The 66,851-nt window shown below is 36.5% G+C and overlaps 6 protein-coding genes and 1 pseudogene across 6 annotated transcripts; 5 read left to right on the top strand and 2 right to left on the bottom strand.

Moving 5' to 3' along the window:
- Positions 1 to 6,487: 6,487 nt before the first annotated feature.
- On the top strand, positions 6,488 to 20,292 carry LOC137723187 (probable LRR receptor-like serine/threonine-protein kinase At3g47570). The gene is made up of 3 exons (XM_068462358.1): positions 6,488 to 6,755; positions 16,628 to 19,350; positions 19,561 to 20,292. Exons 2-3 carry the CDS (start codon positions 16,632 to 16,634, stop codon positions 19,971 to 19,973), a joined length of 3,132 nt encoding a protein of 1,043 aa, XP_068318459.1. The 5' UTR covers positions 6,488 to 6,755; positions 16,628 to 16,631; the 3' UTR covers positions 19,974 to 20,292.
- Positions 20,293 to 23,837: 3,545 nt separating this feature from the next.
- LOC137722448 (PHD finger-like domain-containing protein 5A) lies at positions 23,838 to 25,738 on the top strand. The gene is made up of 2 exons (XM_068461453.1): positions 23,838 to 23,971; positions 25,079 to 25,738. Exon 2 carries the CDS (start codon positions 25,083 to 25,085, stop codon positions 25,413 to 25,415), a length of 333 nt encoding a protein of 110 aa, XP_068317554.1. The 5' UTR covers positions 23,838 to 23,971; positions 25,079 to 25,082; the 3' UTR covers positions 25,416 to 25,738.
- Positions 25,739 to 29,049: 3,311 nt separating this feature from the next.
- LOC137722084 (protein ZW2-like) lies at positions 29,050 to 29,805 on the top strand. Its single transcript, XM_068461069.1, has one exon. It carries the CDS (start codon positions 29,050 to 29,052, stop codon positions 29,803 to 29,805), a length of 756 nt encoding a protein of 251 aa, XP_068317170.1.
- A 571-nt stretch (positions 29,806 to 30,376) lies between these two features.
- LOC137722553 (acyl-coenzyme A oxidase 4, peroxisomal-like) lies at positions 30,377 to 35,432 on the bottom strand. Its single transcript, XM_068461583.1, has 13 exons — positions 35,243 to 35,432; positions 34,738 to 34,842; positions 34,298 to 34,404; positions 34,110 to 34,187; positions 33,889 to 34,012; positions 33,689 to 33,762; positions 33,546 to 33,605; positions 32,410 to 32,519; positions 32,013 to 32,172; positions 31,473 to 31,549; positions 31,168 to 31,339; positions 30,986 to 31,078; positions 30,377 to 30,813 (listed from the first exon to the last, which is right to left on the bottom strand). The coding sequence occupies exons 1-13, from the start codon at positions 35,262 to 35,264 to the stop codon at positions 30,682 to 30,684; spliced, it is 1,314 nt and encodes a 437-aa protein (XP_068317684.1). The 5' UTR covers positions 35,265 to 35,432; the 3' UTR covers positions 30,377 to 30,681.
- Positions 35,433 to 37,584: 2,152 nt separating this feature from the next.
- LOC137722628 (uncharacterized) lies at positions 37,585 to 46,300 on the top strand. The gene is made up of 24 exons (XM_068461675.1): positions 37,585 to 37,812; positions 38,123 to 38,253; positions 38,552 to 38,636; positions 38,894 to 38,947; positions 39,366 to 39,457; positions 39,560 to 39,663; positions 40,193 to 40,268; positions 40,939 to 41,398; positions 41,719 to 42,039; positions 42,211 to 42,417; positions 42,500 to 42,598; positions 42,679 to 42,751; positions 42,924 to 43,051; positions 43,180 to 43,474; positions 43,573 to 43,814; positions 43,892 to 44,016; positions 44,212 to 44,326; positions 44,427 to 44,482; positions 44,593 to 44,686; positions 44,767 to 44,953; positions 45,036 to 45,110; positions 45,200 to 45,303; positions 45,391 to 45,453; positions 45,857 to 46,300. The coding sequence occupies exons 1-24, from the start codon at positions 37,768 to 37,770 to the stop codon at positions 45,962 to 45,964; spliced, it is 3,339 nt and encodes a 1,112-aa protein (XP_068317776.1). The 5' UTR covers positions 37,585 to 37,767; the 3' UTR covers positions 45,965 to 46,300.
- A 103-nt stretch (positions 46,301 to 46,403) lies between these two features.
- On the bottom strand, positions 46,404 to 47,392 carry LOC137722083 (selT-like protein; annotated as a pseudogene).
- A 3,954-nt stretch (positions 47,393 to 51,346) lies between these two features.
- Positions 51,347 to 54,290, top strand: LOC137722372 (omega-3 fatty acid desaturase, chloroplastic-like). Its single transcript, XM_068461357.1, has 8 exons — positions 51,347 to 52,383; positions 52,571 to 52,660; positions 52,774 to 52,840; positions 52,944 to 53,036; positions 53,130 to 53,315; positions 53,399 to 53,479; positions 53,633 to 53,770; positions 53,888 to 54,290. Exons 1-8 carry the CDS (start codon positions 51,863 to 51,865, stop codon positions 54,071 to 54,073), a joined length of 1,362 nt encoding a protein of 453 aa, XP_068317458.1. The 5' UTR covers positions 51,347 to 51,862; the 3' UTR covers positions 54,074 to 54,290.
- Positions 54,291 to 66,851: the final 12,561 nt, after the last annotated feature.

Below are 66,851 nucleotides of genomic sequence, written 5' to 3'. Positions count from 1 at the left end.
TGGGAATCCTTGAACATATATTGGAAAGTGAATGAAAGTGTACTTTCCTATTCCATAAGAACATGAAACTTAATCAGAAAATAGGCATGTAAACCACACCCTATATTTATAAATAGGGTGCGGCAAGGCTAGGTAAAACCACTGGAAAGCCAAAAACAGCCGCTGGCAAGGGAGAGAAAAGCTAGAAACAGCTGCTGGCAAGTGAGAAAAGCTAGAAACAGCCGATGAACACACAAGTATAAATATAGGCCTTAATATTGATCTCAACAAAACCACCTTTAATTCCTTGGCAACGTACTTTGCATTTCAATTGCCTCTGTGCGTTTGTTTGTCGTTCAGTAGTGTACATTTTAGCTGATTTTAGTCATCAAGATGGATTTAACCTCAGTGAAGCTGATCAAAACCAAAAGCAAAGAAAAATCGGAAGAAGCAACTTCAACAACACCCACAGATAAGGAGGCTAGATTAATGCGACCAGAGAATGTTCGATGCCCGCCAGCCCCAAAAAAGTCCCGACCAGAGAATGTTCTGACTATGGTTTCTTCCACTTCGCTATGTTTTTCCACTTTACCACTGCCGCAAGTGTTGCATAACAAACCACACTTAACCGAGACAAAACATGAACATGAATTCATAATTAATAATAAGTGACTAATTTTAGGCTAGTAAAAAAATATGCCACTAGTAGACTACTAAAAAGGTACATTAGACTCACTAACGTAGAGTTTAACTAATTACAAGCTTTGAGAATTAATTTGATATAGTCAATCATATCCATTAAAAAAAAAGGGTTGAAATGTCCGAAATAACCTTAAAATGTCCAAAATAATCTTGAAGGGGATCGACTGGGAACGTAATACAACAAATTGCTTAAAATTTTAGTTCATATAACGAATTAAAAAAGATGTATAAGTTTTTATCACATTTGAAAAAAGAAGGCCTTATTTATTTGAGATACTTTACATAGTTACATTTCAGATATCGCCAGTGTTTCTCTTTGGCAGCAACAACCTTATCCCTCTTATTTTCAAATTCAACAATTTAGTGGGCTGCGAATGTGACCCGTCGTCATGCTTTCTTCGACAATGTACAGGGAAGACTTCCAGTCAACAAGTCAATTCATAAACCAATCTCATAATTCCAGTGTTAACTTATCTCAAATGCCACGAGTTTAATGGACGGTTAGTGGGTTTTAACTCTCTGCCATTTTTCTACATATTACATGCATATTTATTTCTGATCGTATAATGTAAGACGAACGCATATGATTTGATGATCACCAAAATCCTCTCAAAGGATCCGAAGAAAATCTTGATTCTACATGTTGTTAGTTTGGTGTCTAGAATTTATTGAATTATATACTTATTATAAAATTTAAGGTACATTGAAAAGAAATGTTTTATACTTTATAAGGACAAGAAGCAGTGTTGGAGAAAAAGTGGGTGCAGCTGGTGTATTTGTACCAAACAAGGTCATTTTTATCTCCATTAATTATCACTCTAGATCCAATAAGCTGTGGATGATGTTGGCCTGACTCTTTCATTTTTTTTTTCTTAATAATATAAGACAAGCGATAAAGGAAAATATGTTTGCCACTTAATTATACTGTTTAGTGATATTTCTTTTATGAGAGGTCTTAATTTCGAATATCAAGGGTGACAAGTTTGCAACAAATTATTCTCCCCTCCTTAGTATGTAAATATATTGTTGTATAATTTTTTTTTCCCAGAGAAACGATAGTTTTAGTAGGTTAAATTGTTCGATATTAGAGGGAGAGAAGATCAAATCCGCATCAATGTGTATAAGTATTATTACTTTCTGCCAGTGAAATTAAGAGAAAATGTAAGTGCATTTGACCCCAACAATGACATTTTTCTCTCCACTAATTGCCATTGATTACCCCTCTTTCTTTTTCTTACTCTCCTTACTCTGCCCTCACATTTAAACCCCATCTCTCTCTCTCTCTCTCTCTCTCTCTGTGTGTACGTAAGGACTAGAAACAGTAGCGGAGGAAAAGTGAGAGCAGTTGGTGCATTAGTATCAAACAATGTCATTTTCATCTTCACCAATTATCACTCTAGATCCCATATATTGTGGACACATGTTGGTCTAACTCGTCCATTATTCCGTAAGTATAACTATAAGACACGGCGGTAAAAGGAAAAGTTGTTTGTTACTTAGTAATATTGTTTAGTGATATTTTTTTTTTACAAGAAGTCTTCGGTTCAAATTTTAGGAGTGACGAGTTCGAAAACAATTTATTCGCTCCCCTTTAGTGTGTAAATATATTGTTGGAAAAAAAAATCGGTGGAGATTAAACCCATACTATGATAGACATTATTTTTTTTTCTGCCACTAAAATTAAGAGAAATGTGAGTGCATTTGACCCCAACAATGACATTTTTCACTCCACTAATTCAGAGAAAATGTGATTACCACTCTCGTTGCTTCCTCTCCTTACTCTGCCCTCTTATTTAAACCCCATCTCCTTCTCTCTGCGTATTCTTTTGCTTTCCCTTTCCAGTTGATAGTTCACAGTCCACACACAGGTCCATTTCTAGCTTTAGCCTTCAAAGCCTTTTCTTCTCCTTCAAAATTTCTCAATCTTTTCTTCAGCGGCCAAAGGTTACGAAAACAAAAAGGTAACTACTGCTTGTTTTGTTTGTTTGATGTTTTTGTTTTGCATGTATGATGAAAAATTTAACAAAAACCAAATTATATTTAATGACAAATTTGAAGTAGATTCAAATTTTACATGAGCATAAGATCCATTTTGTTATACAACAATATTTTATTTTACACAATAAGGTAAGGTACACATCCATAAACATTATATAGCTTAAATACTAAAGTATAATCCCTTATTCATTTTACTTGTGCATTATCTCTGTTGTTTTTCTTTTGGTGTTTCACAATTTTTCATAACTGTTTATAATAAACTCAATATATCTATGTAGTAGACTGATAATCATCGTTCCAAAAGTCATTAAGTATAGAACTTTTCTTGACCTAATTTAACTAAAAGCCAAAAAAACATTAGTAAGGAATTCAATAATTACAAGGCGAGAAGGGTTTAGAGCTGAACAAACTTAGCAAAATGTTGGTGAGAAACCCTTCTAAGCCTTAATTGGCCCTGCCCCTGACTCCACACGTATATGATAGTCAGAAAATTAACCAAGATGCTAGCTTTGTGCGAAACCCAGAGACAAAATCTACAAAATAGAGGAAAAGATGACTTACACTTGCCCTTTGTTTGTCATCATTTTCTCATCCAAACAAATGTACTCTTCCAAATGTATCACTGATTCAAATAATTTTGTGTAGAAATCATCTTTAAATGAATAGTAAAAGACTAAACGGTTCCGATTATAAAATTCACTATGAAAATAAATTATTTGCTTGGGGAATGAACACATCCTGAGGGGAAATCAAGCATTATCCTAGATGTGTATAAAAATGGTGGAGATATTTAAGGTCTCAGGTCCTCATTACTGTGGGTAATTCCCATACGTAGGTTCCGAAAATAACATTGTGCATTCTCTCTTATATCTTGGATTGGAGTCATTATATACGCGTGATCAACAAAGTCCCAAGATTAAACTCTTTTAAATTTTACTTAAAACTGTATTTATTTCTGCTTGCTAAATGTAGCCACTAAATTATTAATAGCATGTTTACTTCCTTAATGAGTTGGAGTTTGTTTTGGAATTTTTTTTTCATTCTTGATTGCTCTACATTTGTTAACACATTCAAAATTTAAAATATGTGGGTCTTGCGTTGCAATCCGTAATTCATTATGTACCTAAAAAATCGAAAATCAAATTGATTAGGAGAAGGAGGAGATCCCGATCTCATAACTGACTTCATACATTCCAGTGAGGAGTGATGACACAAAATTTCTTGATGGATGGTGTTATCAACACATCCATTTTTACTTCTTAGTTTTCAATTATCGGATCAAAGGAATTGAAGAAAATCAATGAAGAAAACTAACAAGAGTTTGTGAGAGGTAAAAATAAGTGTATGAATATCACTACCCTTTCTTGATAAGTAGGGCAAAAACTTTAAAGTCAACACGTCCACTAATCAACCCAAAAAAAACTCTCACAATTCCAATTTCCACAATGTGACAGTTAGTCTCTCCTTACTCTGACCTCACATTTGCACCTGGTCTATCACTCTCTCTCTGTGCGTGTTTTCTTTGCTTTCCCTTTCCAATTAATAGTCCACGGTCCACGCACACCCTCCATTTGCAAAACTGTTTAATATTCACACATCTATCTTTACTTCTTAATTTTCGAGCGTTGGAATCAAATGATTGAAGAAGATCAACGGAAAAAACTGAAAGTGTGTGAAAGGTAAAAGAGAGTATATGAATATCACTACCCTTTCTCGATAAGTAGGGCAAAAACTTTAAGATCAACACGTCAACCAGCCAACCTACAAAGAAATCTCACAATTCCAATTTCCAAAATGTGACAGTTACTCTCTCCTTCCTCTGACCTCTCATTTGCACCCTATCTATCACTCTCTCTCTCTCTCTCTCTCTCTCTCTCTCTCTGCGTATTTTCTTTGCTTTCCCTTTCCAATTAATACTCCACGGTCCACACACACCCTCCATATGCAAATTGTTTAATATCCACATATCTATTTTTACTTCTTAATTTTTGACCGTTGTCATATCAAATAAATTGAAGAAAATCAATTAAAAAAACTAACAAAAATGTGTAAGAGGTAAAAAGAACTGTATGAATCACTAGCCCTTCTCGATAAGTAAGGCAAAAACTTTAAAGTCAAACACGTCAACCAGCCAACCCAAAACAATTTCCACAATGTGACAGTCACTCTCTCCTTACTCTGACCTCTCATTTGCACCCGTTCTATCCTCTCTCTCTCTCTCTCTCTCTCTCTCTCTCTGCTTTCCCTTTCCAATTAATAGTCCACAGTCCACACACACCCTCCATTTCTAGCTTTCACTGATTATGTTTCCTTGTCTAGTGAGAAATCAATTCTCAATACAATCTTAATCTAACAAGGACCGGCATTCCTCTTTTGATAAGATTTTTCTACATCAATTGAATTCTGTAAAGCCGGCCTTAATCTCTTCAATATCTTACTCACAGTCTGACAACAGTAACTGGGAAGGAGAAGTCACGAATCAAAATAATTCTAATATTCGTTCATGTGATAGAAATTTCGTATAGTTTATCATATACGAACTTTACCGGCTATATTATATATATTAACCAAGAAGGAAAGGTGAAATTAGCGTAGCATTTAATTGTTAATTCTATTCGCTATTCATGAAGACATGAATTCTTTTTTAGTGCATTTTTGCTCACCACCTTCCAGTGGTGGTAATGTACATCACCTTATTTTTCACCATTACTATCTGACTTTTAAGCCTTGTGGCTTTCTCCACAAGTTTGATTGCAATGATTTTTAAGCCTTGTGACTTTTAAGCCTTGGGATTTTTAAACCTTGTTACTTTTAAGCCTTTTGACTTTTAAGCCTTGTAGTTTTGCAAAATTGTTTGTATGGAACCACAAATATCTGCATTTCAAGTTACCATAGTACTAAGTCACGCCTTTATACATTTATTTTCTTTTAATTTACGCAATCAATATGTTAAGGTAAATAAATAAACGTAAAAAGAGAAAATGAGAGGTTTTTTTTTTCTTTTTCTTTTTTTTTCGATGGAGAATGCACATATTACCCAATTTGCTTATAACATATATTTACTGTATAAATTTCTTAATTAAAACCATTCAATTTCTTAATCTTTGTTTCAAGATCATTTATCTATAAAGCAATCTCAAAATTCCAAAGTGTTGAATAATCTCAAATGCGACCCGTTTTCCACTTGCCCCTCCCTAAACCTCAAGTACTCCAAAGTGTTTAAAGGACTAGAAACGGTAGCGGAGAAAAGTGAGTGCATTTGGTGTATTTAGTACCAATCAATGTCATTTTCGTCTCCACCATTTATCACTCTGCACCCCATATGTTGTGGATGGTCTGACTCTTCTATTATTCCTTAAGTATAAGACACGCCCGGTAAAGGAAAAGATGTTTGTCGCTTAGTAATATTGTTCACTGATATTTTTTTCCAAGAGGGCTTGAGTTCGAATTTTAGAAGTGACGAGTTTGCAACCATTTACTTGCTCCCCTTTAGTGTGTAAATATACTGTATAAATTTTTTATTTTTTTTTTTAGATAAACGATAGCATTAGCGGATTAAATATTAAATATTAGAAGGAGAAGGGGATTGGTGGAGATCAAATCCGTATCATGATGCATAGACATTATTGTTTTCCACCACTGAAATTAAAAGAAAATGTGAGTGCATTTGACCACAACAGTGACACTTTTCATTCCACTAATTACTATTGATTACCACTCTTGCTTTTGCTTCCTCTCCTTACTCTGCCCTTATATTTCAACCTTATCTCTCTCTCTCTCTCTCTCTCTCTCTCTCGGTCTCCGCGTATTCTTTTGCTTTCCCTTTCCAGTTGATAGTTCACAGTCCACACCTCCATTTCTAGCTTTTGCCTTCGCAGCCTTCTCTTCTTCAAAACTTCTCAATCTTTTTTTTTTCTGTATGTAACGAACTGCAATTAATCGTGACAAGGAGGCAAAATTTATATCACCAACCCCTTATTCAAAACTGCCTGGTGACTAAAGCGATTAGTGATGGAGTAGGCACCCGCAAACGTCACTGACTCAGTGTAGCGGCCAAATTTTACAAAAACAAAAAGGTAATTACTGCTTGTTTTGTTTGTTTGATATTTTTGTTTTGTATGTATCATTTGGAAGAACTTCTGAACATAGGTTGATTGATTGCCCTTTCATGATATTGTTTGAACGATTTTCATGATGTCATTCAGCACGTAATCTGCCTCTCTTTTTCAAACATCAAGTTTCAACTTTATATGAATTTTTTTTTGTAAGTAATTAAATAAAATAGGCTAAATTGTAGCAATTTCCTGAATTATACTACGAGTTTAATTTTCGTCCTTGAATTCTACTAATAATTTCTTATGTCCTCAAATTGTGTCATTTGTTGCACTAGTAGTTTTTTTTTGTTAACTCTATAAGCTTTTTTGTTAAGTTGAGAGATAAAACAAGACTTTCATCCAAAAAAAAAAAAAAAATTATTTTTTTAAAAAAGAAAGACTTGACTCCTGAAGGATTGAGGAAGAATTGCTCCTTAAATATCTCGTGACCTATTTATAGAACTCCGTGGTCATAATCAGAACGCCTTAAGGATTGTCTAAACAATATTAGTTTTAATTGATTCTTTACAGAGATGATATTTACATAGTGATTTATAATATGAATAGTTCTGACAATAAGCATGAAATTCTGTGATAGGCCACAAGGACCACAAATTTTTTTGAGAAGAGACTCCTCCTTAACATTAAGGACATTAAGGAGCCAAGCTCCTTTTTTTTTTTTTTTTTTAGTAAATAGGATTATTTTTTTGTATGAAAATACCACATACCATTACATTTGACGAAAAAGAAGACAAATTTGACAGAATGACCACTCATGCAACGCAGAGTTACATTGGAGGTCAGGAAAAACTAATATGAGATTTTAGGGACGAAAACTAAATATGGAATAAAGTTTAGGGATCTTTGCTACCACGCACACAATAAAATACAATTTTTTCTAGGAAAATGAAGTCCCCAAATCAAATGGATATTACTAAATAGGGAATTCTTGATATAAATCTAATTTTTTAAGCTAATATTAGGAATAGTTCAATTTATTAAAATAAATCTAATCCTTGAGTTTAGGATTATTTTATTAATAAAATTAAATTTCTTTTTAATTATCTGTTTAATTATTTCTTCATATTTCTTTTTCTTTTTGTTATGTCTTGTTCTTCTTCCTGTTCTAAACCCCATTTATATATTTTATTTTTAATTTTCATAGTCAATCTATATTACAGGCTAATTGTATTTATCTACATGAGATAGATTCTTTTTTGTAATCAACCTCTATCACAGATTCATATGTCTTACTTGTAGGTTATTATGTTTTTGTACATTTTAGTTAGGTTTCACATCTCGCTTATAGGTATAATATACATTAATGTATTTGTTACTTGAGTTAGGGTCATATGTTAGTATATTAATTTTCTTGTTCAAAGAAATTAAGTAGATTTGTTGGAATTAGAAGATGCATGATTTTAATTTATCTCTAATATTTAAAAAAAATGTAAAATGAGTACAAAACATACTAAAAAACTACTAAGTTCAGATAAAGCAAAAAATTTCTCCAAAACCCAGAAAGTTAAAGGCAAAAATCTACAAAATGATGAAAAATTTACTAAAACCCAATTATATTTAATGACAAATTTGAAGTAGATCCAAATTTTACATGAGTATAAGATCCATTTTGTTATAAAACGATATTTTATTTTACACAATGAAGTGAGGTTCACATCCATAAATGTTATATAGCTTAAATACTAATATATAACCCCTGATTCATTTTAATTGTGCAGTGTCTCTATTGTTTTTCTTTTTGATGTTTCACTATTTTACATAACTGTTTATAATAAATTCAATATATCTATATAGCAGACTGATAATTATCATTCCAAAAGTTAGCAAGTACAGAACTTTTCCTGACCTAATTTAACTAAAAGTCAAAACAACATTAATAAGGAATTCAACAAGGGAATTAACTTGGCTGCTGAAAATTCAGCAGCCAAGTCTTGTTCTTTAATAAGTACCAGGGGAGAGGGGTTTAGAGCTGAACAAAAAGAGGAACTATAATCATGTAATTGGCTCCACCCCTAACTCCATACATAAAACGAGAGAGCTCAGTGCTCTCAAAAGTCTCAGTCATTCCTCTCTCTCTAAAGAGCGCTTCAGAAGAAACCCTAAACTTCATCATTATTCCTGCCGCCAACCTCTAGCTTCTACTTGTGGTCAGTGGCAGCCAACTTTTCAAACTTGTTTTCCTCCTCCTCCTTCTCTCTACCCTTCTTTTCCTTCCCAACACCTGCGATGGCCCCCTTTCCCCGTCTGGAATTTGGGGATCTACACACCTTCTCCGGAAGGAGTGGATGGAGCACGATCTCTGGGCCTTTTGTCTATCCCCGCACCTGCGGTGGCCCCGTTTCCCGTCAAGGAACAGTGAAGCAACCCACCATCTACGGGTGGTGTGGATGGAGTACTATCATCGGGTTGTTTGCCCATGTATCATGGTAATCTGATTTGGAGCCCTTGGGCTATGATTTGGGGCCCTGCGCTCAAGATCCTCCAAAACTTCGAATCAAATTCCAAATTTGGTGGATCTCACCTCAATACTTGCTTGCTGCTTCTTTTGTGCTTTTCTCCGATCAAAGAAAACTATATGTTGTCACCCTTACAAAGGTCCGATATCTCTTCAGAATGGTGTTTACACCACTTGACCTTTTTTGTTACTGCTTGGTTCTGGGCATTTAGTTGCCCATTGTGTGCTTGGTATCGGTTGAGGAATAGAAATGTGGCGATCGGTATTGGTTTGGTTTCATTGGATCTACAGATTTAGCACTTTTTCCTAGGCATTGTTACTATGATGGGTTCGAGCTGTGCTTTATGCGGTGGTTTTTCTTGGTTGTTTTGTCCGTTGGCCGTCTTCACCGATTCGGCCGTGTACGCGGCTGGTGAAGCTATGTTTAGGGTTATTAGGTTTTCTTGTGTGGTGACTTTTGGGCCTCTACAATTGCACCTTAACTTTTGAACTCCTATGTAATTTTTATTTTAGGTATAGATAGAAACCTTTACTCATGCATTGTGTGGACTGATCCTTTTTTGGGACTGTTTTTATTTCTCGTTTTCACCTGTGGAGTCCTTGTAATTTTCCTTCACTTTGTTATAAAAATTCCTTTCGACCAAAAAAAAAAAAAAAAAAACTCCATACATATATGATAATGATATTTAAGGAAAGTCTTTTCTGACATAGAAAATGAGGAGACATGAAATATCATTCCAATATTACTTTACCAACATAAACATGCATTACACTATAATCCCTTAATATACTTATATACATTATATTATTTATATTATAATACAGTATGAGCACAAGAAACCATAGTCAGAAAATTAACGAACATAAACATGCATTCCAACATACTTATATACATTATGTTATTTAGGGTAAAGTACAAAAAAAACTACCTCAACTATTGGTGTCACGACACTTTCATACTTTATCTTTTAAAATTGACAATGTCATACCTCATCTTTAGAATTTGTGTAAATGTTATACCTTCCGTTAGGTTGACCATTTATTTCTCAGTTAAATGCTGACGTGACTTGATCCGGGACCCATTTTTCATTAAAAAATAATAAAATATTATTAAAAAAAATCATTTAATATTATTTAAATATTAAAATAATAAAAAAAAGTACATAAAAATCATAAAAAAACCTCTCCCTTCGTCCATCCTCTATTAAGCAATTAAAATGCATGAAATAAACATGTTGGAATAATGGTAGGCTAGTCAATTTTCTTGTTCAAAGTTAGGCAAGTTAGGTTAGTCAAGCAAGATAGGTAAGTTAGGCAAAATTAGGCTTATGTTCTTTTTCTTCCCTATATATATGTTTCATCTTGTAATTGTTTCATTAAGAAAATATACAAAACCATCTTCAACACTTCTCTCTCATAGCTTAAACCCTAGAACCCACGAAACCCTAGCAGGTTCATATTTTATCATGGTATCAGAGCACCGTTTCTGGTGACTCTGAATACCCCACTTATCTTCAACGCTTCCGCACCACAACCAACAACATCGTCATCATGAGTGATTCAGGAACCAACACAAAACCATTAGAGATGGCTACTGATCTCTCGAACCCGTTTTTATTACACCCCTCTGATCAACCTGGGAACATCTTGGTCTCCAAAACCCTTCAAGGAGACAACTACAACACATGGAGCCGTGCTATGCGCATCAGTCTAAGTGCTAAGAACAAGCTAGGTTTGGTCGATGGAACCATTGACCCACCTACTGAAACAGATAAACAATTTGCATTGTGGCAACGATGCAATGACATGGTTCTCGCATGGATCCTGAATTCTGTACATGAAGACATTGCAAGCAGCGTTTCCTACTACACTTCAGCAGCAGATGTGTGGGCTGACTTGCGTGATCGTTTCTCTCAAGGGAACGATTCACGTGTTTACCAAATTAAGAGAGAAATTGTTGAGCACAGACAGGAGCAACAATCGATCTCAGTCTACTACACCAAACTAAAGGCATTGTGGGATGAATTGACGTCCTACCATGAGCCCTCAACATGCACTTGTGGGGGTTTGAAGAAGATCAATGAACGTGATGAAAAGGAAAGAGTGATGCAGTTTCTCATGGGATTAAACGAGTCCTATGCCGCAGTACGTGGGCAAATCTTGTTGATGCAGCCACTTCCCGACACTCGGAAGGCATACTCTCTTGTTTTACAACAAGAGAAACAAGTGGAGGTATCTCTCACTCGTCATAACAACAGTTTGCATGCGATGCATTTGACAAGCCATAGGGAATCTGATGCACAACGAGGTAACTCCTCTATTAAATGCTCATATTGTGATAAAAAATATCATACCGTAGATCGGTGTTTCTATCTCAATGGCTTTCCACCGGGGCACAAATACCATGGCAAAAAGATGATTCCTCCTAACAAGAAGAAACCTGCGGCTAATCAAATAAAGACTGGCAGTCAAGTCGCCACAGTCACGGATAAGCACCATCATAAAACCAACGGTGACAGCCCCAAGTTCACTCTTGAAGAGTACAACCAAATCATGGCCATGCTCAAGAAAAACAACTTGGATGGTAATCCTCACCATTTTGCAAACGCCACAGGTACTCTTACACCTCTGTCTAAAATGTCAGGAGCCTTACCACAGAAAAACCTATATTGGATCATTGATAGTGGGGCAACGGATCATATATCTCCTTCACCTCACTTGCTTCACAAGAAATCTATGTGTGATTATGTACAAATGCCGAATGGGGGAAAAGCCATTATAGAATCTGTTGGTTCCGTCCAAGCAACTCCTCTTCTTAAACTTGATGATGTGTTACATGTTCCAAATTTTCAAGTTTATTTGTTATCCGTTAGCAAACTCACTGAGTCTCTACAATGCATAGTGATTTTCTTTCCTACCTTTTGTGTGATACAGGACATGGCTACGAGGAGGACGATTGGCCTGGGCAAGCGATATAATGGGCTCTATTACTTGTCAACACAAAATCCTCATTTAGCTCACAATGTCAACCGTCATTCAAACCTTTGGCACCGACGGTTAGGACATCCCTCCACCGGTCCCTTACAACTTTTGACCAAGCAAGTTCCAACTATTATGTTTGATTCTAGCCATTTGTGTGACATTTGTCCCCTTGCTAAACAAACTCGTTTGTCTTTTCCGTCAAGCTTTATTTCATCTCAAGCACCTTTTGATTTAATACATTGTGATATTTGGGGACCTCATCGAGTCAATTCTCATTCGGGGGCTAGATATTTTTTGACTATTGTTGATGATTATTCATGATTTACTTGGATCCATCTTATGCGTTTAAAATCTGAAACACAAGGGTTGTTACGTTCTTTTATTGCTTGGGTTCAAACACAATTCAATCGCATGATCAAGACAATTAGGGCAGATAATGGGGCTGAATTCATTTCTTTACGTTCTTTTTTTTTATAGCAAGGGTATTGTGTTTCACACTTCTTGTCCTTCTACTCCCCAACAAAATGGGGTCGTTGAAAGAAAACATCGCCATCTTTTAAATGTTGGGCGAGCACTTCGTTTTCAAGCCAATTTACCTTTAATTTTTTGGGGGGAAAGTGTTCAAACGGCATGTTATTTAATCAATCGCTTACCAACACCACTCCTCCATCACAAAACCCCATTTGAGCTTTTACATTGTACACCTCCAGATTTTCATCACTTGCGTGTGTTTGGTTGCTTATGCTATGCCACAAATCTCACTCCCACACACAAGTTTGATCAACGTGCTCGGAAATGCATATTTGTTGGATATCCTCTTGGTCAAAAGGGGTACCGTGTTTATGATCTCACTACCCACAAATTCTCCACCTCCCGTGATGTGATCTTTCATGAGGACACCTTTCCCTTTCCTTCCCAACCCCCAGATCACCAACCTGACAGTGTTGTTCTCCCCCTTCCCCTTGATACTACCATCGCCTCACCTGCCCCTACCACCACTACCATCCCCCTTCCATCCCACGACACACCACACGACCTACCGCACGACCCACCACAAGTCACACCCCCTATCCATGCCACCAACCCTTCCTCGGACCCTCTCATCACCGAGCCTGCTCCCTCCCCTCTTCCCCTTGTCATTCGCCACTCCAACCGTCCTCCAAAACCCTCCGTACGACTTCAGGGCTATCATTTATATCATGTACACTCTCTTGCTCCCAGTGCCACCTCCTCTTCCATGTCAGGTACACGTTACCCTTTATCTCACTATGTTTCTTATGCTCATCTTTCTTCTTCACACCGTTCTTTTGCTTGTGCTATTTCCAACATTGTTGAACCCACTACCTTTGAGCAAGCTAATAGTGATCCTGCATGGCAAGCCGCCATGCAAGCTGAACTCCTAGCCTTGGAACAAAATCAGACTTGGACTCTCACTCGTCTCCCTCCCGGGCATCGAGCTATTGGTTGCAAATGGGTTTACAAGGTCAAGTATCATTCAGATGGGTCTGTCGAGCGTTATAAAGCTCGCCTTGTTGCCAAGGGTTTTACACAACGTGAAGGTATCGATTACAAAGAGACTTTCGCCCCAGTTGCCAAACTTATTACCGTCCGATGTCTTTTGGCCGTAGCTTCTGTTCGTCATTGGTCTCTCCACCAAATGGATGTTCAAAATGCCTTCCTCCATGGAGATCTTGAGGAAGAAGTCTATATGCAACTGCCTCCTGGTCTTCGTCGTCAGGGGGAGCACAATGTATGCCGACTCAACAAGTCACTTTATGGGCTTAAACAAGCCTCTCGAAGCTGGTTTCACAAATTTTCCACTGCTATACACCAAGCTGGGTATCAACAATCCAAGGCCAATTATTCCTTGTTCACCAAGGTACGTGATCACTCATTCACAGCTATACTAATCTACGTCGATGACATGATCATCACAGGCAATGATGAAGAGGCCATTCGTGATCTCAAACAGTTTCTTCACACTCAGTTTCGAATCAAGGATCTGGGACCATTAAAATACTTTCTCGGCGTAGAGGTGGCTAGGTCTTCTCAAGGTATTTCTATCTCACAACGGAAATACACGCTTGACATTCTTGATGAAGCCAGCTTACTAGGTGCCAAACCTGCAAAATTTCCCATGGAAGAAAATTTGAAGTTATCTCCAACGGAAGGGCAAGTTCTTCATGATGCCTCGAAGTATAGGAGACTTGTTGGTAAACTTATTTACCTTACTATCACTAGACCGAAAATTTCATATGCAGTTCATGTACTCAGCCAATACATGCAACAACCAAGAAAACCACATTTAGATGCAGTCCATCGTCTCTTGCGATACTTGAAAGGGGCACCTGGACAAGGACTTCTATTTCCTTCAAAGGGGGACCTAATCTTGGCTGGATATTGTGATGCCGATTGGGCTCGATGTTCAATTACAAGGAGATCTGTCACGGGTTATTGCATATTCCTTGGAGGAGCATTGGTATCTTGGAAGACTAAGAAACAAACCACCGTTTCTCGATCTTCAGTAGAAGCAGAGTATCGTGCCATGGCCTTTGCGACGTGTGAGCTTACATGGATGAAATACTTGTTGGCTGACTTACGAGTTGATCATCATGTGCCAGCAAAACTGCATTGTGACAATCAAGCGGCTCTTCATATAGCAGCCAATCCCGTGTTCCACGAGCGTACCAAACACATAGAAATCGATTGCCATGTTGTTCGTGAACGTATTCAATCAGGGGTTATCACGACAGCCTACGTTCGTACTGGAGCACAGTTGGCTGATATATTTACCAAGCCGCTTGGACAAGGGATGTTTCACTCATTACTTGGCAAGATGGGTGTGATTGACATTCACATTCCACCTTGAGGGGGAGTATTAAGCAATTAAAATGCATGAAATAAACATGTTGGAATAATGGTAGGCTAGTCAATTTTCTTGTTCAAAGTTAGGCAAGTTAGGTTAGTCAAGCAAGATAGGTAAGTTAGGCAAAATTAGGCTTATGTTCTTTTTCTTCCCTATATATATGTTTCATCTTGTAATTGTTTCATTAAGCGAATATACAAAACCATCTTCAACACTTCTCTCTCATAGCTTAAACCCTAGAACCCACGAAACCCTAGCAGGTTCATATTTTATCATCCTCCTCTCTCTCTTCCCCATCTTCCTGCAACCCAGAAAGAAAAAGAAGGAGAAAGAAGAAGAAGAAGATAAAAAAAAAATAAAAAAATAAAAAAATAAAAAAATAAAATAAAAAAACCCAAACCAAACCCAGTTCGTCCCCCCCCTCCCCCCCCCCCATCACAAACCCAACCCCCTGCAACCTAGAAAGAAGGAGGAAGAAGAAGAAAAAAAAAAAAAAAAAACAAACCCCAACCCAACTGAAGGAGGAAGAAGAAGAAGAAGAAGAAGGAAAAAAAAAAAAAAAATGGGAAACCCAGTTCGTCCCCTCCCTCCCCACCACCCAACATGCAGAAGAAGAAGAAGAAGAAGAAGAAGAAGAGGGAAGAGAGAAGAAAAAAAAAAAAACCTCAGTTCGTTCGTCCCCCCTCCCCCCGCACCCACCCTCTTCCGTCCACACCCATTCCCCCCCTCCCATTTTCTCCACGCCCAAGTTCTCAACCTTCGGAATCGGCCCGGCGAAGGTTTCCCGATTCCACCTCAACGGGATCTGAGTTTTTTTTTTTTTTTTTTTTGGGGTTGTTGGTAGTGGTGTGAGGTTGGGTGCAAAAGGTGGTGCGAAGGTGGGGAGGTTGGGTGCAGATAGTGGGTGTGGGGAGATGAGCGGGTGGGGAGCGGGGAGAAGAGTGAGAAGGGAGAACGAAGAAACAGAAAATATAAAATAAATACAGTACATTTATGATGGGTATAACTATATCAGGACATAATAGGAATTAGAGCAAAACTGGGAGGGTAATATCAGTAGAAAACTGGGAGGGTAATTTCAAAGTATTTCAGCTTTAGTATATATTAAATTGCCCTTTCAAGATTTTCTCTTTTTTTTTCTTTTACCGAGCACTACAAATTAAGCAGCAGTCCATGATTTGGGCAAAAGTAGAAACCAATGGAAGTGAGACTTCAACTGTCAAAAGATATTCTTTATGAACTTTTCTTTCTAAATATTACTTGTGAGCGATCGCATCGATCAGACTCTTGTGTGGCCAAAAGATTAATGCTGAATTGACAAGGTTCCCCTCCCATTTGAAAAATCTCCTCCATTCCTTGTAAGATGTACGGCATGACGGAGCTCTATTATTTTTTGTCGTTACAGTTGCCATCTCATTTTTGGTAAAAATATTGAATCAAGTTTTTCTTCTATGTGGTCGCATTTCTTCTCCTTTATGCATTTGTGCAAATTCAATTTCGTTAATTAACCTGTTTTTCTCTCTGTCTTAGAACGATGATGGAGCATTCACGTACCAACCGTAAGCTGGTTTTGTTCAAATTCCTGCATGGGTTCATTCTTTTATGCATGAGCACACGCCTCGAATCTACAGCACTTCGCAGCCTTACTCTGCTTGGAAATGAATCTGATCGCTTGGCTCTTCTAGACTTGAAGAAAAGAATAACAGTTGATCCTTTCAATGTCACGAGCTCGTGGAATCATTCCATTCATTTCTGCAATTGGGTTGGAGTTTCATGCCACCGTTCCACCAAAAGAGTCTTGATGTTGAACCTGAAATCAAAAAAGTTGGTAGGCTCCATTTCACCTTCGGTTGGAAATCTTACTTATCTTACCGGAATCAATTTGGGAGACAACAAGTTTCATGGGGAAATTCCTCCAGAAATGGGTCGTCTACAAAGCCTACAATATCTCAACCTCTCTCATAATTCCTTTGGTGGGAAAATTCCAACTAATTTGTCGCAATGCATACAACTACAATTGCTTAATCTACAAGGCAATCGGATGATGGGGTCCATTCCAAACCAACTCAGTTCATTGTTGAATTTGAAATATCTACGGCTTGATGGCAACAATCTCACTGGAACTATCCCACCTTGGATAGGAAACTTTTCTTTGTTGAGTAGTCTAATACTTGGCAAGAACAATTTTCAAGGAAGCATACCCAATGAGCTTGGGCATATAACAGGCTTGGAGGAGTTCGTAGTGCAGATGAATGATCTATCTGGTATGATCCCATCCCCAATCTATAATATTTCTTCCATATCCACTTTTAGTGTTGCTGTCAACCAGTTGCATGGAGAGCTACCACCAAATCTCGGCACTATGCTTCCTAATCTCGTACAACTTTACTGTGATGTGAACAAATTCACAGGAAATATTCCTACATCATTGTCAAATGCTTCAAGACTTCAGATGCTTGAACTTTCTCAAAATGGCTTCTCTGGGACAGTCCCTGGTGAGAGTCTAGGAAACTTGCGTAGCTTAGTTTGGCTAAACATTTATGGCAATCAGTTAGGAAATAGAAAAGTTGGTGACTTGAATTTTCTTAGTTTCTTGGCTAATTGCACTAGTTTGGAGCATTTGAGTCTTTTGTATAATAATTTTGGAGGAGAAATTCCGGGATTCATAGCCAACCTTTCGACCCAACTTACTGTTCTTAGTCTGGGGGAAAATTTTATACATGGAAACCTTCCTAAGGGAACTGGAAACCTTATAAACCTGACTGCTTTAGTATTAGAATATAACCATTTGAGTGGCAGTGTCCCGCATGAAATTGGGAAACTAGAGAAGTTAAAGGAATTGTATTTGGATGGTAACCAATTTTCTGGGTCAATCCCGTCATCTTTTGGGAACATGACTTCATTGTTATACTTATACATGGACTCAAACAAGTTTGAGGGCAGTATACCTCCAAGTCTTGGAAACTGCCGATACCTATTAGATCTTAACCTTTCCAGTAACAACCTTACGGGCACCATACCTAAAATGCTTATGGAGCTTTCAACCCTTTCAAGTTCTCTAGACCTGTCTGACAATTATTTGACTGGTCCGATGCCCTTTGAGGTGGGTGATTTAGTGCATCTCACAGAGCTAAATTTATTAAGAAACAATTTATTAGGTGAAATCCCGAGCACCCTCGGAAGTTGTACTAGTTTGGAGCGCTTGTGTTTGCAAGGTAATAAGTTTGAAGGAACAATTCCTCAATCTCTTGAGAATTTGAAAGGCTTGGAAAAACTTGATATTTCAAGCAACAACTTGTCTGGGCCAATTCCTAAATTCATAGGCAGACTTGGTGCTCTCAAGTATCTCAATCTTTCGTATAATGATTTTGAGGGCGAGCTGCCTAAAGATGGTATTTTTGCAAATGCTAGTGGTGTTTCTGTTCTTGGAAATCATAGGCTTTGTGGTGGCATCCCACAATTACATCTACCTTCATGCCCCCCAAAAAAACACCATTCATCTCGTGGACTACATTCCCCAAAAGTAGTCATCCCCATAGCATGTGTACTTGGAATCATAATTACTCTATCATGCTTTTGTGGTGCTTGTTCAATGCTGAAAAGGTCAAAAGATAGACTTGCAACTTCATGTTCTTATAAGGATTGGAAATCAGGTGTCTCCTACTCACAACTCGTTGAATCAACTAACGGGTTTTCTGCAGATAATCTTATTGGTTTGGGAAGTTTTGGTTCTGTTTATAAAGGGGTAATTCCTAGTGATGGAACAATAGTTGCTGTTAAGGTACTAAACCTTCAACAACAAGGAGCTTCCAAGAGTTTCATAGATGAATGCAAAGCTTTAAGGAGTATAAGGCACCGTAATCTTCTCAAGATCATAACTGCATGCTCGAGCATTGATAACCAGGGCAAGGACTTCAAAAGTCTAGTTTTCGAGTTCATGGAAAATGGAAGTCTAGACTCAATGTTGTATCCAAGATATGAGGAGGAATCTCCAAGTAAAAGAATGAGTTTTATGCAAAGATTGAACATCGCCATTGATGTTGCTTATGCGTTAGATTATCTTCACCACCATTGTGAAACGGCCATTGTTCATTGTGATCTAAAGCCGAGCAACGTACTTCTTAATGAAGATATGGTAGCCCATGTTGGGGATTTTGGTTTGGCAAGGTTCCTCTTCGAAACATCAAATGATCCCTCCTTTAGTCAAACAATGTCATCTCAGCTAAAGGGTTCTATAGGTTACATTCCTCCGGGTATGAGTTTCTATCATTCTAACTTCCTTTTTATGTTCTCAGTAAATTATTACCAAAAAAAAAAAAAAAAAAAACAACTAATTAATCTCTATTTATGAAAAATACATTACTGCCTCTTTTTTTGTTGGAAAATAAGTAACATATAAATATAAAGAATATATTGTTCTAATGGTCAATTGCATATGACATATTGTATGTATGTCCTGGCAGAGTACGGCACAGGAGGCCAAGTTTCCATACTTGGAGATGTTTATAGCTATGGAATACTATTGCTGGAAATGTTCACAGGAAAAAGACCTACCAGTGACATGTTTAAAGGCGGTCTAAGCATTTACCAATTTGTAGCCATGGCTTTGCCTGACCATGTCATGGACATTGTTGACCATTCAATTATCCTTGACCTCGAAACAGATGGTGATGTCAACAATGACATAGTGCGAGAACGAACTCCATCCAGACGTAACAATGGTGGCCCGATGAAAGCAAAGAAATTAAAGGAATGCTTGGTTTCAGTGATGCAGATAGGACTTTCTTGCTGTGCAATGTCACCAAGGGAGCGGATGCTGATGGACGCGGTTGTCAGAAAAATGAGTGCAATCAGAGACTCGTACCTCAAGGTTTAAGAAGACTTGAGAACGACAAAGCATGCTGCTCAAAGGAGAAAGGACATGATCACTCATCAATAATGTTTTCCTCTCTCTACTCACCAAAATTTTCTTTCTAGTTTTACTTTCTTTCTGTTGCTATCGCTTGGAATTTTGTCTCGTTGATGTTTGTGGTGTGTTTTACTTATATGACTTGAAGCTTTCGAATTTTAATTTGTGTGGTGCTTTATAGAATTTTAATGATTAGTGGTTTTGGGGGATCAATTTTTTTTTATGATATTTGTTGAATGGCAAACTCCGCAAAATGTAGTCATAAACTGCTATCATATTTGATAGAATTTGCAAACGGTGTTAGGAGTGTGAAAGAGAAGGTGGATAGTAACAACGCTGCTAGTTACATTTTTCTTTAATCTTGGTATTTGTTGTTATCGGAGCTCTAAAAATGTTATTTTCCCATATTCATAAGTGAAAACATAAAATAATTAACAAAAAAAAAAAAAAAAAAAAAAAAAAGTGAAAACATAAAACAAATTTTCACTTGTAAAAGAGAGAAGCAAGAAGTTGCGTGATGGTGAGAGCTTAACATTAAGTTCTTTCTCTCACTCATCTTCCTCTCTTATCTCGTCTGATCCTCTCTTCTTTCTCTTTCCTTGAAAAATCTCTTACTTTTTTTCCTTCTCTCCTCTTTCTCCCTCTCCTGCGACCCCTTTTTTTTAGATCTCTTTGTTTAGTTTAAGTCGTAAGATTTTAAATTTTTAAATTGCAAACCAATTAAGTTTTTGATTCTTAAAGAAAATTGTTTTCAAGAAATGTTCTTAAGAAATGTTTTGAGGAATGATAAAAATTGCAAACCAACTAATTAATCCTATTTATGAAAAATATGCGACTGCCTCTGTTTCCTTGGAAAATAAGTTACATAAAAATCTGAACAAGATACTGTTCTAATGGTCAACTACATACAACATCTTATTGTATGTATGTCCTGCTAGAGTACGGCACGGGAGGCCAAGTTTCCATACCTGGAGATGTTTAAAGCGATTCGATATTGTTGCTGGAAATGTTCACAGGAAAAAAAACCTACTAATGACACGTTCAATGGTGGCGTTAGCATTTACCAATTCGTAGCGATGGCTTTGCCTGACCATGTCATGGACGTTGTTGACCCTTCAATTGTCCTCGACCTCGAAGCAGATGGTGATGTCAACGATGACATAATGCGAGAATAAACTCCATCCAGACGTAACAATCGTGATCCGGTGAAAGCAAAGAAATTAAAGGAATGTTTGGTTTCAGTGATACAGATATGACTCTCTTGCGGTGCAATGTCACCAGGGGAGCAGATGCTGATGGAAGTGGTTGTTAGAAAAATAAGCGCAATCAGAAACTCATACCTCAAAGTTTAAAAAGACTTGAGAAGGACAAAGCATGCTTCTCAAAGGAGAAAGGACATGATCACTCATCAATAATATTTTCCATTCTGTACACACCAAGGTTTTCTTTCTGTTTTTGCTTTCTTTTTCCTGCTATTGCTTTGAATTTTGTCTCATTGATGTTTGTGGTTTGTTAATTATACGACTTGAAGCTTTCGAATTCTTTATTTATGTGGTGCATTTAGAAGTTTAATTATTGGTGGGTTTTGTTGGACAAAAAAAAATTGTGTTCGTTGTTGAATGGTTTACTCTGCAAAAGTAGTCACAAACCGCTAGCAGCTTTGATAGAATTTGCAAATGGTGAGATAGGAGTGTGAGAGAAGGTGGATGAGTAACAACATTGCTAGTTACATTTTTCTTTAATCTCAATATTTGTTGTTATCGGTGCTCTAAAAAGTTATTTTGCACTATTCATAAATGGAAACATAAAACAGATTTTCACTTGAAAATGTGCGGATGAAATTTTTGAAGTATCAATACCTTATTGTAGACGAGAGAAGCTGAAACTTGAGTGATGGTGAGAGCTTAACATTAATGTTTAGTGCGAGGGGTCTGGAGTGAAAGGGACTTATAGCTCCAAAGGAGCATTTTTTTCTGTTGTAGTTGAAGTCCTAGGAGCGATTTCCCACTCTATAAAATCACTTGTATAAAATAAAACATTAAATTTAGGGTTTAGGGAATACGAAAATTGCTAAAATTTCGTATAATATGTTTTATTAGTAAAGAACGGAATGAATTTTTTTAAGTGCTGTTAACAACTCTCAAAATATATAGCATTGTTACTTAACTTCATAATTAGTAAATTTGTGTATAATTTACGTATTATACACTACATACATAATTTTTTCAAATTCATTTTATGTATCCATATTAATGATTAGTTAGATCGTACTTTTTTTTTTTTTTTTTAACTCCAACGTATGATACATGGCACGTGCGTATGTACTTTCATGTTTAAAACACGTTATTTTCACATATTTTTCAATAATGCATATAAAATTCACACATTCGACCTGTTTGTGAACATATTATTGAATAAATAAATATTAAAATCTAAAAAATAATGACGGAATTTTGCAAGTTATTATTTTAACAAAGTTATACAGTTCCGTGCTTTCACATAATATACCAGTTCCTTATTTTACAAACTATGTTTAACTTTTGGGCTTTTTTTTCTATTTTTCGTTTCCGCTTTCATTTTAGTTTTTGAGTCTACCAAAACGTGCTAATTTACCCTCGTAAAAAGATCATCGCCTGATTCTTTTTTTTAGGGATTCTAGGAATTTCGTAATCGTAATCATTTACGTACATCGTGCGGTAATAAATTATTTTAAAATTTAAAATTTAAAATTAAATATAAATAGTACCTAACGAAAAATGACTGCACGATACAATGAACGATCACGATCGCGAGATCCCTAGGATCTCCAGAAAAAGGATCTGGCGAGAATCCTTTTCCTTACCCTCCCACCCTAAAAATCAAAATTTAGAAAATTAAGGTAAAAGGCCTCACAAACTTATTTCTATCCAAATAAATATGAGAGTCTTAACGAAACACTCATAATACTGTTCTCTTTTAATTTTAAGAACATTTTTACTCTAAAAAGTCACTCCTAGTGCTATTCATTTACAACACCTGTTTGTCATTTTGATTAAAACTCAAAGTTTTCAAGTCATTTTCATTAGTTTTCTTAAATATTTAATGAACTTTTTTTAATCATAAGGACAATTGCTAAATTTATGAAGAAATAATTGCCGATACACCAAACTTTAACTTAGTTAAGATACTGCTACTGCATCCAAACTTAAACTCATTTACGGTACTATCACCATTGCTCTCTTGTTTTTGTTCTTATTATTTTGACTTTTTAATCAAAATGGTTCCTGAGATTTGCATAACTTCTTACTTTTTACTTTGATCACTGAGATTGTCCATAATCAGTCATTTTGGTTATTTCGTGAAAAAATTCCATTAAATAAGAATAAAATGACCAAAATACCTTTAATTTTTGTTAAATCGTTTTGGCCTATTGTTTATAAAATTGAGGATATATTTGTCATTTTAATCCTTATTTAACATAATTTTGCACGGAATACCAAATGATTGATAGTGGAGAATCTCAGGAACCACTTCTATTGATTCCAAAACTCAATGACCAGAGTAATGTGTTATGCAAATTTCAATGAAAATTTTGATTAAAAAGCCTATTATTTATAGTAGTTCATTAAGTGTTTCAAATTATATAAAGCCATTTTTATAAAAGAAAAGTTATAAACATAAACTCTTTTTAATTTCCACACACTATGTTAAATCTTATCCGTTATTTTCGTTTGACTTATTAATATAACTGTACAAAATTAAAAGAGCTGTGTGAAAATCATTTACTCAATTAATAAATAAATAAATAAATCGAAATTGTTGTACGCATTTTTAACTGAAATTTAAAAGGAAAAAGAAAACAAAACATTAGCCCCATTCGATTCTCTCTCAGTAAGCCGAGTCCTACTTCCCCAATCGCGCCAATCCCCCATTTGTGCTCTCATCTCTTATACAGTCTTCATCCGAGTCCTCTCCAGCTATCTTCGGTAAGCATTGGTCCTTTAGCTATTCGTTCTTCCTCTCTAGCTTTCGCGTATGTAGAAACTGCTGCTTAATTTTGAATTTTGTTCCATCTGAAATTCAAATTTCTAGCCGAATGCGCATTCGATTACCTGTTTTAGGGTTCCTTTTCTGTTCAATTCATTAATCGTTTCATCTATTTACACAGCCTTTTTAAATTCCACGATTTGGTTTCTGTGATGGGAATTAGGCAATATCGCAAGCGCCCAGAAGTTGAAAGAGTAATTAGAAATAAAAAAAAGGAAAAAAAAATGGGATTTTTGTGGGGTTTTTATTTTTGTACTTATGGGGCAATGAACTGCTTTTCATTGAAGATGAAATTGCACATTTTCTTGAATTTACATTCTTTGTTAGTTCATACTCTGATGAATTGGTATAACAAAAGTAAACCACTTTTATTGTTTTTGTGCATAGTTGTAAAAGGGTTTGCAAATATTCGTAGCTGATCGATTTAGCATAACTTTCATGGTTTGTGAATATAAGCACCCTGCAATTTGGCATGAAATTGTTGAAATTATGCAGATTTGCAAATTGGGTTAATCTTAAATTTTTGAATTTGTAGTAGCATTATCGGTTTGGCTTAATCGTAAATTTTTGAATTTGTTGTAGCGTTATCAGTTGATGTAGGAGCATCTAAGGCGCTCTCGAAAGCTAATTGAGTCTGCTAGTCAGATAGCTGGCTAGGGTTCTAGTTAATTTGGGAGTTTTTTATGTTTTGTGTAGTCTTTATTTATAGGATTAGGATTTATTAATTAGTCGGAATAGGATTAATTTGGTAGTTCCTAGTAGAATAAGGATTTCTTATAAACAAGGATTAGGAATTCTAGGCTGCTGTCCTGTAGTATAAATAGGCTATGAATGTATTCAGTTTTATCAATATAATTTCAGAAATCAGAGCTTCCTCTTGTGTTTCTTGCTATAGGACTCAATTATCTTCATTCCAAGTTTCCAACTTTAATTATATTGCTCTTTAATCTCTTTTTTGTGTTGTTTAATGTTTGGATACCGTTTCTACTGCTATTTGGCCTTATTCTATCTGTTGGACAGCAGCTTACTTTACCTGGTTGTTGCAGGAACATGGCGAAGCATCATCCTGACCTGATTATGTGCCGGAAGCAACCTGGAATAGCTATTGGAAGGTTGTGTGAGAAGTGTGACGGTAAGTGTGTAATTTGTGACTCTTACGTGCGTCCTTGCACGCTTGTTCGGGTTTGCGATGAGTGCAATTATGGATCTTTCCAGGGAAGGTGTGTTATCTGTGGAGGGGTTGGAATTTCTGATGCTTATTACTGCAAAGAGTGTACTCAGCAGGAGAAAGATAGAGATGGCTGTCCGAAAATTGTGAATCTGGGAAGTGCCAAAACAGATCTGTTCTATGAACGGAAGAAGTATGGTTTCAAGAAAAGATGATCTTTAGCAGGTCAAGTTTCGTTTAGCTTCCGGAAATCATTTTGTTGTGTTCATCATTGAGGCTTAGACTATATTACAATCAGGTGTTTTTCTTCGGAAGCTTGCTTATTCCTGCTCGTATGTTTGACTGTTGTATTTTCTCGTTCGATATATTTCCAACCTACTCTCATTCTCTGGCTAGTCTAGTGAAGTAATTTATGACTTAAGTAATTCTCCGTCGTAATCGTTGTAGTTAATCTGTGGCATCCATCTATGGATGTTTGAACTCCTCAGTGTACTTGGAGCTTTGTTAATCCAATTTTAAATATGCGATTTTATGTTCATTATCTCAACTTGGCATTTACTTTTTATCTTCTGCTGGAGTTGCGAAGGGATTCTGCTAAAGATTGCTTGTTGGTTAATGGTCTTTCAAAATCCTTCAAAATCTCAATTGAATTCATTTCGCTTAGTGATTTTGGCCAGATAGCGTGTCTTGTCCGACCTTTTGCTCCAGAATTCGATCACCTTCCCGTAGATTAGGGTAGTCAAAAGAAAAAACACCTGTATACAATGCGATTTGAAACTTATGCCCTACAGATCTACACCTTTGGTTGATGATCCAACCATACAGATTTTGATAACAACCATTCAGATTTCGATCAAGCTCTATAAGGTTATTGAAAAACCATATATTTCAATATGTAAGTATACGTATATTAGTCCATGGTAAAATACAAATCATTCTGACATGTACGACAAATTGAAGCACTCGTAAATTTACGAACGAGGATAAATAATTAAGAAATAGTTGTATTGTCGGTCGTTACATCAAACCTTATTGGGTTTCCCGCTTCATGTACCAAAAAAAAAAAAAATAGAGAGACCTGTTGAGGTGATAAGAACAAACACAGAGCCTCTCTGGATCTGTGCAACCAGAACTCAGGGATTAATGGATTCGGACCATTGAAATTTGATCTAATGGTTACAAATAAAGGGTTCTTCTAAAAGTTATAATAATTATAGCCGTTTAATCAAATTTCAATGACTCAGATCCATTCCTAAACTCCGGTTGCACAGATCCGAAGAGGATCTGTGTTCGATAAGAACAACCAAATTTTATCTCCCATGCCACGTAGCAGTCCCCAGTACAATCATTGGCTGGTCAAAATTGCCAATTGGCAACACCAGCATCTCTTATAAGATCATCACTTCGAGCAACTGGAACACGTCATGAACCAATTTGAACAAAAATATCTATACAGCAGCAGCCTGTTGCTGAATATATCTCATGGCAACCAATTTCTGTCATCAGTAAAAGTCATTGAAAATTTGTCTCCTACCCTTCAACTTCACTGCAATCTTCAATCACTTAGTAGTATTGCTCTTTGAGCGTGTTTGTTTGCCCTCCTTAGCCCTCATTGGATTGGACTAGACTAACATCTAGTCTAATTCTGTGTTTGTTAGTTTCAGGGATTAGCATTAGTGGGACTAGGAGGGACTCGCGTTCACTAAAGCCTCAAGACCCTCCAAACACAGCCGGACTGCTAAGACCAGCTTCGTTCGCTCCTCTAATCCTCTGCGAGCTTCGTCGATCTCGCCCTTTCTGCTTTCAGATCCATGGATCTCGTCCTTCGCACATCAACAGCAACAGCAACAGCGGTCTCGCACTGCAAATGCAAGACGGCGATCTCGCACTGCAAAATCAGGACGGCGGTCTCAACCACACGCTCCGACTGTAGACCAAACATCTCAACCTTTCGAAGAATTTACAAACATGAAAAAATGAAAAGAGAAATTGACGAAGCAAATCAAATCAAGGGCAGATATAGGCTTTCCTAAAGCTCATATATGTTGAAAATGGAGATAAAATGCTACTAAAGCAAATGATTGAATAAAAGAAACATCTCAACATTTCAACAGCAACGATTGAAGGAACAAAGCCAGGCAGTAATAACTTGATCAGATGGAGAAATAATCCATCAGCTTGTTTCTAGGGAATGTGAAATTTTGCAGAAATTTTTTTGCAAAAAATAGTTTTGAAGGATCTAAAATACAGAAAAAAGATGGAGAAACGAAGAGAATATGACGGGGCCAAAGAGGGAGAAATGCAGAGAAGTTTCTGGGGAGAGGGAGCGTTCTTAAGAAAATGAAAAATGTTGCATAATAATAAAATATTAATTAGTATGCATTAAAATATTAATAGATATGTATTAAATAATGTAATATTAAAGTTTGTTATTATTTTGATTTTTAGTTTGACATTACGTCAAATGCTTCACTAAATTAGTTCAGTTTAGTCTAGTCTAAGCCAGTCTAGTTTAGTCTAGTCTAAGCCAGTTCAGCTTAGTTCTTGAAGCTAGTCCAGTTTAAGACAGTCCGGTGCAACAAACACACTCTTTATGTGTAAGTAAGATCTTTTAAGTTTGACTTACATGAATGGCAATAATGTATTAAATTTGCATTGAGTTTAATACCTAGTCAGTGACTAACACATTGTATGGCCTAACTCAGCCTCCCTCTCCTCATAGTATATTACCTCTCCCGCTTAAATGTAGAACTTTGTTGTATAAAAAAGGCTTTCATGCAACAGAAATGCTACCTCAAATTAATTATGTATTGCCACTCAAAGAGATAAGACACATAACCAAACCGACCTTCACTCTATCTTGTACATAGCCATTTCTCCAACTTGCATACGTCCTCCCCCCCGCCCCCCACCAAACCGCCACCCGCCAACAACCTCCGATGCGTCTTGAGTTTAAAACTCTATTTACTCATTATTATAATAATTTCAAATTTGTTCGTCTCATTTAATCATTTAAATAAAAAAAAACTCTCCCTTTTAATCAATGCAAAACACTGCCTATTGAGAAAGACACCCTCCCCAGACGGTAACCCTCCCCACTCCCCAAACCCGAAACGATGACTTGGCATCACACAATCCCTCCACTTTGCCGCCTCGAGACGTGTTGGCCCGTCATCCGGGCAGCCCCAAAATCCCTCGTTAAGCTAACACAAAACCCCCTTCCCTTTCTTGTCAAATCGAAATCCCGCTCTGACAAAAACAATTGTGAAAAAAATACACACCCCAAAAAGAATCACAAATTAAAAAACCCTTCTTGTGAGTGAATCTTTCTCCTTTCTTCCTTCCACTCCACCACTTTAAACACCTTCATACTCCTCTGGCTTCACTACACGACGGAACCCACCGAGACCTTTCAGTTATACATCATCCCCCTCCCCTCTCTCTCTCTCTTTCATCAGTCGGTGTCTTTTTAATGACAGCAGTTGGTGGAGCCACCGTTTAACTATTATCCCACTATTTCACCTCTCTCTCTCTCTATCTCTCTCTCTCTCTCTCTGTGTCTCTATATATATATATATATATATATAATGGCATCCACCTGCACACGCGTCTCCGTCTGACCATTACCTCCTCTGTTTTCTCCTCTCCTCTTTCTCTCCCTAAAGAAACAAAATGTATGAACCTTGCTCTCGAAGTATCCCCACCCATTAGCATTACTTGCCCACAAAGCGAAATCAAAATACCAAAAGAACCCACCTTTCAAATCCAATCTCCTATTTAATCACGCCCATCTCTCTGTACTTCGTCCCCTTTGAAATCCCAGAAATCTTCTCTGTTTTTGTTTTGGTTATGTCAACCGGTTCTCACAGCGGCAATACATCGAACACATTCGTGGCATTCTTCGAGGGCTGGCTGGTCCGGCAAGAACACTTCCTCGACGAGCTCCTATCGACCCAACAGACAATCGACGAGGCCCGAGATGAAGACCTTCGAGATTTGATATCCCGGGTTCTCCTCCATTACCAGCAGTACTACGACGAGAAATCGCGACTTGCCCATCGGGATGTTTTCGTGGTTTTCTCCCCGAAGTGGTTTAGTTCCTACGAAAGGACCCTCCTTTGGATCGCCGGGTACAAACCGGGTCTCGTATTCCGGATAGTGACGGAGTCGGTGCCCGATTTGAGCGACCGGCAGCGGGTCAATATAGCCCGGCTGAGGGAGGAGACCCGGGTCGAGGAGCGCGTGCTTAACGACAAGCTTGCCAAGATTCACGAGAGCGTGGCGGCGCCGCCGTTCGTCGACGTGCTGCGGCGGTACGGGAGGGCCAGGGACGGGGGGATCGTGGAGGACATCGCGGTGATCGAATCGCTGAAGCCGGCATTGGAGTCCGTGCTGGTGAATGCCAACTTGCTGAGGACGACGATGGTGACGAAGCTGGTGGAGATACTTAGCTCGAGGCAGGCGGTGAGGTTTTTGACGGCGGTGGCGCAGTTTCAGTTGAAGATTAGGAGTTTGGGGTTGGAGAGGGACGCCGAGAAGCGGAGGGAATTGAGCGGAAGGAGCGGCGGCGGTGGGAGTCCAATTGGTAGTACTAGTAGGTGGTAGAATTTTCGAGAATTTTGTGGTTTATCTTGGTAAAGGAAAATTAATAAAAAAATTTGAAAATTTTAAGTTTTTAGACAAAATAAAAAGGAAAGTGAATAGTATTAGGATTGATTTTTTAGTATAAAAATATGTGATTTTTCGTTAAAGTAAATAATACCGAAAACTTTTTGTTAAAGTTTTCTATTGTTAATTATGAGTTTTTATTTTTGACGAAAATGTATGGTAGGTTAGGCTAATAATTTTGATTATGGTATGCTAATTTTGAGATGTATATTATCTTATATTTAATAAGAAAAACTAATGAAAAAGATTTTAAAACTTTGAGTTTTAACGAAAATGATAAAAAAATGTTGTAAACGAATAGTACTAGGATTCATTTTTTAGAGTAAAAATATGATATTTCGTTAAAGTAAACAGTACTGAAGGTTTTTACGTTAAAGTTCCCTATTGATTATGATTGTATTCTGCAATGGAGCTTGGATGATGCATATTTTTTTAAGATAACGTGCTCAATACAGACGCATTGGCAGCTTCTGTTGACCCAACCACCAAGTTTAGCAATCTCTGGTCATAAGTTTCAAAAAGTTCATTTCTTTTCGTCACTCCAGTTATGCCGCCGGCGCCTGCACAGGTATGGCGCTTTTCTGGCGAATAACTCAGTTTACTACTCACTGAAAAGTCGAATGCGGCGATCTGCTGAGATCGTTTATTTGTCTTTCAGAACTATGACGATACAATGTTCAAAAACCAGAATTTATAAGGCGTCCTTAATTTTGGTTGTCAATGGATAAGTTTACTTCATCCCATTTGACATCAGACAACCTTGTTAACGAAACAAACTTGCGGAGGGAGTTGAGATTCGGATAAGTTACACTGCTACAGGCGGCTCCGTTGGCTTGAAGCAGGTGGCTTGAAGCTGGCAATGCCAGTGACTTCCCTGCCGGTGACCAAGGAGTTGATGTCATACGTGCCTTCGAATGTGTAGATGGGTTCCAGATCACCGAAAGCCTGCAAGGTGACCCCAAAATGAAAAGGGCTCAAAAGGTGAAACTAAAAGGTGGACGTATATAACAAACGCCCGTGTCAAGTCCTAGCTTGAAAATTCATCTAATAAAAAACGTTCCAATCCTTCTATAGATTCTAAAAAGAAAAATTTTAAATCCACAAATAAGCAAATTACCTTTGCAACAAGAAAATCAGATAAGATTCCGTTGCCACCTAGCAATTCCCTTCCCAGAGCAACCGTTTCCCTTGCTCTCAGAGTGATCCATGCCTGAAAATTGCACACATTTATTATTCTGAATATTTTGAATGGATAAGCAATAGGATAACCAAATGCATCAGGACGTCATTTTTTCTTACCTTCCCCATGCTAGCATGACCTGGAGTCATTTTACCTGCCTCATACAGCTTGCAGAGGCGCCAACCTATAAGAACCATAGCTTGAACATTACCAAGCATACGAACAAGTTTCTCTTGGTTGATTTGGAAAGCTGCAAGGGGGGCTCCAAATTGTTTCCTCTCCTTCAGATACCTTCCAATTCCTTATAATTCAGACTCGGTACCAAGGAAACTTGAAAATACACTGAATTGAAGATGTGAGAGAGAGAGAGAGAGAGAGAGAGAGAGAGAGAGAGAGAGAGAGGCGCTTAGGAACTTTTTAATACCTGTGACACATATCATAGACTCCCATAGATAAACCAATAGGTTGCCAGGCGACCATGACACGCGAAACAGCAAGAACCTGTTTTAAGTAGTTTAAATCAACATCAAATCAATAAATACTCACAAAGGCAGCATTATACGTGTCATTCTAATGTGTGAGAAATGAGAGACCATAACAATGTAAACTATTTGAAAATTCCTTAACAAATGAATCAATTGATTCACATCTGCTTTATGTTAGGGCAACAGAACGAAAAAATTTGCTCTATGCTACATAGAAAGAAGATTCAGAGTTATAACTTTGGTATAATATCATCGCAGTATCAAGCCTTATCTCTCAAAAGGTGAAGAAAGAGCTAAGCAAGAACAAAGATGAATCTCTAGTCAAGCTTGAACATGATCTCAAAATCACAGTACAGAAAGTAATACCTCTCATGTCTTGTTTATTAAACATATGGTCGAATAAGAAGTAGAATTTATGCCTAAATTACTCTAAAGAGAGAAGATTAAACAAATTCCACCAACACGGCTTTGCAGCTTACCTTGCTAGTATCCTGAAAAGAATTAACACCAGGCAGCCTTTCCTCATCAGGAACAAATACTTTATTTAAGAGAATATCTCCATTTTGGACAATGCGTAGACCAATTTTATTTTCTATTTTTGTAGCTGCCAGTCCAGGGGCATTCTTCTTTATTATAAATCTGAAATAGAAGGAGAAAAAAGGCATTCAACATGAGAGTGCTGCTACAGAAAACCATCATGCCAACTTTTGGATTACTCTAGAGCATCTAAACACCAACGTGATGTGAATATAAGGGGAAAGATAATCAGAAAGAAATATTCATAGAATTTTGCATAACTTTGAAGCTAAAGAAATATTCATAAAATTTTGCATAAGTTACATACTAAGAGGGTTCGCATGTTTCTGTTTTACATACCCATTAATCTGATTTGTTGTTGTATTCCTAGCAAAAATAACCAAGACATCAGCAAATGTACTGTTTCCTATCCATCGCTTTTGGCCCTCAAGTATCCAACCTCCTTCCACCTGATGATCCCAACAGCACAAAGAATACGTTATATAGCATGAGATCACAGCCATGACAAATACCATTTAACAGTTTGGCCGGTCCAGAGATTTTTGAAGCCCGGGATGACGCCAAAAAATGTGCCCTCACTTCATATTAAAAATTATTTGTTTTTACACATAAAGACATTGATAAATTATAATTAGAAAAGCACTTCAAACTCAGTAATTTAGAAACATGGAAAAACTAATGTATTTTGTATCGAGAGAAGGAAACCAAAAAACTTCAGGCTTACAAGTCGATAGATTATGAGTTTTGTCTTCCATCTGAACTTTTAAAATGTTTTTGTATAAATCGTGAGGTGTTTTTTCTTATTGACTAACCTCGTCAATATAAGACTAAAAAAATAATGATATTTTCGAATTTTTAATGATATGTATAAGTAATGAATGGGCACTAAATTAAACCTTTTGATGACACGTCATATGATTTGCAAATTTGGTCTAAAAATTTAGTCTACGCATTACCCTTTGTTAAAGATTAGACTTGAATTGGAACAAATGTTTAAAAATAGCAACCCACATAGTTACTGGCTAGTAATTAAAAATAAATTAACAACCAAACAAAAATTCGTAAAAATTGAAAAAAATGAACATGCACATAGCATTTCAAACTTAGGACCTCTCGTTAATTTTAAATACAAAAACCATTACTTCTAGTTAAACTTCTAATCATTTAGCCAAATTTTATAAATGTATACTATTATGAAAAGAAATTTGTAAAAATTGAAATTTAAATAAGCACACATGGTGTTTTGAACCCAAGACCTCCTCATTAATTTCAAACAACAAAATCACTGGTTCTAGTTAAATTTCTTTGTCATTAAACCAAATTTTATAAATTTATACTTTTATGAAAACGTATATAAATATGCCACACTAATAATTTTGGTGCCCCTAATTTTTTTGGGCCCCGGACAGTCACCCTGCCCACACTAGGCCAATAACAGAAATAAAGAAGCAAATGGGAAGGTTGAAATCCTTGACCTTTGTTGCTGTCGTTCTCAAGGCACTCGCATCACTTCCGTAGTCAGGTTCGGTCAAACCCTTTAACATGCAGATGAACAGATTTCAGTATCTTGACATTAGCAATAAAGATATCAGACACATATCATAAAAAAGCAGCTTACCCAGCAGGCTACAGTCTTAAATTCAGCCAAAGAAGGTAGATATTTCTGCTTTTGAGCTTCCGAACCACATAATGCTATTCTTGACAGTCCAGAAAAGTTACACTAGTTGTGAGTCTTAACTTGTCAACAGCATCATTTTTCAGTGAAGGTTTGGTTATTTAAAATCAAAATGTCAAAAGTAAAATTATCCAAATTCTAACCAATAGTAAGCATTGCTAGTGAGGAATGAACCAAGACGAAAGTAGAACAGCTTGCATCAACTCTAGCAAGTTCAGCTGTAGCAAAAGCACTTGCCGTAATAGAAAGACCAGGACACCCATAACCCTGATAGCAAGAAGGCCAAAAGCGAGTTTACCAACCCATCCACCAAATTTTCGAACGCAAGATTTAAAAATAACGTATTAATATATGTATTAAGCACCTTGATTGTGCCACCAGCAATGCGCAATGCAGCAAGCTTTGGAATAATTTGAAATGGAAACTGTGCCTTCTCCCAGTACTGAAAAAACGAATTCGCATATCAATCTCATTGTTTATAGTTAGATCATTACATACTTACTGTTTTAGCATTAATATGAAATGCACAAATGGATAGAGCAAGAGGGATACCTCTGCCATAATTGGAGCGACGTCTTTCTCCATACACTTTCTTACTCTCAATCTCATAGCCTGCTCCTCAGGAGTCAATAGATCATCAAACCGGTAATAATCCGAGGCTGTGAATTTTTAAGGCCAAGAGATAAGAATATGGAAGTTAATAACTAAAGCTACCTAGTTCACTTCAAATTACAAATCCAACTCACAATCAACTAAAGCGGTGCACGAGAAATGTACAAAATATTCACAAATAAACAAAGTAAAAACCAACTAAAATGCAAAAAATAAGACATGATGAATACACAAATCCGAACAATTCCATCAAATCAATAGTCTGGATTCACATAACACGCGGAAATCCTAAACTGTTTTACAAAAGAGAACTTCTCCATACACACATATACGAGTTTATGTATACTATATGTATATATAAGGATGGTTAACGTTCTTACCGCAGGGAGGAAAGGTGGATGCCGGCGTTGCTTGTGGAAAAGCAAGTGAGACATCCAATGCAGGGGAATTGAAGTAATTCGTCCTTTCATTCTTCTTAACATCATCTGCAGAAATCAGCAAAGCAATAGCGACGGTCAAACCGAATCGAAAATTCGAAATCACAGCCACATGGTCAGCTTATAACAATTGCAGAATAAACCAAATCAACACCAGAAGCTTCAAGTTCAATCCAATAACTCACAATTTGTAGGGTCTCCTAATGCTTAAATCAAAAATTAACCCAGAAAATAAAAAATCGAAATTTCGGAATAATTTCCATCAAAGTTGTGATCTTTAACACTTCTAGGAGACCCCATATGATTGTAATTTGTAAATACAGAATTGTTTAATCCATCATTTCTGATCGTTAAAAATCCATAAAAATAAAAATAAAAAAGAAATCTAACTAAAAGCCAACAAAAATTAATCAAATAGCTGGAAATACGATTGTGCTGAATATTTTACCTTGATTCGGAGGAACTGTCATGGCGGCTAGGAGGAAAATTGGGAGCTCGGAGCTCGAACCGTTCGCGTTCGGGGCAAATTTCTTTTCCTTTTTCCGTTGGAAGAGGAGGGAAATATTTAGGATAGTGATTAAGTTGGAGAGACAAAACGTAGGGATATTTGCGGATCAGCGATGAGGGAGACGACTTGGCACGCAACTCCATTTTTTTTTTTATATTTTATACTATAAGTGGACAAAATAACCTATCAGCTGCTTAGATTTTTTTATATTTTATACTATAAGTGGACAGCTGGTGTTTGGGGTCAAATCAGGTGATTGATGGGAAACTGGGAAATATAGCCATTTTAGAGATCACCTGTTGAAATATAACCTACATTTTTCATTTTTTATAAAACTAACCAAAATTGAAGTTAAAAAGACTTATTGCCCTTAGTTTAAAACCTTCCCCTGCTCCCACACCAGTCCCCCAAGCAGCAAGGAAACCAACTTTCTTCCCAGGAGAAGCGTTACGCCGTACTCTTGTAGCCGGTCCAATATGCGATGATTAGCCCCTCCGCGAGGATGCTCGACTGGGTTCATAGCGACACCACGAATAAGTTTTCAGAACATTTTTGTTGGTTTTGACTATTTCTTCATCTAGTATTGCAGTCACTGCTTGGCGTGATCACTTGGTTCAATTACATTTGGGTAACGAGAAGTTTGGTGGTGGTGTTTCAATGGAGATGAGGGGTCTAGAGACAGCATAGGAGTGTTAAGAGAAGGTTAAGGGTAATTAAGTCTTTTTAATTCTAATTTTGGTTAGTTTCATAAAATGAGAAAATGTAGGTTTTATTTCAACCAATGATTTCAAAAATGGCTATATTTCCAAATATCCTGTGATTGATTTGGTTCGGTTTGATTTGATTTTGTATATAAATTGTACTCTGATGAAATACATGACGAGTTATGTTGTGTAGAAACGGGCATAATCATGTTGGATTGGTAGATGTGCTTCTTATATGCAATTGAGTTTTGTAAACATGGCCATAGCCACTTCGAATCCGATAGATTTGCTCTTCATGTGCAATCGAGTGCTTCCTTGCAAATCAAATTAATGTAAAATTCAAAAAAAAAAAAAAAAAGACCATATGAAAAGAAGAAAAAAAAAGGTTTTATTATTATTTTATAATAGGGTATTGCTATCTTGTGTAAAATAAATTGAAGAAGATTAATGACAAAAAGTTATATAAGGTAAAAATAGGACAAGGATTGTATGCCCTCCCACTTCCAGTGCCTTTTCGTACATTTCTGTTTTGTGTGGTCACGGTTAAGTCATGTCAACATTTTATATTATTTTTTTATAAATATAATAAGACAAAAATGAATAGTAATATAAAATGTTGATGTGTCTCGAAAGTGGGGGGACAGACAATCTTTATCAGTAAAAATAAGTGTGTAAATAACACTTTTCCTTTTTTTTTTTTTTTTTTTTTTTTTTCGCTGCAAAAAAACACTTTTCTTATAATATTGATAATGTTTTCCTTTGCTTTCCTTCACGTGACGTCTGCTTTCATCTACTCCATTGGCAAATGGCACTGTGTCAACCAAAGGATGCAAAAAGAAGTCAGCTAACATGCCCAAACCACCGGCAGACAACGGTTTTACCACAATGGTAAAAAATAATAATATTTATACTCTGTTACTTTAGTGTAGGTTTAATCACCATTAATCTCCCTCTCCCAACATTTCATAATTGATTTTTTAGTCAAAATGATTTATGAGATTTGTATAACATATAACTTTGATTCATGAGATTTAAAATCAATAGAAGTGGTCTTTGAGATTGTCCATCATCCATTATTTTAGTCTTTCCGTTAAAAAACTCCGTTAAGTTGAGGGTATAACACAGGACTTTGGTCCTTGAGATTTGCATAACACATAATTTTGATCGAGATTTGTATAACACATAACTTTGGTCTCTGAGATTGTCCATCATCTATCATTTTGGTCATTTCATTAAAAAACTCTGGACCCCTTAGCAAAGTTTTTTAATGGAACGACCAAAATAAAGGATGGTGGATAATTTTAGATACCACTTCTATTGATTTTAAATCTCATGGATCAAAGTTATGTGCTATAAAAATATCAGAAATCATTTTAACTAAAAAAAACCCTTAATAATTTAACCGACTAATATTACTGTTTGACAAACAACATACGCAAACGACTGCGTTTTGTCAGTTTCCAACGGAGGGATTGCCGATTGCGTACCAAATCTAAACTAGTCCGACCGCCTACGATCCAAGCCCCGTAAACTTTATCTTTTTTTTTTTTTGGTTCTTTTAATGTTTAATTTCTGACATTGACTGATTCGAAAAACTTACGGCTCAAAAGACTAGGAACGCCATTGGTATGATCACTGAAACAAATCCAGAAAGTCTCCTCCGATAGTCAGTCGAATCAAGCAGCCGACGAAAACTTCCAACTCTCTAACTTCAAAAATTCTCAGAAGCTCAAATCTTTCAGCTGCAAATTCGGATTCGCGATGCTCGCCAAGCGGCTTTTGCAGAAATCCATAAACGATTCTCAGGTACTCGTATTCCCAAGCAATCGATCGCCGCCACTGTTTGCTTGTAATTTTCGTTTCGTTTTTACTTACAAAATTACTTTCCTTTTTGTTGGGTTGGATTAAATTTAGATGCTTTAGCTTGTTAGTATCGTGGGAAATTGGAAATTGCATTCATGGCTTATTTTTCATAATTTTGTGATTCATTTCTGTATATTTTTTGCTGAAATGCCAGGATTAATTTAATTTTAGATACCTTTAAGTATCGGCGTTTGGATTGATACTTGCCATTTTTTAAATTTGGAATTTGTGTTGGGGAAATTGTTGGTTTCAGCATAATTTGCCACACGGGGGTTTGACGGCGGAAGACTTGGACCTGCGAGTTGCAGTTCACTATGGCATCCCATCCACGGCGTCCATTCTTGCTTTCGACCCGATTCAGCGCCTTTTGGCCATTGGAACATTGTGAGTTAAAATGCACCTACTTTCTTATTTAGTATTTGCTGTTTTCGGTGTGGGAATTGATAGAATGCCAGCCAATCTACTTAGCATGGTGCTCGGTCACGTGATTAGTAAGATAGATTGGTACTAAGCATTGAGGTTCCACATTTATCGGAATCGCTATTCATTTCTATGAGGCGGTGATACCAAAATTTTTGAAAGAATATTGGCACTACTGCCAGACATCTATCATGACATATGAGATTGCCGCTCCACACAAGTTATATGACAATTTCACTTTGTTGTTTTGTTTTTTGGGTAGGGATGGGAGGATTAAAGTAATCGGTGATGATGGTATTGAAGGACTTTTTATATCCCCGAAGCAACTGCCTTACAAATACATTGAGGTATCTATGTGCACCACTGATTCCTAAGCTTCTCAGTGAATTATTTTTTACTCCTCTTGTTTAGTTAAAAGAATAAAATATGAAATGCATCTTCTTTCTTCATGCAACAACTTATTAAAACAAAAGTATCATATGTTTGAATGTTATATTTATAAAACTTTTGCGGTAAAACACTCCAAAACGTCCTTGAATACTGTTCTCCGGTCTTTTCTATCATTAAGCGAGTTAGCAACTAATCTTCTTACTGTATCTGGCAGTTTCTACAAAACCAGGGTTATTTGGTGAGCATCTTAAATGATAATGATATTCAGGTATTGATTCTTTAACCACTTTGCAGTTTTTGTTTCTCGTGTAAAACTCAACTCTGTCCGTGCGAAACATGAGAACTCCATATAACTTCTGCATCGTATGCATCTTCATTAAGTTATTGGCGATTACAAACTTCAGTGTCTTTATCATTTTAAATATTCAGCATATGCATTAGTGGTCCTTTTGGATTCAATAAGTTTACCATTATAACAAAAATGTACCGTACGAACACCTGAATAAGGTTGAATATCATAAGGAGGGAATACGCATAGATAGAAGCAGATGACAGTTGGTAGCAAGGCTGTTGACTTGGAAATTGAAGTGGATAATCGAGTGCCAGAATTTAAATTCGTTGAAGTGATTAAGCATGAAACTATCTTTTATTTAAACAAGTGATCAATAACTTCTCAATTTTGGCAGGTTTGGAATCTCGAGAGCAGGTCCCTAGTTTATTGTCTAGAGTGGGAAACAAATATAACCGCATTTTCTGTAATCCATGGCTCCAATTTAATGTACACTACTGATCGAAAAAATTGTTACAACTATTTTGAGTCAGCTACTAATTGGCTGGAGTGGCTTAGTTCATAACTTGTTTGCTGTATTAAAACTTGCAGGTATGTTGGTGATGAGTATGCTCTAGTGGCTGTGGTGAAGTATGATGCAGAGGAGGGAAAACTTTTGCGATTGCCATATCATATTTCTGCAAATTCTTTATATGGTAATATATGAAGAATAGTTTCTTCAGTTTGGTGGTTAATAACTGTAGCTTACAATTTTATCATTTCTTTGCTCCTATAGTTTATGATTTTTCTAGTTAATGTTGCAATTCTTGTCACAGAAGAAGCTAAATATAAAGTTGCAAGGGCTTCATCCAAAGAGGAGGGTTTTTTTTTAAAACCCAAAATTTATTTGATCAGAAATATATTTCATGTGAACCTCATTTTACTGAAGGATCCTAAATATTGTTCAAGATGATGCTATTTCTATATATGGATTTGTGCCACGAAATTGTTTCTCTCCCTTTTCAGTTAAATCTGTTCTGAGAAGACTTGGACTTTGGTTTTAGAAGTTGTAGGGTGCAATTTGAAAGATAGTTGTGATATTTATATCCTCCATGAAGAATTGTATGATTAAATGTCTTCTTTTCATTGTGAAGTCAACATCAATAAAATTTAATTATGGAATGTGTGAATTTTATTTGCTTTTGTAGTAATGTAATGCAATCGTTCTTTTTCTATGTTCTGCAGAAGCTGCTGCGTTTCCATTTCCAATTGACCAATCTATAGTTGGAATTCTTCCCCAACCCTGTTCGTCTGGAAATAGGCAAGTTATAAACTTGAAGTTTCTCACTTTCCATATCTGCTTTTAGTGTGGAACAAGAATGGGCCTAATTTATAATTGTTTTCTTGTCTCCTTCGTGTGTTTATAACTTTGCAGGAATTTCTTGTTAAATTAAGGTAGTATATCAGTTAAAAGTTAATAAGTAGTCATGTTTAATCATGGCTAAACCTTGGTTACTTTTGTTTTGATATTCTTTCGTTTCTTTTTCTCTTAGAGTGGCTTAACAATGAAGTAATAAAGTTATTTCACACCCACAACTACTCATACCAATAAAGAGTAGAGTGCTATATTTTTACCATAAGGAGAACACAAATCTAACTTGTCCTATAGTCATGAAAGATGTCAAAAAACATGGACATGGTGGAAGATTAGATGAGACAGTTACAGTTAGGAACTTGGACTGATGGCACTATATATGAGGGGTATATCACTTTAGCTCCCTGCCGTTCTTGAGTCTCTAAATAAAGTTCATTGCTATGCTATCCCGTTAACGAATCCAATTTCAATTCAGTTTGTTGTATTTATGATTTCCTGATAGCATGCGACTTTTTATTGAGGTTACGTTGTCTTATTCAAGACTAAGTATTATTGATTAGGAACAGTATAGTTTATATGTTCACTTCACTGAATGATGAGGTTTTTCTATTGGCAGAGTATTGATTGCATATCAAAATGGGTTGGTTATTCTTTGGGATGTATCTGAAGCTAAAATAGCTTTTATTGGAGGTGGTAAGGATCTCCAACTAAGGGATGGAGTTGTTAAATCTACACATGAAGTCAATGTTGATTCTCCAGAAGATACATTGGAACAGCAATTGGGAGACAAAGAGATAAGTGCTCTTTGTTGGGCATCTGCGAATGGCTCCATTCTGGCTGTGGGATACATAGATGGAGACATTTTATTCTGGAACATGTCATCTCCTGCTTCCGTCAAGGGTCAAAAAGCTTTATCGCCATCTAATAATGTTGTGAAGTTACAATTATCATCTGCTGAAAGGAGACTTCCTGTCATAGTTTTACAGTGGTCCACAGATTATAAATCCCATAATGGTTGTGATGGCCAACTATTTATCTATGGTGGCGATGAAATCGGATCAGAAGAAGTTTTGACGGTGTGTTGTCCATTTGTAGTTGTTTGACGTTTCATTTATACTTTTAGTTGGATAGCTGTAGTTAGTAGTTACTGAAAAGTTCCATGGCTGTTTCGGAAAAATGGTTAATATTATACCAAAACAGTGCATTTTTTGAAAACAGTATAACATGCCTATAAATAGTAAAGACTTCAGTTTAAAGAGATAAAGGCTTCACTTTTCGAAAACAGTTTAACATGGCTAGAAACAAAGCAATTTCTGTACAACAATTGAATTGGTGCTTTTCTTGTTTATTTACTGCCACAAAAAGATAGGAGCTGACAAGATTCTCCATGTTTCAGGTTCTAACTCTTGAATGGTCACCTGGAATGGGGAATTTAAGATGTGTTGGTCGTACGGACCTCACCCTTACTGGCTCTTTTGCAGACTTGATTTTGTTACCAAGTTCTGGGACAACCGGGGATAATCATAAAGCTGATGTTTTTGTTTTAACCAACCCTGGGCAACTGCATCTTTATGATGATGCTTGCCTCTCTGCCTTAACGTCCCAGAAAGAAAGGAGTCCATCTGTCTCTGCTTTGGAGTTTCCGGTGGTGATACCTACAACTGATCCAAGCATGACTGTTGCCAAACTTGTTAGGGTACCCACTGGGGAGAAAGAGGTATTGTACTTCATCCATGTATGAGTGGATTGTCTTTTATATTTTTCCCGTTTCTATATTCCATTAAGGTTCTATAGGAGTATTGGATATATCTTTTATAGATGAGTGGCTCATACATCTTCGTTTTAATGCTTCTACATCACATAATTATTTACTTTTTGTATATCTTAGATATCCTCAGTTGTCAACCTTGGCTCAGCACAAACCCCATCAGCTGGTACAAAATGGCCCTTGACTGGGGGTGTTCCCAGTCAACTGTCTATTTCTGAGAATAATGGTATTGAGAGACTGTACCTAACAGGATATTCAGATGGATCTGTTCGGATATGGAATGCAACATATCCACTCTTCTCTTTTATCTGCCTCGTAGAAAGCAAGGTTAGAGTTCATCACTTAAATCTTATAAACTTTGTCTTTATAAAGAAGGCATGTGCATGGTGTGATACCTTATAACTGGCAGGTGCAAGGTATAAAAGTTGCTGGTTCAAGTGCTCCCGTATCACAAATGGATTTCTGCGCCTTCACTTTAAATCTGGCTGTTGGCAGTGAATGTGGTCTGGTCAGATATCTTTCTCTATTGATACCATTTTTTACTTTTTACCTTTACTGTGCTGATTGTCTTTCTACTAGCGTGTATAGGTTCGAATTTATAATCTGAAAGGCTGTTCCGATGGGGTAAAATTCATATATGTCACAGAAACCAAATGTGAAGGTAGGTTTTTTAATTGTCAATGTCTTTGACTTCATAAAAATGTTGCTTTCATTTTTCCTTACACAGTCCATCAGGTGCAAGCTCATCAGATCTTAGTGTTAAACTTATCTTGAAGTAGTTTTTATGGAACATTTGCTTATGAAGCTAACAATTTTATCACTCTGTTTAATAGTTCACGATTCGCCTCAAGCAAAAGGATTGCAATGCAGAGCTGTATTTAGTCTTACAAATTCCTCAGTTCAAGCACTTCAGTTTGTAAAGCATGGTGCTAAACTTGCTGTGGGATTTAAGTGTGGTCATGTAAGTATTCTTTTTCTGCTTCTGAATTTATAACGCAGCTTCGTTGTTTTCAATAGATTGAATATTGGCCCATAAAATTTAAGTTGCTATAGTTAGAAAGACTTTTGAATTTAATGCATCCATTTCAGGTTGCGGTGCTGGACACAAGTTCCTTTTCTGTATTGTTCTTTATAAAAGATGCATCTTTCTCCAGCTCTCCAGTCATTTCAATGACTTGGAAAGAACTTACAAATTCTCAACACCTCCTGAAGAGCCCAAAGGTTTCCGAAACAAAATCAACAGCTAACCCAGCAGAGGAGGTAATGTTTGTCTTAACCAAGGATGCAAATATACATGTAATTGATGGAAATGCTGGTAACCTGATCATCCCTCAGCCATGGCACTTGAAAAAGGAGTCAATTGCACTTTCAATGTATGTTATAGGCAAGTACAGATATCATCTACCAGGGAATAAAATACTTTTAGTTTCTTTTTCACTTCATAATTAGAGAACTCTAATAATTTTTCTGTTGGTACTCCAGATGGCAGAGTATCTACGTCTGAAAATGTGTCTGATGATAATCCACCCCAAGAGGCCTCCAAGGATTCTTCAACAAAGAATGAGCCTATGCCAAGTGATACTCCAATTGTTACAAATTCACATGAAACTGAGCATGAATCCAGCTCAGAAAGTACATACTCTGAAGAGAGATTGTTGAATTCATTCATTTTGCTTTGTTGTGTGGATTCACTGCGGTTATACTCAACAAAATCTGTGATTCAGGTGCCTCTTGCCTTCTTTATTTTTGTCTGCTATTTCATTTATTCGGAAAGCATGCTGAGACAGTGTCATCTTATCAGGGAAACAATAAACCCATCCGAAAAGTGAAACATGCAAGACCTTGCATTTGGACAGCAACTTTTAAGAGAGTTGAAAAGGTTTCGGGATTGGTTTTGCTGTTTCAGACTGGAGAAATTGAGATCAGGTACCATTCTTTTCCCCAATAGTCAAGGAAATGATACAGATTATGTAGCACCAAGTACCTTATCAATATTTCTAGTGGGGATAAAACATGTAATGATAGCATATCAAGCTACCGCTACTTGTTTATTGACTGACGCTGTAGATATATGTGCATTATTGATTGTCTGATGAGTTTTTCATACCTGTTCGTGGGCAGATCCATTCCTGATTTAGAATTGGTGAAAGAAAGCTCCTTGATGTCAATTCTAAGGTGGAATTGTAAGGCAAACATGGATAAGACAATGAGTGCCGATGATGCACATATTACACTGGTATCATTGCCTTTAATTTTTCAAGAATGTTGGATTTGCACTTAAATCTCTTTAAAAATAGCACGTGAATTCATTAGACTCTATGATGTGGATTTTATAGGTAAATGGGTATGAATCGGCATTCATCTCTATATTAGCTGTTGAGAATGATTTCAGGTATTGTTTATGTTCATTTACACACTGTGAGGGCAATGTGATAGTTGCATTACGGTTTGGTCATGAACTTTCTGTTAGATAATTTCAGAATTTTTTTTATCTGTTTGTAGGATTCCAGAATCTTTGCCCTGTCTCCATGATAAAGTTGTTGCAGCTGCTGCAGAAGCTGCACTCAGTGTCTCTTTGAATCAGAAGAAAAAACAGGTTTAGACAAAAACAAACTGTTATTTCATTGTGATGAAGGGAGAATTGTTTTCCAGTAATAACGTATCTTTTGACTACAGGGTACTGTACCCGGAATATTAGGTGGTATTGTTAAAGGCTTTAAAGGGGGGAAAATGGTCCAGAGTGGAGATCATACTGCAACTCCTAAATCAACTTTCAATCATTTAGAGGGCATGTTTTGGAAGTCTCAACTGTCAGAACCATCTCCGCCTGTAGATCATCAAGAAGTTTTGGAGCTTAATATAGGTTTTGTGCTATCCTGTTTCCTTGTATTCAATCTTTTCTACGTCTTTCTCCTTCTTGTTAACTCAGTTCTCCTTTGATATAGATGACATTGAAATAGATGAACCTCTATCAGTGGCATCTACTTTATCACCACATGATGTCAAAGATGAAAAGAGAGGTAAACCTTTTGTAATATTCGACCTGCTTTCTTCTTTTCTGTAAATATTAGTAAATGTAATAATAGTGTCATTTAATTGTTGTATGCAGAAGGGCAATCAGAAAGGGAAAAGTTATTTCAAGGTGGGACTGGTGATACAAAGCCCAGAGTTAGAACGGCCGAAGAAATTAGAGCTAAATATAGAAAGACTGAGGTAATATCAAATGGTGACGGTTCAGATGATACATAAGTTACTCTAGAAATGAAATGCCTTCTCTGATCTGGTAAGAACTCATTTCAGGGTGCTTCTTCTGCGGCTTCTGAAGCACGAAATAAGCTCATGGAGAGGCAGGAAAAACTTGAGGTAGGATTTCTACTATGTTGGTTCACAAAGGAATTTTCTTCCTTAGACTAACTGCTTCTCATTTTATCTTTTGTTGGAGAATGTTGTGAAAATGTATTCGGGCGGGTTCACAAACTATTACGTCCGGATGTACTATTTGCTTGCATATAAGATTGTAGCAGAACCTCACAAACTAATTCTTCTTTCTTTATTTGCGTTTCTTTTTTTGGGTCCGAAAAAGAGTTCATATGTTTAGTGATAAAAAGATTGCTATCATGATCAAAGCAAATATTGTGAACAATATTTCATTTCTAATCTCAGTTTGTTCTTCTAGGTTGCATATCTTCAACTAGCAAATGTTTAAATTTCTTAAACTTACTAGTTTCCTTTTCTCTGTCTAATCCCAAAATCAAACATTTATCAGAAAATCAGCCGGCGTACTGAAGATCTGCAGAACGGGGCTGAAGACTTCTCATCAATGGCAAACGAGCTTGTCAAGAGATTGGAAGGTCGAAAATGGTGGCATATTTAAAATAAAAAAGGTTCAGCTTTATGCATTAGATATGAATTTCCATGTCCAGGAGTAAGAATCCTTCTGCAGTTACCCGAAGGGCAATGTCATTCAATTAAGAACTCCACCTGCAGCTTGTGATCCGGAAGATATCCAAGAGGTCGTTCTTGTTCTTCTACAGTGTATATAATTGTCACCGTGTGTCGTTGTAATCCTTGATACAAAGTAATTTATGTTGCTAGGCTTCAGAAACATTGCCGGCCACACCTTTCTTTACATTGATGATTGTACAAATTAAGAAGAAAAAGAAAATGTTATGAACAACTGTGGTTATTCAATCGCGTGGCAATTCATGCATGTTAAAGCATATAAACCGCAAGGCAATCTTGCGTTCATATCAACAAAAGATCAGGTATATGTCGATCGTGTAGAGGTAAAAACATCTCCTCCTCCAGCGCAACTAAGACCATACCCCTCCTCCAAGCTCTTTCCGACGAGATCACTCAACTCAATTTCTTTAGGGAGCCTCTGCTCCAGCTTCGAGAAGAGCTACGTCCGACAAGATTCATAACAATGAGCAGCTAGCGGAGACAAAAATGGAGAAATTTCGGCATTTAACTCAATCGAGAAGAAGAGGATAGAGTTATACCAGTTCACCATTACAATAAACTTCAAAAGCTCCTGTGCTTTAAAGGAAGGATTGGATGAAGTTTCCAAAAAGCCAAGTGCTTGCCATACTTCCAAACCTATTTGCTTACAAGGCCTGGTACCAAGGAGGTGGCGTCGTTGTTCTCAGCCTCGAGAACACATGTTTGCGACCATTATCGTCCCGATGATTCCTACCTGAACAACCGGTACCAGTTTGCTCAGCAGGCGCCTTGGAAGTTGGAAGGGAATGATTACATCGATCCGGGGAAATGACGTTACCAGCATGTTTTACATTGTTATTGCAGTTCCTCTGCCAGACATAGTTTAAGATCATCCAAACATAATATACATATATAGAAACCTGTAAGAACAAGATGTACAAAAATCAATATTGATGGTGCATCCATTGCCAACTCCCCCACTGCCACTAGATTTCTGCAGTTGAACAAACAAATGAGAATTTCAGCATATGACGATCATCTATCACTGATGTAATGAACACTCCAACTATCAAACAGGCGTTCGTTCTTTATGTTATCAATACAATATATCTGTGCGTAAAAGAATAGACGTCTTCCACAGAGAGTTTCTGTGCAATGTATGCATATAAACAATGGAAATGAATTGTCAGACCTGCGGGGTAGGGAATTTGAGGGGCTCTTGGAGAGGCTCTTCTTGCTGGGGGTCTGGATGGTGAGGATCATCGGCGTCATGAAGAGGATAATGAGCGGTAGTTTTGGAAGGTTTTGGCGTGAAAAGATCGGTAACCCTACCAGAACTAACTGAGCTCGATCGATCCATTGGAAAAGAAAGTGATCATGTTTCAATGGGGGATAATTAATTGATTTTTATGATTTACAAAAATGTGAAACTAATTAGTTCCAAGGCCTAGGTTCATTCGGATTGACATGTGCCTTTTATTAGAAGCATGCAGATCTGTAGGATCTTCTTCTTCATGCCGCAGAGATTTTTTTGTGACTGGAACATGTGGTGATACACCACTTGTTACTGTATCAATAGTGAAATATGTGTGTTAAAAAGTTAATAACTTATAAAATACAATTTCCTCACACTTATATAAAAACACATGGTATACTACTTACGTTCCCGTCATATTAAAAAATTTCTCTGCTGGCTAAGACCAAATAGGATTTTGGCCAATCAAATGCATGAGTGAAAATAACAGTAACATGATTTTGTTTTTCTTTAGTTTAAGTTGGTTATAGAAATGTACTTCTCTTTTTACATTTAAGTTCGGATTTTTCAGTGTCGCTATAATTAATATTAATTTAGTATAATAAAAGGAAGATGATCAGTCAAAGAAAAAAGGCAGACTTATGAATTTAATAGTTTATTGGGCTGGTTAGGTGAGATTTTATCGGTGTCGCTAGAACGCTGAGTGGTTGGAAATTTTCTTTTAAAATAGGCTTTTTAGCCAAAGTGGTTCTTGAGATTTACATTACGCATCACTTTGGTCCCTGAGATTGAAGCTCAATAGAAATGGTCATTGAGATTGTCCACCATCAATTATTTTGATCATTCTGTTAAAAACTCTGTTAAGTGTTCCAGAGCTCTTGGCCAGAAGTTTGGACAATTTTCAAAGCTTCATAACTCAATCGTTTCTTAACCAAATGCAACCCATAATATATCAAACTGAAGATAGGAAAGTGTTGAACAAGATTATAGCTATTTGGAAGCCCAATGGTTGCCGGAGATGGCCGGAAAATATCCTGAAATGAGACTGGTCCGCAGGAAAAACTGGAAAACTCTCTGGAAACTGTGTAAACCTTAAATGTTTATAACTTCTTCAATACTCAACGAAATCGAGTGATTCAAAAATGAAAATCATACTTCTCAGCAAGACAAAGAGAATGGTACCTTTTTAGATTGCTTACTCACCGTGGTTTTGCCAGAAAACGGCTCAAAAGTGGTTGTCTTGGTCTCAAGTTAGCCATTTTTGAGCCGTTTTCCGTCCAAACCACAGCTAATTAGCCATCGATAAAGGTACCATTCTCTTCGGCTCGTCGAGAAGTATGATTTTCGTTTTTAAATCACTCGATTTCATTGAGTGTTGAAGAAGTTGTGAACGTTTAAAGTTTACCAGTTTTCGACGAGTTTTCCAGTTTTCCTGCTGACCAGTCACCTTTCAGAATATTTTCCGGCCATCTCTGGCAAACATTGGGCCTTCCAATATAATCGTGTTCTACACTTTCCTATCTTCATTTTGATATATTATGAGTCGAATTTGGTTAAGAAACGATTGAGTTACAAAGTTTTGAAAATTGCCCAAACTTCCGACCAAGAGCTCCGGGACACTTAACGGAGTTTTTAACAAAATGACCAAAAGAATGGATGGTGGACAATCTCAGGGACCATTTCTATTGATTTTCAATCTCAGAGACCAAAATGATGTGTTATGCAAATCTCAGGAACCATTTTGGCTAAAAAACCTTTCAAATATTCCTCAAATTGCATAATTACATGTGGTGTACATCCTCGTATTCTGTACACATTGAAAAGATTTCCACTGGTTAGGCCGAATCGTAAGGCAATAGGCACAATAAACAGAGTGTTATTTGTACTATAAAACTTAACTTAGGATAAATGTTAAAAAATTAGCATTGGCATTCTAAAATTTTCATTTTGCATTCTACACTTTTTATATTTATAAAGAAAAATATAAGTCTCCCAATATTATTTGTATTATGTGGAATACGTGAATGTTAAAGATGAGTGATGGTTCGAAATGATATGAATATTCTTTTATGACCAAAGAAAATTCAAACTCAAAACCTTTTTTAATTTTTCAATAAGAAGATTGAAAGTCAAGCCACAAAAGATGATATTTTAGGCTTAAGTGTTAAAATGTTTACTGTGTTTTACTCTATCAATCAATTTGATCTCTATATTTATCTTTGTTAATCAATTTTAGACTGACCATTAAAATTAAGACCAAAAAAAAAAATGTAATTCCATTGTAAACTTATTACATGCATGCGAAATCACATGATCAATGACAATGGCTCAAAATATTTTCGTGTAGGATAATCTTGTGGACATCTATTTGGAGTGCAAATCAACTACACAATAATTTTTTAGGATTACAATTCTCCTGGAAAATAAACAAAGGATTAGAAAGATTACTGAAGAGGGAGTAGACGGGTTTCATGGCATTACATTTTTGTCTTTTCACATACAAGACACATGTCAATTTTAACAGTCCTTTTGTCTAGAATTGACCGACGAAGGCAAACGCGGTGATCAATTTGGTCAAATTGAAACTAAGGGGGCCAAATTAACCAAATTTATGAAACACAGAGACCGTTTTGATATTCAAGCTTTTTTTATTTTATTTTTAAACATTTTGGTCAGAAAGATTGAGACAATTACCAAATTTTGTGATAAATGTCAACTTGAGAAAATTTTCAATGTGTTAAAAACACGATCGAATACATCAATTATCATAATATAATTAATTGAATATTTTTATTCTTCAAATTTCCAATCAATGTATTATAACATTTAATTTACCAAATTGTAATTTTGGCACACTAAAAAATTTGTTGTCAACTTGTAGAAGCAAGGTGAGTCACAAAATTACTTGGACGGCGGCATTGGAGAATTAATAATTAACTGCATGACGATAACACGAAGAATGATCATGGCCTGCTTTTCATGCAGTCTACCTTTCTTTCTTATCTACAGCCTTTTTCTTGTCAACCTTCCAATGATGATTAACGAAAACATAAATTATATCGTGTGTCATGAGTTTACAAAAATAAAAAATAAAATAAATAAATAAATCATGTGTGGCATGATATCGTGATCCCACCAATAAAATTCCCTCCTTAGGTCAAACCAACAAAACCACTACCATCAAAGGAGCAAAATTCTTAGTTTCGTAAACAAAAAATCATGCATTTGTCCTACTTTTCTAATAAAAATAAAACTTTCATGTTTTGATGGGCGTACCTCTATTAAAAAGATAGTATAAATATGGTATAAAAATTAAGGAAAACTAATGAAAAAAAACTTGAAAGCTTTGAGTTTTAACGATAAGGACAAAACAAATGGTAAAGTGAATAGTACCAGGTTTGATTTTTTAGTGTAAAAATATGATTTTTCGTTAAAGTGAACAATACCGCGAGTGTTTCGTTAAAACTTCCTAAAAATTATGGTAACAATAATATTACTCCAATATATCATTCCATTGTTGGTCATAAGTCACATGACAGTACGTGCAATAAATAAATTTGAACACCATTAAAATCATAATTGTATTTTCCATTGCAAGGTGCATGTCCTATAGCTATATGTCTATAAATAAATTCGCTGTAATTCTAGCTTGAATCACCGTTGCTAGAAAAAAAAAAATAAATAAATAAATAAAACTTTTTTTATCCGAAAATTCTTGGACAACTTTCTTTATTATTAGAAGCTCCCGTAGCTTTTTATATTATTAAGGATACTTTCGTTATTGTTAATAATAACACATTAAATTAAAACTCTCAAGTGTGACTTTTTGTTTAGTTTTTTCTCTTTCAAATAAAAATATGTCCTTAAAAAAATAATAAAATGTCTAAATATTTTTTTAATAAAAAACATGTTTTGTGAGGGACACGCATAAAACATTTTTTTATTAGTTCTCCCATAATCTAAATATGAAAAAAAAATTCGGCGTGTTGGACACGCGTAAAACAGAGTGGAAGTCTCCCCAAAACAAACAGAAAAAGTAGAAGCCCACTGACCAAGTTGCCATGGCGGAAGCTTCAGACTTTCTCAGTGTCTTCGGTCCTATATTTAACCCACTCGTATGCCTATCTTCCTCCTCATCACAAGGGATCGGAAACATTCAATGTTCAAACTTTGAGAGAGAGAGAGAGAGAGAGAGAGAGAGAGAGAGAGAGAGAGAGAGAGAGAAAGAGAAACAAAAACTATAAAATAATACAGATTTCTTTTAGCTTTTTAACCCAGAAACCCAACAAGAAAGAAACAGTGCCTAAAACTCTGAGACAATATAGATTGTATTTGTGTGGTTGTGGTTTAAGGAAAAGAAATCAAACACCAATCTGTTATCCTATAAATATATATATATATATATATATATATATATATCTCAATTTTGAAATCCAAATTTTTTTGCATTAGAACTTTCTTCTTTTGGTTTTTGCTCCAGCTTCAAATTCTCTCTCCTCGCGTTCTCTCTCTAGCCTGAGGGAGACCCGGAACTAAAGCCCTGGTGCTGGTGTTTCTGCTCCATCTGGGTCTCCAATGGCGAGTCGGGTCCTCTCAGAATGCGGACTAAAACCTCTCCCCCAAGTTCGGCGCGGACCCGGAACCGCAATTTGCTGTAGCCACCGGTCAAAAGTTCGAATTTTTTGGTCCAACCAGAGCTCGACGGATCTGAGATTGGATTCGACCAAAATCCCAGGTGGGCTGTTAAGAGAGAGAAGATGGGGACTAAACGTGAGCGCTCCGTTGAGAATTGCCTCATTTGAAGAGGAGGAGGAGACGGTTAACGGCGTTAATGGTGGAGGAGATGGAGAAGAGGAGGTGGGATTTGATCCGGGTGCGCCGCCGCCGTTTAAATTGGCTGACGTTAAAGCTGCCATTCCGAAGCATTGTTGGGTTAAGGACCCCTGGAGGTCAATGAGCTATGTGGTGAGGGATGTGGCGGTGGTTTTTGGGTTAGCTGCGGCCGCGGTTTATGTAAACAAGTGGTTTGTTTGGCCTCTGTATTGGGCTGCTCAGGGGACAATGTTTTGGGCTCTATTTGTCCTTGGCCATGATTGGTAAATACTAATGATTCCCTATGTTCCTTTCTTATATTTTTGTGTGTTTCTTATACCAGCGATATTCTACTTTAGACTAATCTAGACTTACTCTAAACTCCGGGGAGAGAATTTGAACTCGTTTGCATGCTATATGTCAATTTGTGTTTTCTGGTGTGAATTGTTTGTCTGGTTTGTGATTGTGCAGTGGCCATGGAAGCTTTTCGAATAATCCGAAGCTAAACAGTGTGGTGGGGCATCTCTTGCATTCGTCAATTCTTGTACCCTATCATGGATGGTATGTTCTTGATGATAGATTAGTACAATATAATGCATTTTGATTTGAGTATTGGTTTTCGTATGTAATCGAACATTCAAAAGTATGGTTAAAATGGTGATTGAACTCTGCAGGAGAATTAGCCATAGGACTCATCATCAGAACCATGGCCATGTTGAGAATGACGAGTCGTGGCACCCAGTTAGTCTTTTTTTCCTTCCTCTGTATCACTTCTGTGTTCTTCATTCTCTTGACGCGTCCGGATTTTTCTAATGTTTGAGGGTGATAAATTGTATGCTTGCAGTTGTCTGAGAAAATCTACAAGAACTTGGATAACATGACACGAATTTTGCGCTTCACCATGCCTTTTCCCATGCTTGCATACCCTTTCTACCTTGTAAGTTTGTAGTTCCTTGATTGATTGATGATTTTAACTGCATAATGCATGAAACTATGAAACCAATTACTTATTGTGATTTGTCTCCTGTAGTGGAATAGAAGTCCAGGAAAGACTGGTTCCCACTTTCACCCGGACAGCGATCTGTTTGTCAAGAATGAGAGGAAGGATGTGATCACTTCCAGTTTATGTTGGACAGCAATGGCCGTACTACTTGTGGGATTGTCTTTTGTAATGGGTCCTGTTCAAACTCTTAAGCTCTACGGCATTCCCTATTGGGTAAATTTTGCATCTTTAATTTTCCAATAGGTTTGCATCTAAATCGAACAAGAATCCACATTTGACTCTGCTTTCATTGTTAGGTTTTTGTCATGTGGCTGGATTTGGTAACGTACTTGCATCACCATGGTCATGAAGACAAACTACCCTGGTATCGAGGAAAGGTGGGTGGATTTCGAATCAAGTTAGGCATTATTTCCTTATGAAGCCACGACAAAGAGAATTCCATGGATATCATCATCTTATCATGTCTCGTTTAAGTTTGTGGCTGAAGTTCTTGCAAAATCTTGTAACTTTCTTCCTCAAAACTTTGACAGGAATGGAGTTATCTGAGAGGAGGGCTTACGACACTAGATCGTGACTATGGATTGATCAATAACATCCACCACGACATTGGAACCCATGTGGTTCATCATCTTTTTCCTCAGATCCCCCACTACCATTTAGTTGAAGCAGTAAGTACCAACTTAATACCTATAGAAGGGCTTGTTTGGGAATACTTCTAAACCATTTTCAGATAACCAATAGCGCTCATGAGTCGTGACGATGTTTTAATGTTCTTCAACTTGCAGACCGAGGCAGCAAAGCCAGTATTCGGGAAATACTACAGAGAGCCAAAGAAATCAGGACCCCTACCATTTCACTTGCTCGGAAGTTTTATAAGAAGCTTGAAAAAAGACCACTATGTGAGTGACACTGGCGATGTTGTGTACTACCAAACCGACCCTAACCTTGGTGGCTTTCCTGCATCGAATTAAAGCTTCGCTTCTTAGTTTCTTGGACCACAAGAAAACTTTTCAATCTCTCTGCATCGGTGTCTGCGTTTTCAACTGGTTCTTGACACAACAAAAAAAAGTATTTTATTCTTTATGGAGAGAGAAAAGAGCTCTCTTTCTGCAAATTGTGAGAAAATAAAAGGAAATTATGACCACTTTATTTATGGTTATCAAATTGAATAAATCAAACAGTATAATAAATAAGATTAAACAGATGCGTGTAGAGTTTTTTTTTTTTTTTTTATGGTTCATATTTCAGATTAGGTTCATTCTTGTAATAATCAGATGAACTGAGTTGTAGACATGAAAGCAAAGAACTCAACAGGAACCCTTTCAAATCAGACAAAAAAAGAAGAGAGGTAAGAGCAACTCCAACGTGGGCTGGTGCTCGGGGGACGGGGGACGAAATAGGGCCAGATAGCCCGGCCTTGAAGCTCCAGCGTAGGCAGCCCGAGGGAGAGTGAAGGCCCGAGCTTCGGGCCTGTGAGGAATTGCCAGCCTGAGTGGATGTGACGCCAAGGCTGACGTCATCTTGGCGTCAGCCCAATTTTATATTTTTTTAAGACCAAAAATGGCCAGAGCTTGTCGGAAAACCCCCTGAAAGTGACAGCCTGAGTTGAAGTTCTTTGTTTTCGTCGATTTCAAAGTGGATTCAAGCATGCAAGCTCAAACTCGTGGTCTAGGGGTCGTGCGAAATCGTCATATGCCTTCAACTCAACCAAACCAACGGGGTTTGGCTGGGTTTGGCTTAGGAATCCTACAAACTTTGATGGGAAAATAGAGTAAGGAAATTTGTCCTTCAAATGCACTGAAAAGTGCATGCATGCTAAGAATATTTACCAAAAACTCGAGGGAAAGTTTGAGAGTGAGAAATCTAGGCTTACCGTGGTTGAAGGAGTGAAAGTTTCGCCAACATTCGTCGAGCTACACAACCGAGTTTTTGTTTTCCATTGGGTTTTCCCACGGTCAAGGGTTAAGAGTGAGACCCTTAGAAAATTTTGAGTGAATTTTGGGGAGTTTTGGCGGCGTTTGGAGATGCTGTGGTGGTTATTTGGCTTGCACCGAGGGGAAGATAGTGAGGAGAGCTACGGGAGAGAAAGCTGAGTGAAGAGAGAGAAAGAGAGAGAGAGAGAGAGAGAGAGAAAGAGAGAGAGAGAGTTTAATGGGTAGAGAGAGAATGGGAGAGATGTGAGGGAGAGCGATGGGATGTGGTCTGTGTAAAAGAGAGAGAAAGAGAGAGAGAGAGAAAGCCGGTTGAGCGAGGGGAGAAGGAAAGAGTGATGATGTCTGATGGAATTGATGTCACAAGAGTGTGGGTTTTAAAACCCATTAAAACATATGTTTAATGCAACTTGCACATTAAAGCCATCACAATTATTTTGTATTATTTTATAAATTAAAAAAATACTAATATTTTATTGCCTGTTGCCAGAGTTATTGAAATGCAACGGTAGAAATGCAAAAGACTATTATTATTCATTAAAGGTAATTACTGTTTACTAGGTGAATAGTATAGTGTATTGCTTGGGAGGGGAGGGTTCCCACGCTGGAATTGCTCTAAGAGAAAAAAATAATGTATAGTTATCATTTTTCGAGATAAATGGTAGGTGAAAATAACAATCATTTGCTTCTGATTCAAATTAGTGGATTCAGTGGGGCATGATCATTCTTTTTGTGTTAATGGACCACGTAGTTTTTTTCATTTTGAAAACAAATTTTGCCCGTCACTACCTTTCTTGGTAGGTTTAAATCATTCTCCATATATTTAGTTAAAACGACTAAACGAAAATTGTTGGTAAACAGCAGGGGCAGAGTCAGATTTTAGCTTCAAAATGGTCCAAAAGTCTCACTCTAAAGCAATCTTCTTATTTAAAAAAAAATAAGGATTTTACGTTTTCTAAGCTACCAACCACCTTCATTTGAGTTTGGCATGACATTCTTGTTATCTTCTTTCTCAACTCAATCCCATTTTCAGTATCACGACTCATATTCAAAATAAAAGTCTTTTTAAGCGGAAGAAGGAACGGAGGTAGAGAGGGATAAAAAATAAGAAAAAAGAGAAGGCAAAAGTAATAGTATTAAAAGACTTCAAGGAATAAAATAAAAGGATAAGCAAAAATAAAAATAATAACCAACTCTATCGCCTACTTCCACTCTCTCCCTCTTCTCGTCACCTAAGTCTCTCAAATTCCGACTTAAGCTAGTTAACTACATAACAGCCACCGGTCTTAAATTGAACCCAGTGAAAGAACTAAGGAAAAGACTTTGGTTGGGGATCTAATACCATGAAAATTTTTTGAAAAAAAATAAATAAATAACTCAAGTTTTTTTCTATGTGAAGAAAATATCACGATATGCCTGAGACTATTTTGGTTCCTATCTAGCTCCACCCATGGCCAAACGCCCAACAAAAATTAAAAGAAAATATCACAACATCTACAGATTTCAGACGCACAAAAAATGTGGACTAGGAGGCAGGAGACAAATCAAATCGTAACCGTGGGCAAATGCCCGAGTCATTGTCTCAAACAACGTCGGATTCTTGTACGCATCCAAGTCTTCGTCGCTTTTGTCGATATCGACACCTTTTATCGACCAAGGTGTGACTAATCTCAACCACATCTTACACCTCTCTAGTCATGACTCTAGAGCCTATAATTTAATTGATTTTCTAATTTACACGGCACTATGAACCTATTCTTTTGCTTGCAAGGATATATATTGGAAAGTGACATGACAGTGAGTTCGTTCATTATTGTTGTTCATTATTATAGTAACAATAACTTTTAAAGATTATATTTTTAAAATGTTAGTAAAATAATAAGGATCAAATTGTTACATTGCCACAGTTCGCAGGTGTGCGAATTATAATTAGAGTGGTTATGTGAACTCCCAAATTTTGTCTTTGGACACCCAATTTATTTTCACTTTTTTTTGGACAAATAAAATATAATTTATTAAACTTTCAAGAATACTCTTCTTTTATTTTTTTTGTGAATTTATTTTTCTACGGACAACTTTCTTTTTTATTTTCTTTGGACACCCATTTTATTTGTATTAATTTAAAACACTTGTTATGGATTGGTTGGAGACAAGGATGTTTATATCAAACTGAAATTTTACAACTGGGCTTAGCATTTGGATTTCACTATGTCTCTTAATTATCTATTATATGAAAACCAATAGATTAAAAAAGAAACAAAAGATAGGAAACAAAAAGTGGGGCAATGGTAGAAGATCCAGATGATGAATAGGCAATCGGCTTTGGCGATGGTGTTCGTAATGGAGGCGGTGATGGTGTTTTCTGTGTCGGCTGTGAAAAAATGGGCGGTTTTGGTTGTAGAAAAGGCTTTGTTTAGATGAAGGGAGGGTTTGTAGAATTATCAGAGAAACGGGCCATACGGCCCACTTCTAACAACACCGATATTGTCCCCAACTTGGTAATTACCACATGCACAATCCGTCAGGTGTGAGGTTTTATCACAAAAGGCATCGGTATTAGTTGGAATGGGATTAGGATATTTAAACTCTTCTTTTCTCATTGATATGGTCGATGTAGGACATTTTAACACGCCCCCTCACGTGAGACCTAATTAGTGGGTCACTCGTGGGAGATCCACACATCGACAACTATGTGGAGTCAAGGGGACTCACCCAACATGTGAGGCCACGGGGACCCACCCATCACATGGCAATACAGTACGGGCCCACTCCCTGGCTCTGATACCATGTAGAATTATTAGAGAGACAGGCCATATGGCCCACTTCCAACAACACCGATATTGTCTTCAACTTGGTAATTACCACTTGCACAATCCGTCAGGTGTCGGGTTTTATCACAAAAGGCCTCGGTATTAGTTGGAATGGGGTTAAGATATTTAAACTCTTCTTTTCTTATTGATACGGTTGATGTGGGACATTTCAACAGGTGGCGGCTAATGGTTATGTTGCTTAGTAGTTGTTTGTTGACTAGATAGAGCGTCAATGGTGAAGAATAATATTAAGGGGTTTTTGAACATTAATCATTGTAAAAGATTAAAATTTTAAAAAAATTTGGTACTAGATTACATATTCAATTTAATCACTTGAAATGTACTTTGTACTTTTATTAAAATTTATATTCAATTTTTGTTATTTAATGTGTATTTTTATTTAATCTCGCCATATTAAATTTTAATTTTATTAATATGCACATATTTAGTTTTGTAATTATAAATAAACATAAATGAGAAAATATTAAAAGAAATTTGTGATATAAAAATATGTAAATACATAAGTGTATAAAAATGACTATACTGAAATATATAAAATTGACTTCTTTGCACCGAAATGTTTGTACCAAAATATATTATAATGAACCTAAATGTATGTACAAAAATGGATTATATTGAATTAATGTACCCAAATGTAAATACCAAAATGTATGTACCAAAAATATATATGTACCGAAATATAGTATATTGAATCAATGTACCTGAAAGTCAATACCCAAAAGTGTATACCAAAATGTACGTACTGAAATGCATTATATTGAATTAGAGTATCTATATGTTTGTATCGATGGATATACCGAAATATTCAAATGTATTAATGTACCTAAATGAAGAACATACAAAATTGTTATCAGAATATATATTATAAAAAAAATTAGTTTGCCTAAATGTAGACATTAAAATATAGAGACATTATATTCACACACCCCAAATCACTTCTTCCACACTCTTTTAATTTTTTAATATTTTCTACACACCACTAATGTGACAGCCCGTCCCGGAAATTTTAAAAACGTACGCGTGAAAAGATGATTTTACCCCTAGTTCGATTTCTTTACGTTTTGTGTTATGTTTTTGAGTTTTGTTGGCATGTTTTGGGCCACACACACTCCCCCACACTCCACACCCTTTTCTCCCTATTCCTGCACCATGTCCCGAGCCGTATTCCTTTCCCATTTTCCTTGAAACGTACGGACACACACACTAACCCATCGAACTTCCACAAATCGAAGGAACCAAGCACATATTCATGCTCGTGAGGCTCGTAGGAGTCCAACCATACTTTTTTCAGGTGAGAATACCCTCGTTTTCACGTCGAACTCACGATGGCCGATTTTGGTACTGTTCATGCACACGTAATTTCTCACGTTTTTGGGAATTTCAAGCTTGTAGGAAGCTTGGTGAGGTCCCTAGGAGGCTCGGGGTGGTTCGTTTGAAGGTTTTGGACGTCGGTATCACGAGTTTCGAGGTTGGCTGCAGTTGAGGTGATTTTTCAGGTGAGATTTTGTGGATTGTAGCACTTGAAAGTAGTATGATCGTGGTTCTCTAGTTCTAAGCTTCATTTTGGTACCAATTTTGTGAAATTTGAGTGAAAAACGAAGAAGTTACAAAGGTTTGAAAAATTCCCGATTTTCCGGCACCGGCGACGGCGCCGGAGCCTTGCCGGAGAAGACGACGGAATATTCCGTCAAATCTGACGGAATATTCTTGACGTCGTTAACGGAAACCGTTAGGGATAACAGAATATTCCTGACGGCGTCAGTTAACGCCATCAGCGTGCCAGGCATGTGCCTGCGAGTGGCCGGCGCGTGCGACGGTGAAAAATTATTTTAAAAATATGGGGATGTTCCTGAGGTTGAGTAGATCACGTTGGTGTATTCATACACCCCATTTGAGCATTGTATGAGAAGTTATTTCTAAAAGTTGGTTATGTGCTTTAAAATTAACATTTTTGTAATTGTTTCGCATATAGGTGATACCTATCCCGAGGACGAGCGTGGTCACTCGAGACAGGGGGGTTACGACCCTTCCACATACCAGTGAGTGGGCTTTTGGTTTTCCGTATATACCTATATACTTATATTTTCCCAGAAATTGATTTAAATGTTTATTAGTTATATGCCATTTTTATATTGCCTGTTGTTATGCATGATTAGTTGCATTTATATATATGTATGTATTGGTGCTGTGGACGCACAGGTAAGTGCCAGGTAAGTGTAATTCATGTTTACATTCAGTAGTGATTTGAGATGCATAGAGAGCTCATAACCTGCACCCCCGGTGTTAGTGCTCCCGCCCAGAGTTGGGCATAGTCCTTCACGTGATGTTCACCTCCCGCACCACACGCTCATCTTGGATCCAAGTTAGGTGCATAGCCCTGTCGTACAGACCACTTTAGGTGGTTCCGACTCGTAGGTGACCCGCGATTATTCGCACAGCCTTCACGTGATCGTAGCACTTGAGCGTATATATATGTTACACCCAGGCTTGTCGTACAGACCACTCTAGGTGGTTCCGACTTGTGTGCAGGTCTAGTTAGTGAGATTGAGATTTGAGCTCTAGATTCAGCCGTACAGGTCACGTTAGGTGACTCCGGCTGCCAGATTATATGACAGTGATATGTTTATACCTGAGCACTTGCATTTTACTTTGAGGTTTTGGCACGGCATATTCTCGAGCATGATTGATATATATATATATATATATATATATATATATATATATATGTCTATTTTCTGGGAAGTATACAGGTTTTACGGCGAGGGTTTAAAACTTATTTGTTAAATGGTTTTCGAAAAGCTTTGTTTTTGCCCACTCACGCTTTTGTTTTACGCCCCTCCAGGTTCTAGTTGGCTTGCATGTTTGGTGGTTCCCCAGAGGATTTTCCCGTCATATCTGACAGACGATCACCAGCGTAGGGCCACCTTCGGGTGTACTGTTGTTGCGTCGTTTTATTTTGGATTGCTTTAGGCTTTATGCTCTGAACTTAGTGTCGCACTTACGCTTGCACTTGTTTTTATTACTTTATGTAAGCTAGTTTTATTTATTCGTACCACTTACATTATCATTTTATTAGCTTCCGCACTGTGCACATGGTTACGTCACTTCCACGTGACGGCCAGCATGCCCTGATCTCGATCGGGGTGTGTCAACTAACACTTGATAGAAAAATATTAAAAAAATTAAAAAGTTGTGAGAAAAGTAATTTGGGGTATGTGAATATAATCTTCCTAAAATATATTATGATTCATGAAAATGAAATTTAAATGTAATTAATACACTGAAAAGGAAGAAAAGATAAATAAAACATCAAAATATAATTAATAAATGAGATGATTAAATGTACCAGGGATTAAAATTGGATTTTATTCTTACGCAAGGTTATAGTCTAAAACTCATCTTTTTTAAGGATTAAAATAAAGTTTTCTATAGGAAAAATTATACATAGAGTATACTTTTAATACTTAATTATATATTGAGATAACATTTTTTAAACATTTCAAAGAGAGACAAAAATTAAAACATGTGAAATATGACATCATTGACTATTTTTCAAGTTACAAAAATACTCTTTATTAACATAGGTTTTAACATTATAATCATTCATATTCTAACCTACATTTTCTACCCAACCCAAAAGCCAACACCCCACAAAATAACATAAACATTTATCAAACATCATGCCCATGCAGCCATACTCATTTCCATATGTACATAAACATTCACAATAGGCGATTGAAGTTTACGAGAATTGGGGGTTTTTATTATTAAGTAATGGATATATAAAAAGGAAGGGTCCTTTTGATTATATTTTTTTATATGAACAATGTTCAGATAATGCATTCTTGACAATGTCTCGGCATATATCATCAACATTTCAAAGTGTTGTTTTTTTTATTTTTTTTATTTAATCATTGAAAAACACGACATGTGATTTTCAAAAGCTTATATGAAGTCATCAATAAGACAGAATTTAGCTATTCTATGAATGCCAAGTTAAATTATTCCAGGATTGTGATTGTGTTCAAGAGAGCAATGCTCAGACAAAATCAGAAGTAGAGGAAATAACGGAATACAAAGGTACAAGAAGATAAATATGAGTAAGTCATGCTTGAGTCTTCCCTTGTCTGGCTTGCTGCTACAACAACTCTTCTTTAGCCCTCTTCATCTTCATTTTCCTTCCGAGTCTTTCTTGCTTTTCGTCTTAATATAACATTAATCTTTTGTGCCTTGATGAGCCAATCTAGGCAATTCTGGGTATGATAATATGAATAATATTGTTTAATCATTAATCAGTGAAATAGCTTAATGAGCCAATCTGGGCAATTCTAGGTGGCCACCTCTACTCACTTGTTTCTCTTTTTTTTGGGCCATGTAGCTGATTGGCATGTCGCAATTCTGAATTGTTGGTTATTGGCTGTTAATTGTGATTTTTCTTTTTTGATAAAATAGTTTCACTATTGAAATTTGGCTTCAAAGTTCAGCCCACCCTAATTTTGGATCGTAGGTTCATGCTTGGGCATAATAGACTTGTAGTTACTTAGAATGAGATGATCCTACATTAATAGGAAACTAAATGTAAATATATGCATTTACAAATTGGTTGAGCTAAAAAGCATACCAAAATTAATTATGCATATTTTTAAACTGATTCTTCAAAAATAGTTGAGGACAAGTTGAACTCATTCTGCAAAAATGACTGTCCAATGGTCGATGACGGGTTGAACTAATTCTGCAAAAATGGTTGATGATGGATTGAACAGATTCTGCAAAAATGGTCGATGTCTAATTGAATTAATTCTGCAAAAATGGTCAATGACTGATTGAACTGATTTTGCAAAAATGGTTGAGGACGGGTTGAACTGATTCTGCAAAAATGGTCGAGGAATTGTTGAATTGATTATGCAAAAACAGTTGATCATGGGTTGAACTAATTCTGCAAAAATGGTCGAAGACTGGTTGAACTGATTCTGCAAAAATGGTCGAATAAGGGTTGAACTGATTTTATAAAAATAGTCAAATAAGGGTTGAGCTTTTGACACATATTAATTTTATTGGAGTTGTGAGGGCTGTGTTCTATTAATCGCCCTAAAGCCTTAGGGGTATAGCTGGTATTTTAAACATTGTTTCCATATTTTTGGGCTGGCCTTTATTTGCTTTTTATGTTTTTGTCTCTCCTTGACATATTTTAAAACTAGTGGAATTCTTTAAAATATAGTGAAAGTTTTTGTCTTTATAAATATAGCTCTCTTTTCTATAATATTAAAGAGGAGATAATAATTATTTTAAAAAATTATTACTAAGCTCCTTTTGATAAACTTACATATGAATGTAAGAGTACCTATGATTGATAATTAAGGAATCAAACCCAACATTTATCCCGATGTGGGGCCACCGCTACACTCATAATGGCTCGTTTACATAAGTAACCGTAATTAAAATAGGAAAAATTGAATTGATGAGGAATTGAAAGAATATTTATCAAATATAGCCAAAAAATTAACTCTTAATTTCAAAAATGTCACTTTTTATAAAAAACTTTCAAATATATCCAAAATTTCACATAAATAGACACAAATACCCTCAAATTTAACAATTAAATAAATTAAAGGCTTTTTAGCTACTGTCGCCTTAAACTTCGGTCCAACTTCACCGTCGCTTCTACACTCTACCATCACAACCATATCCCCTTCGACCCCCTCATCACCGACATTGAGCGCCACTGCGGTTATTGCAAGTGGGAGCATCATAATTTCATTCATGCCTTCAACGCCTTTTTTCATACTAATATCATTTTTAATTTTAAATATAAAAATAGTTTTTAAAGTTAATCCACACGTCGTTATATGATTGTATTTGTGAAACCCACATGACGCCACATCATCACAATAACAAAGCAATTGACATATTTTTAACGAAAAAACTAAAATGATCACGATGGACAAATTCAAAAAAAGACTTAAATGATTCACAATAGACAAATTCAAGAACACTACTATTGATTATAATTAATTGTTAAGAATCAGATTAAGGAATTATGTCAATGTCACAAATCATTTTGGCTAAAAAGCCTTTAATTTATTTGATTGTTAAATTTGAGGGTATTTGTGTCTATTTGGATGAAATTTTGGATATATTTGAAAGATTTTATAAAAAGTGACATTTTTTAAATTAAGGGTTAATTTTTGGCTATATTTGATAAACACTCGAATTGGAATGAGGAAGAGTCATAATCGGATTTATGTTGAAGTTATTTACTTAAATGATCTAGAATCAAAGTAAAAATGAAACTAAGTTCATATAAGCTATTTACTAATTCACCTCAATCAGAATAGAAATCAATATGATTACTAAAGTGTCATTTTCTTTTGGTTTTATTTCATTCTATATTTATTTCTTTCGTGTGATTCTAGTTACATCACATAGGCTTCCTGAGTCGTGGCTCCGCTCAATCCGTCCATGGCTCCATGGCTTCCTTCTTACTTGTATGGAGGACAGTACTTGCATACACAAATGGGCAAGGAAGGACATTATTTTTCTGAATCCTAGTTCGACAAGGAGGGACTGTGCAAACAAGCGCAAGGACACTAGCAAAACTATGAGCAGCGTAGGTGAGGGAAACGAAGGGCATCGTTGGAATAATATGAACCAAGTGAGGGCATAATTGGTAAAAAAAATCCATTCCCAATTCCCTCATCCTCCCGGAATTCAAGAATTGGATTCTATTTTTTGTGTAGGTCCCACGTACGGTTGATTCCTCCAAATATGAGTGAACACAAAATGATCTGTAATCGGAATTGAACTTTTTATTTTCATTCCGATTACGAGTTTGTAAAAATGTCTTCATTGTATAAGCCGTCCAAGCTTTGAACCAATTCATCCAATAGTAGGCATGGGACCATTCTGATCCGTACATGACTCTATCCGTAGCTAAGCGCCCAACAAAAGAAAACTACACTAAAATATCACAAAGTTTAAAGATTTCAGTAGCGTTGGACACCAAAAATTGTGGACTAGGAGGCAGGAGACAAATCAAAAACCTAACTGTAGGCAAATGCCCCAGTCATTGTCTTAAACAACGTCGGAGTCTTAATACGCATCTAAGTCTTTGTCGCTTTTGTCGATATCTACACCTTTCATCGACCAAATTGTGACATCTCACACCTCTCTAATCTCGACTCTAGAGCCTATAATTTAATTGATTTTCTACTCTAATTTAAATGACCTATTCTTTTGCTTACATGGATGCAGCAACGCATGTTATTTTTCATATGTTTGTATCAAGAAGATTAAAAAGAATTTTCATTTTAAAAAATTATTACGTTTCGTTTATAGGGCACCTGTTAATCTGTATGTGACTGATCTACCATTCGTGTAAGAAATAGAAGGACCAACTCAGATCAAATTAACAATTTTTTTGTCAACTTAACTGCCGCATGACCCATTATGTAAGAAGGAACTTATATAAAATGGGTTTACGATGCATTGTAAGTTCCTATTCTAATAAAATAATGGTATGTGTAAGTTTTGCAACACATGATATTGTATTATTAGATTAAGATGTCATGTAACGGTGAGATAGTTTCATATAAGTTATTCTCTATTATTGTAACAATAGCTTTCAATGATTATATTTTTCAATGTTATGAAAATAATAAGGATCAAATTGCTACATGCCATAATCCGCATGTGTGCAAAATATATAATTAGAACCATGTTGGCACCCAAGTTTCATATAAAAACATCATTTGTGGATGTAAATTTCTTTCTCCTTGATCTTGAACAAAATTGCACCTACAAAACAAATAACACATTAGGTCAAGGCCAAGAGCCTCACACGTCCACGATTAATGGGGGGCGGCTTTGGCCGAAGAACCTCCGATGCCAAAGTTAGAATTTAGAGAGAAAAGTGTTTAAGAGTTTTTGGAAGTTTTGCAAAAGTGTGGAACTAGATTTTTAGAGAAAATAGGGTCATATATATAGGGAATGGAGGTGGCCGGCCCTTAGAGGTTTTTTTGAGTGAAAATGGATGATTTAATTGGTGATTAATGGATTAATTAGGAATTAATCCATTAATTAGCCAATTAATCTCCATCTATATGGAATAATTTGTGGGTTATGAAGTAATTACCTAAGATGAGGATGTATGAGATAATTTGGAATTTGTTACCTATTTTGGACACTCTTGGCTAATTGTTCATTGCTCGCGCGTAGGACAACCAGTGTCTCTCCCGGGTGACTTTGTCATTTTTACCAAAAATCCACGTATCGCCTTGTGATTATTTTTGGCTCCACATCCTTGTTTTTGTGGACACCTGATTTACTTTCACACATGTCTTTGGACACCCAAAATAATTTACTAAACTTCCAAAAATATCCTTTACTTTTCGTGAATTTATTTTTCTCTGAACACCTAGTTTTCTTGTATTAATATAAAGCGCTGCTTATGGATTGGTTGGAGACAAGGTTATGTTATGTCAAACTGAAATTTTACAACTGCGCTTATCATTTAGATTTCACTCCGTCTCTTAATTATCTAATATATGAAAACCAATCAATTAAATGAGGAAGAAAAAGGGTAAAGTGGTCATTTATCATAATGGTGGAAATGTGTTGAACCCTTACATGAAGACATGGGTCAAAATTCGTCGGTAACTAAACTCCGTCAGTCGCTAACCTGACATCTAATCTAACAAAATCTATCATTTGACAAAAAAAAAAAAACAATAAGAAACAAAAAGTAGGACATTGATGAAGATCTAGAGGATGAATAGGCAATTGGTTTTGGCGGTGGGGTTCATAATGGAGGCGGTGATGGAGTTTTCTGTGCCGGAGGGTGGTGGTGGCGGCTAATGGTTACGTTGCTTAGTTGTTGTTGTTGACTGGATAGAGTGCCGCTGTTGGAGATGGCTTGGTTGTCCCAAGACGAAGGACGATATTGAAAAGAAAAAATAATTGTTTTCTTAAGACTCATTCTATAAACCCAT

The sequence above is a fragment of the Pyrus communis genome, chromosome 17 (genome assembly GCF_963583255.1).
Source record: "Pyrus communis chromosome 17, drPyrComm1.1, whole genome shotgun sequence".
In the NCBI taxonomy this organism is placed as follows: domain Eukaryota; kingdom Viridiplantae; phylum Streptophyta; class Magnoliopsida; order Rosales; family Rosaceae; genus Pyrus; species Pyrus communis.
The sequence above is the reverse complement of the archived record's forward strand: the minus strand, read 5'-3'. Positions and strand labels throughout refer to the sequence as shown.

Coding starts and splice junctions, on each gene's coding strand:
- LOC137722553 (XM_068461583.1), bottom strand. CDS start 35,264: ATGACAGTTCCTCCGAATCAAG. Junction 34,188..34,297: donor TCGCTCCAATTATGGCAGAG/GTATCCCTCTTG, acceptor TCGTTTTTTCAG/TACTGGGAGAAGGCACAGTT. Junction 31,079..31,167: donor GTCATGCTAGCATGGGGAAG/GTAAGAAAAAAT, acceptor TGCAATTTTCAG/GCATGGATCACTCTGAGAGC.
- LOC137722448 (XM_068461453.1), top strand. CDS start 25,083: ATGGCGAAGCATCATCCTGACCTGATTATGTGCCGGAAGCAACCTGGA.
- LOC137723187 (XM_068462358.1), top strand. CDS start 16,632: ATGATGGAGCATTCACGTACCAACCGTAAGCTGGTTTTGTTCAAATTC. Junction 19,351..19,560: donor TATAGGTTACATTCCTCCGG/GTATGAGTTTCT, acceptor ATGTCCTGGCAG/AGTACGGCACAGGAGGCCAA.
- LOC137722084 (XM_068461069.1), top strand. CDS start 29,050: ATGTCAACCGGTTCTCACAGCGGCAATACATCGAACACATTCGTGGCA.
- LOC137722372 (XM_068461357.1), top strand. CDS start 51,863: ATGGCGAGTCGGGTCCTCTCAGAATGCGGACTAAAACCTCTCCCCCAA. Junction 52,384..52,570: donor TTTGTCCTTGGCCATGATTG/GTAAATACTAAT, acceptor GTGATTGTGCAG/TGGCCATGGAAGCTTTTCGA. Junction 52,841..52,943: donor ATGACGAGTCGTGGCACCCA/GTTAGTCTTTTT, acceptor GTATGCTTGCAG/TTGTCTGAGAAAATCTACAA.
- LOC137722628 (XM_068461675.1), top strand. CDS start 37,768: ATGCTCGCCAAGCGGCTTTTGCAGAAATCCATAAACGATTCTCAG. Junction 41,399..41,718: donor GATCAGAAGAAGTTTTGACG/GTGTGTTGTCCA, acceptor TCCATGTTTCAG/GTTCTAACTCTTGAATGGTC. Junction 42,418..42,499: donor TCTGCCTCGTAGAAAGCAAG/GTTAGAGTTCAT, acceptor TATAACTGGCAG/GTGCAAGGTATAAAAGTTGC.